This window comes from Camponotus vicinus, unplaced genomic scaffold (assembly GCF_025532165.1).
Source record: "Camponotus vicinus isolate PSW18456_S1 unplaced genomic scaffold, iyCamVici1.0 SCAF_2, whole genome shotgun sequence".
Taxonomy (NCBI): domain Eukaryota; kingdom Metazoa; phylum Arthropoda; class Insecta; order Hymenoptera; family Formicidae; genus Camponotus; species Camponotus vicinus.
In genome coordinates, this window is record NW_028141956.1 from 4,026,491 (window position 1) to 4,098,579 (window position 72,089).

Consider the following 72,089-nt stretch of genomic DNA (forward strand, 5'->3'; position numbering starts at 1 on the left):
GTATGAGAAAATAGATGCTGGAGCAATCTGTTCGGAGAGTAATATCTGCGCTGCGACGATAAATAATCTATAATAGCAAATAATCCTGTTTTTGATAAGCAATTATATAGGTAGATTTTTGCACAGATTATAGATTGTTAAAAATACGTTTGGAGATTTATAATTTTCCCAAAATTCGCATAAAGCTCTCAAAATCGTCCAACTGAAATAAAGTGGTCTTCGCGAATAACGAGAAATAAACGCACGATGGCCAGAGGAGATATTCGGAACGGTACGCTCGGTACAAGAGTTTATTAGGGTTTATTTACAAGGGAGCAGAGCTTGCACAGCAATGGGTGTATGCGTTCTTCACAACACAAGCATTAACAATATAACGCTCTACACTAACTAACTAATCGCCGCGGCGATAATAACCCTTTAAGGTGCTCGCGAAGAAGGCGCAAAGTGTCGGATCATTGAATTTTCGAAAGTTGAGATCCATCGAAAAAACTCGGATTTCATCTCGGGATCGCAGATTCTTTTCCGCTCACTTCGCGCTTCTTCGCGCCGAAATACGGAATCGAAACATAAATAACGATAACAATAGGTCGTGATACGAAATATACAGCTTATGTTACAAGAGATAGAGGCGTAGTTACCTTACGTCGCAAGTAGATATATGTATACCTATATACAGTAGACTTTAATCGCCGTACAACTTAGTTACCCTTAAAGATTGTTGTATATACGTGTATCATGTACGGAAATTATGCCGGCTTTTAGAGCCAAGATGGTTACATATTTACAACATTCGCGTACTCTTCACGCATGCAGCGTGAATTTCGCTAAACGCCGCCGTGATCTTTGCGATCGTTCGCACAATTTCGAAACAACGCGCGATGTTATCTGCGTTGAAAAAAATGCGAAAAAAATGCAAAAAAAATAATTTTCAATACAATATTCAGATACTACGTAGAAATATCGGATATGTTTATGCAACGAAAATGATTCCATTAAAAGTGTCTATAAAATATCTCAAATTATACAGTTGAGTATCTCCTTTTATAGTTTCTGTTTCTTTTTTAAGAATTACCACAAGAATCAATGTAAAAAATGTATCTCAAAAAGTGAAAAAGAATTGAAGTTAAAGATACAACACGGTACTTTATTTTCGGCGCGTCCTCTGCAAGTGTAACAGATTTTTTGAAATGATATCGTTTCCCTTTCAAAGTGTATCCATAGGTGTATCTTGACTACCAGGATCGCGGCGATCCTATCGCTTCCGATCGCTGATCGAGGTAAGGATATACACAGGTCGGGCGCCTCTCGGTCCCAAGGTCCAGTCGAGAGACAACGGAATCGTCGAGTCACGTGAGACGGCTCGAGTCCTCTGCGCTTGCCACCATGCTCGCCAAAGGTCGAGAGTTCAGCCGAGAGAGACGGCATGTTCAGGCTCTCTCGGAGAGCGTGAGCTTTACGTTTCTTTCCCCGCGTTTCTTTCGCGGCGCGGGAGAAAGACGGAAAGCAATTCGACTGCGCCGCCGAGAATCTCTGACACCACAATTATCGTCTCTATTCACGCCGCAAGTTCTGCGAGTATATCGTCAATACCGGCTTCGACATCCTCCTTCCATTACTATGCGAAGCGTGACACGCGCGACGAAAATCGATCTCCGTTGCGTAAATATTTTATAACAATTTATTTTTTCTTTACAATATGAATGTTTTTTTACATAGTCATTATGCTTTCGTCTAACGGCATGGAGACCGGCTCCTTAAAAAATAATAAAGACAAGAAAGTATAATAATTAATAAGTTATTAATATTAATTTAATAAATATTGCACTTGTACATTCTTTTGAAAAGAATGTTGTAACCAATTTTATAGAATTGGTGTATATTTTTTAGAAATCTAAAAAGAGGAAAGAAAAGGAATAATTTAAGCTGAGCAAGAGTGATACGATGGAAATCGATTCTCACCGCGCGTGAAGTTTCTCCATTTCTTCGTGAAAGAAGAATATTACAAAGCGATACGAATCTATCACGCTTTGGTCTCAGTCGAGAAAAGCTCGCTTTCATCGAGAAGGAATTGCACATTTCTCCGTAAAAAACAAATCGCAACTGCCAAATTCGTGGCCCAATTTATCGAAATCCTTTACATTCGGAAATTCGGCTTTTTTCATCACACAGTGCTTAGTAAAAAGTCTCAAACCTTTTTTCATCGGGAAATTCACGACCAGTACTTCTCTAAGCGAGGAAAGCCGGCGACTACGAGGGCGATAGGTCCTGAGCCTCCCTGCTGAGACTATCTGTGGGCGACGGGGTGGCCCTTCTGGACGGCGACGGCGACGGCACAGCCGGTGTCGAGGACTTGGGGGCGGTCGTCGTATGATAGGGCGAGAATCGATGGTGAGCTAGGGCGAGCGGCGACGGATAGAGAGGCCGTGGGGCGGCGGGACATGTCGGATTTTGCTGCGAGGTGGTAGCGGCCAACTGCTGCTGATGATGCGCCGCCGCGAACAAAGTCGGACCAATTGACGAGGCCCACCACAGGTGACCCAGTTGTTGCTGCTGTTGTTGTTGGTGCTGCTGTTGTTGTTGCTGCTGTTGTTGATGGCTGGTACCAGCTGTCGGCGCGCCAGGATAGACCAAAGCCGGACTGACCAATTGAGCGTAGGGACTGACAGCTACGGCCGCCGCCGCCCTTAACAACATCTGAGAACGTGCAGCCCATAAAGCCTTCTCCTCTAGACTAAGGTTGCTTACTGCGCCCGCCTGGAGCTGCTCCATCTCGAAAGGCAATCGATGTGGAAACCTCAACGACTGTTGCTCCGCCAACATTGACTCCATCGTTTCTCTAAAAGGAAAACTGCTCCATTATGCATTGCGTTTTCTAACTGTAAATCTTCGAAAAATTCATTTTAAATATTTTTGTGTCTGTGCGGCTTGTTTCACGCTTTCATTTTTAATTTTTTTTTTGACATAGGTTTTTGTGCAGCTTGTAAAATTAATGATCTTAAAGTTCTTTAAGCGTCAGCCGCTTAAACTTTGATAGACCGACCAATAGAATTTTAGCTTTATATTTCACGCTCCCATTTTAATTTTTAACTTTTATTTATTGTCTCAGGCTCTTTCATGTTTAATTCTTCGACATAGGCTTTTATCCAGTTTTCTAAAATTAATAATCCTTTTTTAAACGGTAGCCCCTTTGACAATTTTAAACACGCGCAATTTTAACTTTATATTTAATTTAATAAATATATTTAATTTAAAAAATATAATACTTCAACATGGAAATAAATTTAATTTAAAAAATATAATACTTCAACATAGAAAAGATAAAAAAAGATGTATGAATGTAATTTTAAGAGTAGTATAAAATCCGTTATAAAAGAGACATGAGATTGACATTAGATTAATATGAATTTTGTGCATACACAATTTTAAATTATTTCATAATTACAGACATTCTAAATTTGCCGTCTCAATATCTAATATAAGTTTATTATCAAGTAATTTACCTCTCAAAGTCAGTAAGACGAGAAGAATCTCGAAAGCCCTTGGCGAACGGATTACTGTCGATCTTGAGCTTCGTGATCTGTAACAGGCGGAAAAGCGGCAGTCGATTAGTAACGTGGCGAACAGGAGATCGGGAATCGGAGATCCGGTCGCCCTCGGATTCGCATTAAACATCGGGACGATCTCTCGCACATTAACCGATCTTATTACCCGGCGCTCAGCTTCGCTCGGGGAAAATTACGTCACCGTACGGTCAACGGCGCGTGGCGGAAAACGACCGGCTGTTTCGAAACGGTTCGTTCCATCGATCGGAAGTCAACGGCTCGTAAAATTAGAAGAAGGCGGCGAAGCGACATACCTACCACCGCGATGGGGAAGGAGAGACGGGTGGTAGGGAATCGGGAGGATTCGGCAAGAGATAGGGGAACGCGTCGCTGATGCACGGGTGAATCCTCGCTGTTACGAGAACGAATCGATGCACCGAAATTTTTGTGAAAAATAATAGTAGAAACTCGAGGTGGTTGATTCATCGCTTGAATCGAATCAGATATTACTTCGAATCAAGATGAGATAAGCGATATTGCTTGACACGAACAGCGTACGACAGTTAATCCTTCGACAAAATGTCTCTACTGTATGATAGATTGAAGAATTTTTCGATTTGTCGCCGATCAAAAGAGCCGACTATATTTTTGTAAAATAATATCACAACAATTATTAGATGGTAACTATTATGTAACTGCACTAAAACTAATGCGTATAAATGAAATTTGGTAAAAGAAATGTTTCTCTAAATCCTAATATATAATAATATATTAAAAACAAAGCTATTATGTATATAACGCACTCTTCTATAACGTTGTATAGTTTTGGAGTTTTTTTAGAGTTACAATATTTTCCATTGTCGTACCCTTGATCACAAGTGGTTTCTTTCACCATTTTCTTCGTAAAATACGAGATAATTTTCTTTCTTTCTACAATCTTCTATCTTTTCATAATAGTGCCACTGGAACATCCTTTGCCATGTTAGCAGATTCTTTCGCTGCGAGGGCAAAGAGTGCTTTGTTCACGCTCGATACTCGAGAAATCGACTAGCATGGTGGTCAATGGCAGGAAATTCGAAAAAGCTTGTCTACATGTGTTGAGCTACACATCGTCACGTTTGTAGTAGGCCCCTTAAGTGGTCGGACTGTTTTCCTTTTCCGTTCCGCTCTCGTCTGCGCCAACCCCACGGAAATCTACCCTAAGTCGGCTCTGTGCCCTAAGTTGAATGTGTTTCGCGTTACCTACGAGGCCCACCCACGACGCCGACGGATGCACAGGTGGCCCCGTTTTCTCGGCATCGAAGCCGGTAATGCGCGTCGCATATCCTCCATCTTTCGTCCGAAGACAAATTTCGTTGTCCGGAGGATACCTGTTCCAAAACTGTCGCAAAGTTTTCAAACAGAAAGAGGCATGTTGAACCGACGAGATTTTCCGCACGTTTAAGCGCGAAATGACAACGTTTGCAAGATACAAAATGCTCACGACGAACAAAAGCGATGACATTCTGATGAAAGAGCCGTTAAATTTCTTGTATTTATTTTATCTATCTTTCTATATTACCGATAGCAATTAATAATAATAATAATAATAGTAAAACACAAGTTTTAGAGACGAGAAAAAATGCTTGATTTTGAAATAAATGATTATAAAATATAAATTAATATAATATATTAATCTTATGTTAGCAATATTATCCTGACAGTAAATAAATTTTTTTAAAATATTATATAAATGATGTGTACTATTTTACAGAAATTTTTATAAAAATATATATTAAAAATATAAATTAATATAATGTATTAATCTTATGTTAGCAATATTATCCTGACAATAAGTAAATTTTTTAAAAATATTGAAATTTAAAAATATATAAATGATGTGTACTATTTTAGATAGAAATTTTTATAAAAATATATATTAAAAATAAGTAAGATAAGTAACTACCATAAAAATAATACAATTCACTATAGAAAATTGAAATAAATTTATGATGCTTACACATTCTTAAAGGATTAATTATATCTGCGGTAAGTGTTGTGAAGATACGAACGCACGATTTTTTTCAATAAACTTTCCAGACATGTCAAAGGTGTTGGTTGGTCGAAAGCAAGTTTAGATTTGGTAATTGGGTGATTAGACGACGCGTTAATTAGCGCCTTCCCAGGCGCGCTGGCGCTCGAATACAGACGGAGAACATCAGCGGTACCACATAAAAATGTCAAACAAACGCAATGATATCCCTCGACGCGGACCCATCCAATTTCCGTCTGGCGAACCAGCAGGCATAAATCAGCCTTGTCTTCCGGGTCGAGTGTCACGGACGAGATGTGATGCGGTTCGTCCGAACGACACGCTCCTACTACTTTGACTTGGGGCACCGATGTCTTTCGTAAAATCCCCGCTACCCAAGACGAGGCACAACACGCGCGTATTTATTTGGAAAAGGGAGCCGCTTGTCGCAACTCTGGTTACCCGTAGGTGGTCCAATTAATCCGCGCTGTTCCAAAACTCGGAAGCAAATGAGGCGTCGCATTTCCACGATAATAGCCCAATTAAAAGGAAAATTATCGCGCTTTATCGTCCCGCTTCGATAATTTAATATACCATAAATTAGAATATATCATTTAACGTTAAAATAAAATATTTTACAAAGTCTTTTAAAGAGATAAAGATAATACTTTCAAAGTTGATGTAATAAATTTCCTTTTTTAGACAGGGCATGTCGTATCTTTTCATTTTCAACATTCCCCTGAAGAGAGAGAGATTCCCCGGAGAAAAGTTACGACTCTTATAATAACATCTGTAATCTATAATAAACTCGCCTCCCTCCCCCGCATATACAAGACAGCCGTCATACTCGTTCCTGTCATATATTCTAGCCGGATTTATCGGCAGTCTTGATGACTTCACGAGTCGCGATAAACCAGTATTCTCGATAAGTTCGAAGATACGTATCCTGTCCGTCGCAAACTTGCATTGGCAACCGTCCGGACTGGAAGTCGTCGCGCGACTTTCAGTTTATCTGCTCGTCGAAAGCTCGTCGCCGTTTTCGCGCTCCTCGGAGAACTGGGAGGAAAAAAAACGAAGAAGAGGAGGAAGGAAGGCGGCGAGAGGAGAGTGGCACTCTTGGTGCGTCGAGTGGGTGGTCCAATTACCCTACGGTTTCGCGCTCACGAGCAGCACGTGCAGAGACCCCGGGTAATAAGACTCTTTCCTTCAAAGCTGAGGCTAAGCCGATGCTAAGCCCGGGGCCGCCTCGGTTTTAGTTACGATTCCGCTGACATCATTAGCCAAACATCTGGCCCGCCACCATCGCCACCGTCACCATCGCCGTCAGCATCCTCGCTCCCTCGACAACATCTCGCCACCTCCGTCTCCGTCCTGCATCTCCTCCCCTGTCTGCGTTCGCTTCTCGTCATCGGTCCGCCTGACGATTCGCGGCGGCGTCGTCGTCATTTTACGAGCGGATCTCGCGCGGGTCTTTGAAATCCGCGATACCGGACGCGAGTTTGGAACGACTTCTGGTCTTTGATATTGGCGTTTTATCGCGTTGCACCGACCGACATTCTCGTCGAGCCTCTCTGCTTTACGATGGATTTGTTACTTCGCAATGGCGTGCTTTGCATACTGTACAAATTTGATATCAAATATTTGATATTTTTGCTCCCTTAAAAATGTTAATCTTTAATTTGTTTAATATCTTTCTGACATTTTTCTAAATTTTATCTTAAGTGAAGAGTAAGATTCTACATTCCCGATTCAGCGACTTTCGGCCTGTTATTTTTCTCACCTATAACTTCTTTGGGGGGTTAGAGGGGTATTATAAGAATCTCAAATTGAGATTTTAAATTTTACTTGGTTTAACCAAGATAAATCCGTGCCCTGTGCACAAATATCAGTTTCACAGAAAAATTATTTTTCTGTGAAACTGTCGCACGATCACCCGCGTTTGGCTCTTATCGCATTTGATATCTTAATATTTGTATATTTACATTTAGAGCCTTACTACCTTCTTAATCAATCTTAATAACTGCAATTGAAGTGAAAAGCGCTAGATACTTTCAAAAGTCCTCAAAATTAAAAAATAATTAACGTCTTTATTCTTTTCTTAAAATAGTGCAGAGTAATATAGCCCTTGTTATCATAATAATTAAAATTTTATTAGAGACAAAGATCCGAATTAAATCGCCACATTTAATTCGAGGATTCGCGCGGAAAATTGATCGATCCATTTCACCGATCGATGAAATTTCCTGCAAAAGGCGTTGAAGTCCCGACGCCACTGGGACCGGGCTTTCCGACAAACGCGGCCGGCCCGTCGAAGTTATACGATTTCGCTGACACGACTCGGCCAAACGCTTGGACCACTTCCCAAACCGATTTACGATGTCGGCTGTGTAGCGCGCAGCGAGCGGGTTCACCGCGTGATAAATTCGCCTCGCATGCTCGCCGTTCTGCTTCGGCTCGGCAGCCCGATGCCCGAGCGGCGCATCGCCCGCCGCGTGCGAATAAATCCTCGGCGAGAGACGCGTCCCGAGAGATGACGCTCCGCCACGCATGGGAACGCATGCCGTGTCGTGCGCGATACGCGAAGTGCGAACGAGACATCCGGCGCGCCCGCGAGTCATTAGAGAGAACGAGACGATTAAGATTATCAAGCGCAGCCAATGCGCGTAATGGAGTTTTAAGCGTAAACGGGCGTGAGAAAAAAAAGGAGCAAATAAAAAAAGGAAATTATACGAAATAATATCCGATAAAAACGCCAATAAAAACTGCGAATTTGCAAGTTTCACAAGCTTATTAAAAGTTTCTTATATTTTTTGGACTTCGGGAAAAATCGGAATATCTTTTTGTAAATTCCATTTTACATTTCGAGCGGGAGAAAAATGACAAATTTCCATCGAGATGCGCATCTTGACGTTTCGGGAGGCTGAATAAAAATCACGAATTCATCTCGTTACCCACGACAATGCGTCCAACGTCCGTGCCGTCATCACGCGCGTACCTCTTCGTACGAGCCTTTTTGCGGCGCGTCACGTCCCACGGGAGGAGGCCCCGATCCCCGTCTTTAAACGCCGGTTGCCGACGTATGTATGTACCTACGACGCATACCGCGCTCGCAAAGTAATTTTCGAGAATCCTCTCCGCGCCGATCGTACGGAAAGATGCCGCCGCGTCATTACTGGCGGTTAATAGGCGAACAAGAAGCCGCGTCTACAGGGTGTTCCACCGCTCTATCGATCCTTCGATACGAGAATTTTAATTTTTTTTTCGACAAAGATTTCGTGTAAATTATATGTGTCGATTAAATACGTTTTTATGAATTAATTTTAGTTTAACGAGTCCATTGTATAAAATATGCACATTTTCACTGATTAATAATTTCCTCTGAATGATCTAAACATAATTTACAGAAACAAATGTATTTTTATTCTCCATATTTTATGCAGATCTTTTGTATTCTGCTGTTAGTATCCTGCGTTGCTTTATACGAATTCTGCGTTTTATAGACGTGCGTTAGTAGGGGGACACCCGGTATACTCGCAAGCGCCGCGGCTTCGGCTTTCAAAGCGCGTCACGCGACGAAAACTTCAATGCGAAATTTGCGCGTTTCCGAGGCTGCGACGTCCACGGCGTGGCGGAAAGTAATTTTCTGTCGAGAAACGCACACGCACGCGGATCAGACCCCGTCATCGACCCGGCGGCCCGAGGACAGATCGGCGCGGCCGATCGAAGGACAGGTAGCCAATTACGTCCAGCTGCGGAGCGCCGGACCGATGAAAATTGAGAGAGAATTTGCGAACACAGTGGGCGGAGCGGACCCGAGTGGGACCCAAGTCGGATGCCCGGATATTCGGATACCGATACGTACTCGCGGTTCGCGTGCAGGTCCATTTGAGCCCAGCACCAGGAAGCTGGTCTCTGGTAAAGGAATTAAGGGAAGACGAGGTCGAAGACATCAAAACTTGTTGTTGATCCTGAATTTATGTTTCCTTTTTTTTATATAAATTCAAAAAATTGAAAAGCTTTGAATGACATGAATCTAAACAGGCGATACTTTTAAAATGAACTGCATTAGAATCTTATATCTGTTTCTTAATACTAAGTCTCAAGTTTTTTAAATAATTAAACGAATGGATACAACTTTATTAACATGTATAAGATACGATAAAATTGCAAAAAATCAATGTAGATTATTTATATGAACGTTTAGATTAACAAAAAAAATATAAAAAGATATCTTGATCTAAAATACATTTTAAACATACATCTTCAGTGTCATTTTATCTTATTCCACGAGTTATAACACCTGATCCCCATGCTCGACGATCAAGATCACCATAATTGATTAATAAGCGAACGATTTCTCCCGGTAATAATTCACGACGCCCTAGATTTTTGATAGCTAAAGCCGTTAATTGCGCGCAAGATAGCCATTATGAAAATTCCGAGGATGCGTGCTCGGGGCCAATTTAAAATTTAAAATTAAAATGCCGGCAGGGCGCTCGCGCGATGATTAAAAGGCTCGTCTAATAATCGTCCGATAACCGCTTCGCGTATTGTTTCTGCGCGCGCTCGTAATCAAATTTGCAAGACTAATTGCGCGCGAGAGGCGACGCGGCGGATAAGCATCGTAAACTTCAGCTTAGCGCGGAATAAAGTCGACATTATTTCACGCAACGATAATATTCCGTTTATCGGCGAACACGCGCGCTTGTTTCCTCATTACGGAAACACCGACACGCGGGTCAAAATGTGTATACGAGCGCGATATTACGCGCTTAATTGCGGTAATGGCCTTACGCGACAGTAAATCATGCTCCGTAATGGACAGCTTGATGCCTTTTTAATCGATGTGATCGGAAATATCACGGAGATCTGCTCGTCGAAACAAAGTCTAAGCATCATTATTCCAATAATGTAATATTTTATAATGAGCTATTTAACTTTTTTCCCATTTTCAATTTATAATTTTCCGCAAATCCTTCAATATTTGCATTTGCATATTTTTAAAATATCATATATTTGAGTCACAGACTGAGTCAAATTCTAAAGCTTTTATTGCCTCCTTCTAATACGCGTAATTAATGCAAATTTTACGTCACGTGTCTTTAAAACTTTGAATGTAGATTTTTGTATCCTTGGATTCAGAGATTTTGAAAATACTAGGATCTTTAAAGATTTCCAACACATCGAGATTTTTCTCTTATTTAGATTCGCGTACCCTCAAATTCTTGAATTTTCGAATCCTCCAATATTTACATTCTCAAATTTTAAACTCCCTCTACCTCCCTGAGATCCCCTGATACTCTAATCCTCGCGTCCTTAAACCCACGGATCTTGCGATACTCCGAGATCTAGACCGTTTAGATCCCCGGATAATATCTTCGGGCTTTCGCGATCCTCGAAACTCCTTCGAGGAGCTTACGGAGCGTTATCGTCCCCCTCTTATACGGCTCCCCGAGTCGCACACACCCGGTAGAGAGCGCGCGAAATGAAGCCGTAGGTAATTGAAAGGGATGCTTTCGCACCCGAGAGAGGCCCGGGTCTCTAATAATAGATTTAATAGAGACACGCTCATTGAAGAAAGGGGGTTCCCCGCGCTCTCTTCCTCTCTCTCTCTCTCTCTCTCTCGTCTCGTCTCAGCGCGCTATTTAGTGCCGCTTGTGTGCTCGCGCCACGCTCGCTCGCCCATCACGCCGCCTTTTTTCGCCCTTTGCCGCCAAAACGCCGCTCTGCCGCTATGGTGACGACTAGCGATAAAATTAAATTATCATATACGCCGGCTGATTTATAAATACGTCGCGACGCGGACGCGACGCCGCGAGCGACGTTTTAATTCGAACGCGATGCCTTTGTCGACCGGGTGGTCCGTCTACGCATAATTATTCTGATTTTTGGAAAATTATGCACAGAGTATTTCAACGTTTTTCTCTCATTCCCCTATCAATTATGTAATATTTCTTTATTATGATAATATATTTAAATTCTCTTTACGTGATGTTCAAAATGTTGTTTGATAATTTTAAATCTCGAATTTAAATCCTAGAAGAATAAAATATATTTGTGTCTTCGTTTAGATTATAAAATTTTGATATTCAAGTTGTTCTTTTATTTTATTTATCTCAGAATTACTCATATATTAATATTTTAGATAGAAACTGATTGCTGCGTCTCTCATTAAAATTACAAGACCCAAAGTATCCTATAGAAACTAAGGAAGAAATACTTTATATCTTTGACACAGCAGCGATGTTTTTGGGTAAATGTCGTGTACGTAGCCAACTCATGAAAATTCACGCGATCACTTGAGCGTTAATTCCCGACGGCTGGTTGCATGTCGGCCAGTGTCGAAGGGCCCCGAGAAAAGTGTGATATCAACACGATCATTAACGTCACTTCGACGTCGACGAGCGGAAGCGAATTTTAATCTCTGCTCACGCAACGCGCGTGTTGTCCTGTCTGGGACAGCGAATTAATTAACCCTCTCGTGGAGAACTCGCCTTTAATGTAGTCCGTCTGAAGCTTTGAAGGACGTCGGATCGCGAAGAGCATCTCATCCGAGGGGTCTCGGACGCGAACGATATTTGGTAAGGGGATAACTCGCTCAAGACATGGAACGGACAACGTTGGATCGCGAGATAAATCGTCTATGAGCGCGAAAGACTGCGTTGTCAGAGCGATGAGCCATCCCGTGTCCCGTGTCAGCTTCCTCTTCAGCATCCTGAGCACGAGAGCGTCGAGAGGGGGCGGAGTAGTATAGCGCACAGGCATCAGGTTCGACGAGATCGGGACACACAGCCGCCGCGCCGCCGTGTGTGGCTCCGAAAGAGAGAGCCCGGCCTCTCTTCCTCTTCTTCTTCCTCTTCCTTCTTCTCCCTGTCTCATTTGAACGCGATTATTTATGTTTTCTTTCGTTCGCGCCCTCGCCGACGCTGTCGCTTGCAGCCACTAAAACCATCGCCTCCTCCGTCTCTTTTGCTTCTTTCTTCCTCGCTTAAACGTCGATCTTGACGAGAGGATACAAGAGTGAACGGAGAAATTTAGAAACCTGATTAACTCAATTACTGAAAGATTTGACAATCCAAGAATGAAAAATGTTCTAGATATTTAACCCTTTCGTACCTCCGGCTTTCTCAAAAAAGATGTGTTTCATATGAAGACAGTTTTACAGGGTGCTGATTCCAAATTTACCATCAAAATTTAAATTCAAAATGGCAGATTCAAGATGGCGACAATGAAAAGTTATTAAATATCAATATATTTAAAATATGAGCTTTGATTTTATTTTGATTTTTTTAAAAATATATAATGTTTTTTCCTGAATATACACACACACGTTTGACTCATAGCGTTGTTATACATTTTTTTTTTGCAAGCTGCGCATCTGCCGCGAGACTTGGATGTCAGTTGCACGCGTCGTCTTACTTTGATTACACATATAAATTATTATAATATTTATCATAATAAAGTTGTAATCACATTTAAATAAAACTTTAAGTTTATAATTAGCGCATAAATTTTATGATTTTTCAATTAATATGCGGTTAATCTTCATTCTCTAAAAGTTTGATTTTTTGCAAAGTTTAGATAATTATATTGTACTATAAACATTACATTTCAAAGTGCGCGATTTTTTTACATATAACTTGAACCTTTTTCTTTAAAACAAGCCAAGGTAGAAGTCGATAGGATTATTTGTTTAAAAGTTATGAATTTTTTCGTATGTGGGACATATGTCCCGGAGGTACGAAAGGGTTAAAATGCAAAGAATAGAAAATTCTTAGAATTTTTTAGGATTCAGAAATTTAACCATTCAATCATGTAAAAGAGTTTCAAAGTTTTAGGAAAAAGTTTAGGAAAAAAATGTTAAACCTTTCAATCTAAAAGAAGAAAAACGAGATTTAAAAATCTCTTTCTTTGAAAATTTAAAAGCCAAGCATTTTCTTATTACATGACAATTTCTTGTCTCTTCGTTTCTTGCTTCTCCTTTTCTCTCTTCCTTCAACCTCCCTTTTCTACTCCTTCTTATTTCTGTTTTTGTTCCTTATTCCTATCCTTTCCCGCATTCTATTTTCTCTCTTTGGATGTCCCGCTCAGTTCATTTGGTAATGCTCGAGCGCGGTGGCAAGTGTCTGAATTATTGCCCGACACATATGGCGATTGTTAAGGGGCATGGTTGCCCATATTTTTGGACATTGCCCTACATAGACTAGCGACGGGTTTATAGCATTGCCGGATGATTATTTCTGGCGTGTCGTTACATCGGGACTGTATAAATTCATTCAAGATGTCTATCTTTACAGCGCAATTTTATTACGACGGGTTCGATGGCAAGAATGATTTAGCCTTCAAACAGTATGCGATAATCCGTAGTCGTGTTTTTTCGCGACTAATATTAATTAATTCTTTTTATAACGGGATTGACGTGTCCTTTTAATTACATTTATATTAACGAGGATTAGCTTGGTCGCGAGGAAAAAACGACGCAGAATGCCACTTTGCTGAAGCTCGATCGCGCTTAGCAACCTTGGATTTATAATAACTTCCGCATCGCGCCGATTGCAAAGTAAACCGCGTTCATTTACTGTTAATGCGTACTTACACACCTAATTTACCGCAATTTTGCAGACGGGGGAATCGTCGCATCCTGTGACGAGGACACGATGATGTGCGACCGCGAGCGTGCGCAAACAAGTCTTTAAATGTGTCGTAATTACATCACCGGGTGCATATATATATAGGACGAAGCGCGCATTACGCCTGGAAACGGCGCATCCGCAGGACACGACATCCCGCGACGCAAGATAATTATTCGTAATCGCATAATTATCACGGATTTGTCTTTATGTCTCGCGTTTCCGTACCGCTTTGCGCAATTAGGTACTCGGAACTGAAACGCGTGCGGTCATCGTGCGTGCGTTTCTTTTTAACTTTGCCAGAGAACGCGGTCGGGAGAAAAAATAAAGAAGAGAAAAGACTTACTTATTATGTACCTTGAGGCTAAGTCCTCTAAGATAATTTCATATGATTACTTCAATTATAGTTTGATATAATTTAGATATATACAAGGTGATCGACCTAACGTTATGTCGACCTAACCGTTTGAAATTTATTTTATTTCTAACGTAACTCCAGAATTTTATGCAATTCCTTCGAAGAAAGTTACATTTTATCGTACGTATCTCTTTCAAAAGCACTGACCGAGAAATTTTCCTTTAAAATAGAAAGAATATTGGTAAAATAGTGGAAAAAATCGTTACGATACGCTATGTATATGAAATGTAGATAAAGATAGAGACTCACCGAGCATTCACTAACTTAAATATTCTAGTTACAGTATGTTTATTATTTAGTTAACGGAAAATTGAATGTGATTATATTCTTAGCACTTCATCAAATTTTCAACGCGTCTGATTTTCCCTGACATTTAATTCCTGATTTCCATTAAGCGTGCTTCTACAGTTGACACATATAATTATATATAATTCGAGACTACTATGAGATTCAAATAGATGATTCTTCATTAAAGAGATACAGTGCGCAATTTACGTGTAATCAAAGACATTTCATCTTAATAAAGACAACAACGAAAAATATAATAGATGAAAAGGGGAATTTCGAAGAACTGTCCGAAATGACAAACTTCAATACGAAGACCAGAAATATACTACAAAGCAGAGTGCTACACCTTGTTGACAAATAAATTTCTAGAAGTGGGAAGCGCTAAGCATTTCGGCAGGAGCAACGAAAGAGCGAGTACAAAGTGACCGCGGATAATAGACGATGACGAAGACGTCGACTGTGACGTTGTCGTCGATGAATAAATGCAAAGCAACGAAGAGGAATAATAAAATCCAAACTGCGGAAGTAACATAAATGTTACTGCGACAAACGATGACCTAACTACGATGATAGATTTAGTAAATAAATCAGAGAAACGGAAATTTGTCGATAATCGATACACAAAGGTAAACATTTTAATAAATATAGCTTAAAGACACAGACAATTTTCTCTATCCGGATGATGCAATCGTGCATTTGAATATAATCTGGAATATAATTTCTTAATGAAAATTCAATAAAAGACCTCTCTTCACACATCCCGATTCTGAAATGTCAGAATGTCAACTATTCGTATTTAATTTTTCATTAAAAATGTATTAAACTGAAAAGATGAATAAGATTTTATTCGCGTTCTGAAAGCTCAACTCTAAAGTCTCATTTTTGCATTCCTCCATTTCGTATTTTCATTGAAAAAGAAATCAAAGACACGAGATACCAAAATCTGCGATGGAAAGTCCGGTCGTGGAAGTTCGCATAATGGATGTCTACAACGACGAGAAGGAGAATGAGGAGAGCAGGGGAGGCAACGAGGAGCGCGAGAGAGGAGGCGACATCAGGGGGCGATAAGGAGCCCGACAGAACGGATGAAGGAACTCTCTCCGTCGAGCGCGGCTGGAGGGAAGGAAGAGAGGCGGCAGTTAAGTTATGAATTATGACGTGGTACGAGCGAGAAAGACGAATCGAGTCGGTCGCGTAGGTCGTTACGAGGCCTGAGAAGGGAAGCGCGAAGCCTGATGGGGAAGGAGAGAGCAAAAAGCGTCCGCAACGATACGCGGCACTGCCTTTGGGGAAAGAAGGTAGCCCTCGCTAAACGAGCGCACCCCCGACAGTGACTGTGACGACGACGACGAGTGACGGGAAACGCGCTAACCGCGACGAATGGCTTTCGAGCCGGTAGACCCCGAGCCCGAGAGGAATATCCATGCCAAAAATCGGATTGTATACACGGATATACACGGTACCGAAGCGCTAAGGTCGTTTGCCATCGCGATGAACCCGCGAGATCTCTTTGATCTTTTTTTTTGCTAAAGCTAGCATATATGTCTGGAACGAGTTATCTTTCATAATCGAATATCCGAATGCTAATGCTATAATTTTCGAGCTCAAACAAGATGAGAAAATGATGAAAATTGGTCGTTTATTGAAATTAATTAACCATTATTCCCGTTAGTATCGTCGTCACTAGTTTATCTCTTTCCATCTGTACTCTATTAATGTTATTAATATTCCCATTTTGTCTGCTTGCCTGCAACTATTTCAAACTCGTGTATCTCTTTAGATTAGCTATCAACTATCTTTCCGTACAGTCTTTTTAATATATCGCCGATCTCGATCTTGTCGACAACGCTTTATAGCCTCCTCTTTCACCGAATCTCGGGTGGCTTGTCTTGTCTCACGTTCTAAACAAGTCGTATCTACCTATCCATCTACCTCGCAGCATCCGCTGTCCGCCGCGCACTCAGCTGCATTTCTACATCACTAACGTGCATTCCACGGTATACCTCTGTCCTTCTTCGTCCTTTTGCTTTTATTCAAGCGCGACGCGTTCGCGCTGATCACTCGCTGTTTCTTTGCTCCTGATCCCACCGCTTTTACATTCTATCTTGTCTATTTTCGATCTCGCTGAAAGCCCTACAGTGACGTTCATTCTAATCAACATTGCCGCTAGATAAATTCAGAGATTACTTTTTAATTTATTATTTCTTTATCCCCATCTATAATTTTTTTAACGCTGCTTGTTACTTAATAATCAAGAGATAAAGATGCCGATTAAAATATAAAAAATATAGAGGAAGTTAATATCAAAACATTTTGTATAAAGTTAAAATCTTGTAATGTTCATGACAGGCTTTGCATAAAGCTTGACTAGTCGTGACTTCCGCTCGGCGCGAAAGAACATCCAACATGCCATGCCATAAAGATCTCGACTATCGAAATAACGATCGGTCGACGATATTCGACGCGTCTCCTCAGAAAGATACGGGAAAAAGGGGGAGAAAAAACGACGACAAGCGGACGGAAGAAACTCGGAGGCGACGAGGAAACCGCAAGGAACGATAATGACGAGACGAGAGGACGCAGAAAGCGAGAGGCACAAAAGAGAGGACGTCGTGGAAGAGAAACTGGCCCGAGGTAATTGCCGAGGTGTCTCTTCGCACCTCATCATCATCATCAACAGCCGCGTCGCTCTCGTCGTCGTCATCGTCGTCGTCGTCGTAACCCGTCCCTGGGACCACCCGTTAGAGTCGATTCCGTCGGTTTTCGGCTGCATTAGCTGGCAGACGAAACGCGTCGCATCTTCGTCAAAAGCTGTGCCGAAATGACGACAAGCCTAAGTAAAACGTTTCACAATCGATAAAGCGAAGAATAACGAAGATATCCGAAGATCACACTAGAAACTTGGATTAGGATCATTGCTTGGATTAGGATCAACTCTTTCTAGTTATATGATTGCAAATCGCATTTGTTATATTTTATTTATATGAAAATTATTTATTTTGAAATCATATAAGTGATTTACCATTCTTAGTGTCTTTTTAATAATTAAAATATTGAAAAAGATTTGCAATATTAAATAAACTAAAAATGTTATTTTTTCGAAAAAAAAAGAAATTTGAAAAAGTAAAGCAGTTTTTATATAAAATAAAAGCGTGCGCAATTTTTTCATTTCAATCTTTTGTAATGAAAAAAAATTCAAATAAATTATAATATACTATTCTTTAAAGAAAAAAGGCCGCCATCTCCCTCAAGGAATACGACCCGGCTCGCGATAAAAAGAAGAGAGATCGATTAAACGGTACTAGGATAAACATCGGAAACGGAGCCAGATAGTTGTCCGTTGTCGCCTCTGAAGATCATAGATCTAACCTACGTCAAGGTCCGAAATTCCAACCGCCGCGAGGATGGAATTGAGTCCCCCCTCGACGACGGTGGCGGTGGAACGAGACGCGCCGCGCCGCGACGCCCGTGGAATGCGAACGACGCTGACCTGGACCACACATGACGCCGCACGGTCGGTTCTTAAACGACTATCGTGAAATACGATAATGCCCGTCTTTCTCGCGCGCCGAACACAGAATCTGAACTTGGACACGGAAGACGGTTCCGTCGAGAAGGAGAGAAAGAGAGGCCGGGATCGCGACTCCCGCGTTCCTCTCGCGATCACCTCGACAGTTGCACGTGTTGCGCCTTTTGACAGTTGTACGCTGCGCTCCAACAGTGGCGAGCCTATTTAGAGATCTTCGCATTCTAAGTGTATTGTGTGTGTATCCGTTGACTTGTCTCTCTCATACGTCATGTATTTAATGAGTCCCAAAAAATATTTTTGAGTCTAATGTCAATTCCCTCGTGCCTTGCATATCATAATTTCGTTTAATTATTATATTAAAAATGAATACTTTGAAAATTTTCGATTCGAGAAAAGAGCTCTATCTTAAAAAAATGTATATTTAAATCATCAAAGATTATTATCTAAGATATATCTAAATAATAATAAATATATGCACGCGTTCAATTTTAAAAATAAAATTGTAAAATATTGATAAAATATACAGTTGCTTCGCAAAAAGGAAACGGATGATTCTCTTGATACGCGGACGCAATGTTAATGTAAAATCTCGTGTATCTGCGTGGTATTACGCCAGTGTCTTTGCGCGCGGTCTCTCGCTCTCGACAGAAACGATTATCGGGGATGAAAGAGAGCCGCGGCGAACGAAATGGAGGAACCAGTCCCGTGTGGCCGAGATGTGGAGGACCGGAGGCGACCGGACGGACGTACGAGACTCGGCCGAGAGTCGAAAGAAAGACGAGGAACGAGAAGGAGAATGAGCGAGCGCAAAAAGGAAAGGCGGGAGTGTAACGGTAGCGAGAAACAAAGTGAAACTTACGAGCTGATTCTGATAGGCGGTGACAGCGGTGAATATGGCCTCCGGGAATATGAAGGTCTTGTGCGGCTCCTTCTCGAGGTCCACGATCGACTTGGCCGTACCCGAGTCCGGCCGCTTCACCAGGTGGATCCTCGGCTGGTACTTGTGCATCGAGTTCAGCACCAGCTGCAAATTATCCGAAATTGTATCACACTGCCCGTGGAGATGTGATTAATGGCGGAATACGTTCGATACGCGTTTAATTTTCCAAACGCAGACACTTCCTCCTCTGTCTTAGCCTCGAGATTCGTATACTTATCGAATAATTATTGTAAAAAATGTTTTTTATTGTAACGTTAAATATATTTTTTGCAATAGCTATTTATTTCTTTTGCATCTAATGAATGATGAACATATTGTTTTGTCTACATCTTTTCACTATTATTTTAAATTTTATCAGTTTTTTTAATCGCGTGGGAAATCCAGACGACCATCATTTCTCAATTTATGTTATTAATTCAAAGACGAGAGTGAAAGTTGTTCGCAATCGGAAGATCTCTCGCGATAATTACAAGTGTCCGATTTCGTCCAATTAAAGTCGAAACGAACTAACTAGCCAACGATCCAAATGGATGACAATATCGATATTATCGCGCACGCGGAGACGACTTTTTCGTCTTCTTTCGCGCTACGCATTTCCATCCATCCCTTATTTCCGAGCGTCCCATTAGGGTACCAGAATCGCTGACGGCTTATCGTTTCCCGAGGACGGAGATTACATCGAGTTTCACGTCGCGTCGACTTTCGTCGTTCGGGGATTTGAATCGGCGACGAAGCCGAGAGCAATGCGGTAGCATTAACAGCACAAACGCGGGCGGAGATCGGCCGCGGCGAGAAAAAGCGTATGAATTAGAGGAGCACTTCGGGCAGGGCGAGCTCCCCGTTACCATTCAAAAGAATCACTTTGCCCGCGTCTGGCAGCGTGTAATACCCTGAATACAAAATGAGTACCGTGAAGAAGCGCTGCCCCGATCGGAGTTCCTATTTACGTCAGTCATCCGATGAATTAAGGGCCCCGATGCGCCGGCGAGAAAGAGGAGCTCGGGCTGACAATGAGACGGTGGGAGGGGGTGGGGGAGGGGGTGACAGCAAGGCTGGGCGAGGAGGGGGCAAAGACGCGGCTGAGATTCCCGTGTCTTATGACAAACGAGACAACGGACTGTCAAATTATCCCGTGGAGCGACTAAATCGCGCCACGATGAAATTCGTTTTATCGGCGTCATTTTTCTCCTTTTCATAACCGGGACCTGCGGTAGGTCGCGATCAATCAGGTTTGCGACGACGATGACGTTCTTGATGACTTTTTGATTTCAAGAGCAATGTGAGAAATTGACTCAATTAATTCTTTGTAAGCACAATATTTAATATTCCCTCTGAATATTACTTTCGCATATTGAAAGATCACTTTAAAATTACTTTAGAAATATCTCTCTCTCTCTCTCTCTCTCTTTCTTTCTTTCTTTCTTATACACAGCATCTAACGCTTTATTTTCTTATTTATAATTTCACGTTCTTTTAAAATTCTCATAAGCGCTCCGTCAACGTCATCACCGTTAAACTCTACGAGTTGGGAGCCTAGGTAAATCAACCGTGTCGCGTGATTATGGAAAAAGAAAATTACGCAGAGAGAAAGATATGCTTCGTGAAATGACGTAAGAGGGTAAGATAAGTACGACGTAAAAGCTTTCCGCGAGACAAAATGTCATCGTGTTGCGTTCCACTTTGCTGAACTTTGTTGAACCTAACAATCGATGCCGGTCGATTTATTAATGCAACAACCGGCGGACGCGGTAGGCGTGCACTCGCTGTCTTCGACGCCGACAATGTCGTACTTTTAGCCGCAGCTGCGCCGAGTAACGTATAAAAGTTTAATAAGTGAGTTGTCTCGGAACGGCCACGTTTGCAAACGCGAGAAAACGTGAAAAATTTGCTATGAAAATGTGAAAAATTCGCGATTCGTGAAAAAATGTTGACAGCTCGACAGACTACTCGCATGTAAATGACAATTAAAATTCATCGAACGAAATGCACTCAAGAGATGTTTTTTTGAACATTTCTCTCTAAAAAATGCAGAAATTTTAAAAACTAATGATATTGAAATTAATTATATTGAATTTTAATTTAAACAATGGCCATTCTCTCCACCACATGATTTAAAATATTCTAGTAATATAAGAAAATTTTTCTCATATTTGTAATATCAATAGAATAATGTTTTTTTTAATCATGTATATATTAGTTTTTGCTAATTGAAAAAAAGGACTAATTTGAAAAATTCTCTATTTAAAAGAAAACAATATAAAAATTATTATTATTATTATTATTAATTATTAGCAAATTAGAAATTATTATTTATTATTATCAATTATTATTAAATTAGAAATTATGAAATAATAATATCGTTATGCGTCTGTTTTATAATCATAATCGGTTTTTTTTCTTCTTTCTGATACTAGGATTAAACCGGATGGAAATGAGGAAGCGTCGGCGGAATTTTATTCCGCTCCTTTTCACCGATTCGCGAATCATTCAAAACGCGACGGAACTTCACATTCGTGTCGAAAAATCGATGCGCGTTACTACGTAAGCGCGAGCGCGCGATTAACTTATTCATTCTGTCATTATAACGGCTTAATAATAGAGACCGATCTTCACGGCGGTCTGACAAGTGTCACGAGGAATTAACCGGATACCTTCGCGCGAGAAATAGAAAGACGGTCGGATAAGGCTTATTAATTAATTAATTAATTCAATAAGAAACTTAACACATCCGCTGTAACGCGAATCGGAATCTGCACTTTGTCGGAATTGGCTTTTTATAGCAAGCCGATATAGAATTTACCGGAAGTACGAATATAATTCCTACAAAATGATGGGCGCTAAATTGCCAAGTCCTTATTCACGGGTTCATATATATTGTGTTTGAAAATCTAATTCGATACTAAGCTAATATACTCCGCCGTTTTCTTTCTCTTATTTTTACGTATCTGATATATTTCGGAAATCAGGCAAAAAATATAGCGATTCGATTATCGAGTCCAGCGCAACTCAACAATTGATCTTACAAGAGGAAGAAGATGGAAACTTTTTTCTCAAAAAAATAATATACTCACATGCCCATGTCTGTCCATGTCATTGTTAGTGAGCTTGACTTTTTCGAAGGAGACGACCTGCTTTCGGAGCTGTTCGCCTGTGAAAGGTGAATCCGGATGGACGTAGAGCCGGGCTGGCGCCGGCGGATCCGCCTTTCCGGCCACCAACCAGCAGCTCCTATGATATGCGTATCGATACCTCTTGTTGTCAACCGGCACGATGTCCATCAGGACCGCGTATCGACTGTCCGCCTTCAGTCCATTGAATGAAACGCGACATGTCGGAAACATTCGTCTGCGCAAACACAAAACATTTTGTTAGTTAGTACAAAAAGTCCAAAATTCAAAACAAATTTAAATGCTTTGTTTTTAAATATTTCCAAATGTTTGCAATCATCAGACTCGTTGCTTGTTAATTTTTATCAAATAGTAATTTTTATTAATTTTTATTAAATTTCTTGCAAGAGAAAGAGAGAGAGAAAAAATGAAATATTTCCAAATGTTTGCAATCATCAGACTCGTTGCTTGTTAATTTTTATCAAATAGTAATTTTTATTAATTTTTATTAAATTTCTTGCAAGAGAAAAAGAAAGAGAAAATACAATTTTTTATTATTATATAATTTTCACTATCATTAATTAAATTGAAATTTTCAAAACTATTCTTAACTTATATAAGCTTCCAAAAATTTCCAAACGATTTCATTCAATTTTATTTTGTGAAACAGTATATAATTTTCCTTTTAGACAGTATAAGTCAAATTAGCTAAACTTTAATTAATTTGTCGTCTTTTCTAAAACAGAAATTTTTGAGATTTTCAATAAAATAGAAGAGTTGCATTTTGGTAATCAATGATCTGAAGAGATTCGCGATAATTTTAGAATTGATCTGTTCACGGTCATCAACGTATGGTGTACGAGAAGAGAATGGAACGGAAAAGAGGGGGGACGAGAAGGGGGCGATGGGCCCGGATTCGCGGTTAGAGGCGAGGGGGTCCGCGGGGACCCGGGACCTGGCGTGAATGTTTTGCCTCGGAGGCCAAACATTAATACCGTGTCGGGCCCCCCGCTGTTCGACCACTAAAACGCGGGGACACCCGCCGATCTTATCTACGTCTTCTCCTCGGTCCTTGTCGACTCGGTATGCATTCATCCTGCCAGCGCCACGAGTGTGAGTAATGCTTTTATTTATCAAGCCGTCTTTTGTTAATGAATTGAACGAGGGGGAAGGTGGGACCTCACCCTCGCACCATTCCGCCTCTGCCTCTCCTCGTCCTCATTCGTACCTGATTTTTAACCCTTCTCCCCTTTCGTGCGACCATTTCTCTCGTGACGCGAGCACAAGCACCGAAGATGCTTGTGATTTTTTTCTCACAGGCGGATTATCCACCAAATTCCCACTTCACGTGAGAAAACGTGGCTTTATACAAGACGTGAAAACTCAGCAAAAATAGAAATTCTTAAAAAACATATGTATAAGGATAAAATATAAAAATTCTATCCCGATTATTAAAGAAAATTTAAATTGCACATTTTCTGCTCTCTTTCTCTTTTTTTCTGAAGGAAATAAAATGTCTTTTAAGAATTAAAAATATTAATATTATTTCATAACGAATCTCTTCTAAATTTACTTTGCGGTACAAATTGCGCAAAATTGTCAAGTTTAAAAATTTAAATGGAACACGTGAACGAAAAAGTAGAATTCTGCTTCATGAAATTTTCCATAAATAGCGAAAAACATAATGGAAGGAAGAGAGAAGGGGGGTTGAAGCGAGCTCAAAGAAGGGGAATTTCGGGCTGCCTAGTGGTGGAAAGTCTAAGGGACGATAAGGGGCGTAAGTTGACGGCTGAAGGGAGCGACGACCAGCGTCTCTGAGACACAGATCTAATTACCGACGCACGAGTAGGCGCGCACCCGGCTGAAGGAACGCGAATCCCCCCGTCTCCTCTTTATAGGGGGGAATAAAGAGCAGGGATGTTGCCCATCGTGGCGGGCAATTAGGCGCGCGTCGGCCGCGTCGTCCCTCCCATCTTTTCCGCCTCCTTTCGCTTCCGGAGTTTCCCAGTTTTCTCGAGAATCCATTCAATGTTATCCTCGCACTCCATCTTACTTCCGTCCAGGACCGGCGCACGCGACTCCCTTTGTAAAGATCTAACATCTCCGTTTCATTCACACGAAAAAATATTTAGTGAATATTATATTAAAAAATTTATAAACAAAAATTTAATTCTAGTATAATGAATCTGAACGTAATTTTTTTTGTAATGATTTAGTATTGAATATTAAATATATGTTGGTATTAAATACTGAATATTAAAATAGCAATAAAATAAAATTCACAGCAGGTGATGGGAAAATATTTTTATTAAATCTATATCATCTGTATCTTAACAAAAATTCTTCTTATAATTCTAAATATAATATATTCCAATTATCTTAGAAATATCGAATTTCACTCCACCATTAACTCGTTCTAATCCACCGCATTGATATAAAGGATTATTTGCCATGGCTTTCGATAGTTAACTTCGCGTCCAATGTTAGCATTTCCGTCGTTAAGTCGGAGATATATGTTTGAGAAGGTGTGGTATATCGCGAGTCGAGAGATGAACGCGAACATAAAACTTTTCGGATTGCCTTCCGCGAAGAGGTAGAGGCAGCCCTGAGAGATCCCCCCAGGACTTCTCTCCCCTCACAGTGTGATCCCACTCGAATCCTCACGCCTTCGGTCGCCACCGCTCGTCCCAAGGACCCTTATAAACTGGCATAAGCTCGCCCGGTTTCTACACCGACCCGACTAATTGACTGACGGTCAATATAGCAATTTAACCCGCCGCTTGCCACCAGCTCGTTCCCTGCTTTTTATTCTCCTTTTTCCATCTCTCCCCTCTTTCTCTTCCCGGACCTCTCCCCCTTTCCATTCCTGAGGTAATCCCGACTCTTTCACAGTTTTGTATTACTTTGCCCGGTATATTTGTGTGTACTTTTATCCTTTTATTTGTACAATGCGCCTTGCATTATGCTACTTTCTTATTATTCGCAGTTGAATTTGTTTACTTTTAAAGAGGATTCTTCTTATGGATAGAAATGCGTGTTACATATGTATATATTTAAGCTTACGTTTCATATAATCAACTACTTTTCTTGCATTTTTAATTCTGAATCAATAGAAGCTTTGTATACACATATCCAAGTTCAATCTTTACTCTCCTTCCCTCTCTCTTTCCCTCCTTTCCTCTCTTTCTCTCTCTTGCCAATCTATACTATGTCTATAAGTTTTTTTATTATGATGTTATTTATTATATATACGATTATATATTAACATTTGTCAAATAATGTCTATTTAAAACAGATAATTGCATCGTATAATATTTCGCCGACATTTTAAAATCAAATTATTCCTTATAAATAAAAATTATAGAAATAATTTTTGAAATAAAATAAAAACATTTTGTATTAAATTTTGAAAACAACTTGATTATTATCAAAACAGTGGCAAAATTTCTGACATTTTCTAGATGGTTGTTTTATATTCCGATTTGTTTTTCATATTTTTAATATTGTACTTTTTATATTATACAAAATTTAAAAAAGATTAGTCACAAAAATTTTGAAGTTTTTTTTTGTGTTTCATGACTTGATTGAATATAATACTATCCTCCCTCCGGTTTCCCTGCTCAATTCCCGCAATTAAAGGATCGTAATTTCAATGCGATTAGAACGCTTGCTTATGTTTCGGTATAACGTGTCAGGCGAGTGACAGCTTGCTCAGGGTAACGACACCTCTCGCCCTAAACCTAGTCCGTTTCTATCGTCGGGTTCCCCTCGGGAATTTCCGTGGGTGTCGTGTCGTGACCCGTAGCGGGATGTGATTGAGTTTGCAGTGACGTCGCCCCGGGAGCGACGGTGGTTTCGGGACGAGAATCGAAAGGGTGAGCGGCCACGAGTAATGAGAAAGAGTCAATCGCTTCGACGTTGTCCAGGAGGAATCCAACCTGCGATGCATTAGCGGGATACATCGTCTCGAGGGAGTTTCCCAGGGCATCTGGTTGCCTCGGGGATCTCGCTTACCCCCCTCGAGAGAAACTGAAATTGTTTCCGCCTGCGATCCTTCGATTAATCGCGTTGCGAAACATACTTGTCTCTCTCGATCTCAGTCTCATTGTCTCGGAATAAAATAATCATTTCAAACTCGAAAATATCAATGCATGATGTATTGAATTTATTACATTATTACGTCAACTTCGACATTCGCCAAAGTAATCGCAAATTGCGAATAAAGTTTATGTGAATTACCGAATCATATATTATGCAATATAGAATTACGTAACGTAAAAAGTGGTCTTAAAACTTGAAGGATTATGTAACATAAAAAGTTGTTTTGAAATTTGAAATCGTACAATATTGAAAAAATGATTCAACGTCTGTAATTAATGAATACCAAATTCGAATTTGAAAGCAACTATCACTTGGCGATCATCGCTCGCGCGATTAAAATTTATCGACATCCACATGAAGTGCCTCCGGTGTTATCGTCGGTGCCGATAAATAAATCAGCATGACAATCCAAACATCAATCATTCTCTCAAACAACGGAAGTTGATAATTTGAAGTGACCTTACCTGCCAGTCTTTGTGATGATCATCTCCGTGCCGAGCTCATTGAATTTATCCCAGAGGTCCTTGGTCTCCAGGTGGCAGGCCACATGTTTCAGTTCCTCGCAATTCGATCGCTCCTGAAGTAGCGGATTCACGACCGGCGAGGCGCCCTTTCCACTCGTACTTCCGGTATCGTCCGTTTCCGGCTCGTCCTCCGCATTGATCGTCTCCGGAACCGGCGGAGCACCGCGGACGACCCCAGAACCGCTAGCTTCCCTTTCTGCAATTCACATTTTTACAATACATGAATTTATTATATATGCAATATGTATTAAAGAATTCAACAAAAGCGTAAAAATAGAATTCACATAAAATATCTGTCATATTAATATCGAATTATCCTTCAGAATATTACTCGTCTGACAGTATTATAAATTTTATAATCCATCTTACAATTGGTTTTTATTTAGCGCGTCGCCATCTTAAATACGCAACCGGAAACGACGAGAAGGAAACCGCTTCCGGTATAAAAATCGACCCGATATAAAAATCGAGGATCATTAAAAGCGTAGTGAAACTCCATTTCGAGAGGAGGCGAAGTCGAGAACTTAAGGACAAACATTTATCACTGCCGTGTCATTGACGCTCGTTTTTATCCGTTCAGCCGTAGTCACTAAAATAGCGTACGACGTACGGGAGAGTTAACGTGAATGAACCGCGGCTGATGAATATTTAAGAGCCACGTTCAATTACAGTTATATCGTGCCGCCGTTCCCAGTTTCGCGACGACGACATTCGCCTTGTGTGCCGCGCACTTTCGCCGCTCGCGCGGCGAGCGAAATTAAAAACGAGGCTCGTTCGTCGATTCGTAATTTACGATGGGAGGCCCCCCATTACCGCAAATTATTATTAATTTCGTCCGATGGAGCCGCGCATTGCGATAACTCGATTCTAAATTACGTATGACAAGCCTTGGCGTCGATTAATATCTTTCTCTCCGTACGCTTTTACGCTTGTGCCGCGCATCCTACTTTTGCGCCGGCTCTGTATAAAGTTTTCGTGACTTTGCAAACTTACTCGCGAAAGAAGCGCGCGTTTACGTATGCATAGACGTTTAATGAAAAATCGTTTTTCTGACGCGCCATTATTTACCGCGCCTTCTGATGACTCTATTAGCGGAATAATGAAGAAGAGGAGTGTCTCTCCGATTAAGATTTTAATCAGAAATTAAATGAGTAGTGAGAAGTTGAAAATATAGTGGACGGGACATGCACGATACGTCAATATAATGTTTTCCAAATTGCTTGAATTATGTATCGTGAGAAAATCTCTCTCTCTTTCTCTCTCTCTTGATAGATAAAAATAGAATTAAAATAATGATCTACGCGATAGATGTTTCATATACTTTAATTAATCTAGAATTTAAATGATATATTTCTTCCCCTCTGAAATTATTAAGATGATATCGATATTATGTTTTTATTATGTAGTGCGGAAATGAGATTATATCGATACGAATGTGTCAAAAGCACTTGAGAGATATAGCAAACGGAGGCTAGATTCTGAGAAACTCTCGTTGATTAAAATAAAACTTGTGTTGATTAATGCTTCAAATTAACTCGGAGACGCCACGTTATTGAAGCATTTTATTTCGCGTAGATCGCGCTAATCTCTCGCGTTTACACGCAAATGTTACACGCACACCGATGTAACACATTGCAGCACTGTGTACAGTTCTGTGCCATTCAATCACATCGACGTAAATCTAAGCGTAATCCATTTGGCAGTGCTTATAGGTATCCAGTTATCGATGATAATATATCGTCGGTTGCCGCGATAAGCGAGTTCCTTCAGCATCGCAATCGATTATAAATAATGTCGCGAAGAATAAATAATTCCGCGCGAGAGAAGCCGGCCTTACAATTATATTATGCAGATTGTATTTCCGATTTTAATGACGCAAGGGAAAAGTAATCGGCTGATAAAACGACGTATTGCCGCCGACGGTGATTAATTGTTACGCCACGACACTCGGGCACAGGAAGTCGAGCTCTCTTTTCAAGATGCACGCGAATTTCTATAGGATGTTCTCAACGACATTACTTTACAAATGGAAAAAATGTAAAGGATTAAATACGTTTTAACTTTAAATTTAAATTATTGTTGAGATAAAATTAATCGTAAGTAGATAAATCGAATCGAATAATTTAAATTAAACCAAATTGATTTCGTAAAGAATAAAATAAATCTTTTACAAAATACTACGTGATTTATATGAGTTCTGCGTCAATAAAAATATTCTCAAATGCGTTCTTTGATAAATTCGGACGCAATTTTTCGAGCTTCTCCGATAAGAAGAGATTCCACGCGGTTAAAACTTATTATAACTTATTTATAACTTCTTAATAGTAACACGAGAGAGAGAAAGGGAAAGAGAGATCAGCATCTGCCATTTTAACAGATCCCTTCTTGGCGTAATTCGCGGACACGTATTTACCACGTGCGCCTCCGCCGAGTGCGTTTTCATAGTAAGAGCCACCGTTGTACCCGGGAAACCGTAATAAACTTCGTAATGGGCAGTTACGAAGTACCGACTTGGCCGATATGTCAGGTGCTGGCTATCAATTTTGCACGTTGATGCCGCGCACGAGGAATTAATTGTCCATTCGGCGCCGGAATCCGGCGTCAATATTATGGCCTCGCCATTTTCCCGCTTTTCTCTCCGCGAAAATCCGCAATTGAACACAAGATATGTATTGTAATTATTTGCATATGTATACATTTTCTTTTTTCTTTTTTTTTATCGGGAAAGAATGTGAAAAGAGAACACAACGTTGCTAAAATCATATAGAACAATCAGAAATTAAGCATGGAGCAAAAAGATGGGCAAAGTAAATGTAAATTATTTTCGTAATTTAGTACCAACGATTGCGTGAAATTTCTAACAAGAATTATTTTTTATTATTAAACGAAAACACGTCCTAATATTTCATGATGAATATCTCACGGCAATTTTGATATACATGCTAAAGAGAGAGAAAATATCATATATCGCAATCTCGTAATCTTATTCGAGATAAAAGCTTAGTGATATACAAACGAGGAAGTAACGCGGTGGTAAATAAAATCTCTTGGTTTACCTTAAGTTACTGCAAGTTATAATTTCACGAACCGCCGCTCTTGGCCGGCATCACGCTAATAACGTTAAACTAAAGCAAGCCCCGTCGTAAGTAGATAATTATCCTTTTTCCAGGCGCTACCGCGCGCTTATTATATCGCTCGCCGATGTGTATGACCCGTTGTGCCGTAATCGAGGGAATTAGTCATTTTGCATGTAATAATGTCTGAACCGCGGCGAGAGATGAGAGGAACGACTCTCGAAAACTCTGCGGTATTATTGATCAGCCGCGTAAGTAATTGCCGGTAATACGCATCGCGAATTATCGTTCAACTCGATATGTAAATTAGCCTCACGTCCTTCGACCGTTATTTCACCCCGCATTTACACCACACACATTTTGCGGTAAACGTGACTATTTGACCCACGGCTCGCGATTATCTTTAATCGGGATTTCTATTGAAGAAATACAATTTCAAATGGCTACAATTTAACGCAACTTTTCTCTTTCGCGCAAAATAATCTCCTTCTAGTACAAACCGACATCGTATAAATCATTCAGTAGTCTGTGTATAATTTATAATGCATACCGATTGTTACGTCTTTCTATTTTGTTTCGTGTCCTTTGCTTACGTTGATTAATCCTTCTGCCTTTCGCAAGCAGAAATATAATGTAAAGCAGAAATGTAATATATCATAGAATAAGTGTAATTTTTCCTAGTGTAAGTTTTTGCACTACATTGTCATTTTTACATTACAACGTAAAATGTCGCATATAAATTATGTAAATTATCTCGAGATTATAACATCTAACAATTCGTGTTACATGCATCGCGTTTTTGCCTCTACATGAAAAGCGCATCTTTACAACGTTAACACGCATGATAAATTACACAAGATAGGTATATTGAGATTATCTTTACGAACGTCAACGCATTTATTAAGTCTCGCGATACGAATAGAAAGCGTTTAGCGCCGATCCCTGGTTATTAACCCGTTGATACGGCATCGATTTACGCCTGAGAGAATGTAACGTGTAATTCTAAATTTTTAAACACGATCTGCAGAAGGCTGTATGAGATTAAATTCTTCCCGATGCACACAGTGTGTATCTGAGAATCTTTAATTATAGATTCCTTGTCGAACTCGGAGTGAATTTTTCAAAAAACGTTTCTTAATTAGTTCCAGAGAGAGAAAGATATTTAATTTATTTAAACGTTTTTTTAAAATTCTCAAATATAAGCATCTTAATAACCTCGAAACAAAATTCTGAAAATATCATTGCAATTTTCTGCCACTCAAAAAAAATATTTTTACATAAATTACATATTACATATATTATTATTAAATTACATATATTATTATTAAACATACTATTTAAATATTATATATTCCTATTTTATACATGTATTATTAACGTTAATTTTATGTCAGCAAGTATTGTTTTCCTCGATAATACTTTTCCCAAGTTGTTACTTTGGAAAAATGCTTACCCGTCGAGATAAATGGACCGCTTTGGCAAAGGTTAAGGAGAGTTTGATCCGATAGATCGGGCGGATGTTTACGCAATAGTAAACTCCTCGGCGGCCGCGGCGCATCGCGGAATATTAAGTACGAATTACCACTTGCAATAACAGTAATCTTCATTCGTCGGTCGGCCTTTGGCCGTAAAACGCCGCGGAGAGTCTCTTGCGGTCGCCGGGCTCTGTATTTACGTTGCGCTTCGAGCTCTCGCGGCTGCGCGAACCTTTCAATATAGCAGGATATTTGCCGGTCGACGGGGATTATCCGCACGCAACTCGTCGTTTCCACCGCAAGAGAGCCGATAACCACAAAGCAATAATTAATTACCGTCGGCACCGATACGCCGATTTATCGTCGATTATTACCCGGCGAGAGGGGCTCGCATACACACTTATGTTAGCTGAAATACGTGCTGAACGCGCGCGCGTTTAACAGTCGAAGAAGTTATTTAACAGCCTCGGGATCGAGTATATAAATCCTGAAAGGGCCGATCGATATCGCTTCATTAATACAACTCAGTGGGCGTAGCCGGAATTATAGTTACACCTGCGATAACGTGAAGACGCGGGATTCTCTGTTACGGTGATTACTCTTAAAGTATCGTTTAATCCTCTTTGAAGTTGCGTATTTTAAGCGGTATGCAAGTGGAGAAAATTTATTCCCCTTTTTTTTCAAGACTTGATTTGCTGTTTATTTCTTTGAACCATTGCCAGATGTTTCCACGCACCTGTCATTAATCTTAAATTAATCTAATTAATTTAATATTTATTTAGCATAATATATGTATAAGGACCCATTGCGTAAATAAAAGTAAACCCAAAAATAAAAATTAAAATTAAAAATGCAAATAAAGACCATAAAATAAAAAATATTAAAATATACGTGACCTGTTGATCTCCCATTCCATAATTTTAATTGCAATCATTTCTCATTAACATCTATATGCAAGATTAAAGAGCATCGAGCATTATTTATTTTAATTTTGCGTGCGGGCGAGCTTGATTAGAAACGATAATCACCGACGACGACTCGTATTGCGAAACGTATTATCTCCCAGGAACCTAACATCGCGTGGCCTGAAATCGAGCGTGTTTCTTCGCTTAATTGCGGAGAGGCAGCGGAACGACAAGGGAAACCGAGAATCGGCGTCCTCGGATATATCCGTGATTAAGTTGCCAGCCAGAGTCGCGCGTCTTGACGCGATAAAAGCCCGACATCAGGCGATACACCTGCTGCGTCACGTCGATCGCGAACGAAATACGAGAACCCACCGGTTTTTCGAGACGTCGCCAACGCAAATAAGCCGCCAAGACTGGTGATTTTTGCGAATCTTACGTAACGTAAGCGACGCACGCGACAATCGCGACGTTTCGATAAATCGTCTATTTACTCTATGCCAATTCGGCGGCCATATCCCGTCACATCATCCTTGCATACGTCTTTACATTCATAGAAAATAATAGAATTAAAGTGACAAATCTGAAAAAAAATTATGTTGAAATATTCGTTGAAATATTACGTAATTCATCTAAGGGAAAGTCATCTTCTGCTCTACGATATTTAAATTGCCAGAAAAGTTCTCTTGTTTATCGGAGCAGCCGACTCGTAATTGGAGTAAGCGATTCGGGGACTCACGATGTGTGGTCCGTCATACGTATTTTTATTCGACACGATCTACGACCGTGTTAAACGACTGACGAAACGGATGACGAGCCGCCGGGGTCCGCTTGTCGGGCGAGTCTCTCGCGGCTTTACAGCACTCCGTGAGTGAATTACGGTTGCGAGTGCACGCGCGACCGAGGCGGATCAAAGCGCTCGCGGGACATATTGAAACTGGTCCAGGGCGGGCGACGATCTACGAGGGAAATGAACGCACGGACGAATCTCTCCGTCCCGTTTGAGCGGACGATCGCAAATCGACGCGAACGAATTCGTCGGAATCGCGAGACGTTGCCATCAAATTGATGTCTTCACTTTGAGTTTGATACATGCAACACTCGGTATGCTGAATTGCCGGTTGCCGATTTAGCATCAACTATATGTACGAGAAGTATCGGGAATGATTCTAAAACTTGAGAGAAAAAAAGTACTAATTTTAATCTTTAATTGTTTTAATCTTTAATTTTTAGAAGCCTGGGAGAAAAATACATCTAAACCTGATTTTCAAATAAAGAGTATTTTAAATTAAAAAACTTGTTTTTCTCTTGCACTCCCTCTCTGTTTCTCTAGAGACTAACAATGCAGTTTAACGACAGAAACGAGGGTGACATCGTAAATCCGTTCCAACGGAAGTCGATGTCCGCTCGAGATGACAAGTTTACGAGCGCGCGCGAGTGAATTACGATTGGTCACCGAAAATCGAAAATATTCGCGGTTGACGGGTTTCACGATATTTTATTAGTCCGTGTATTACGGCCGTTTTAATTTAGCGTCGACGATAACGATTTCGTCTTCACTAATAACGTGAACCGTCCCGGTCTCCCACCCTCCTCCCTCTTCCCGAGGTCTAAATATCTAATTAAGATAGCGAAAAATATATTAAAAACGCTCGCTGGAATTGCGCCGACTCATCGATCCGTCATTAATGAAAAGTAAATTAGCGATATACACCGAGCGTGCGTAACGCGCGATGGGGATGACAGTCGCGAAAGTGTGCGTTTGCCGTGCAACGAGGTAAATTGAGTATTGACGCGCCGTATCTGATCGCGCGCGATAGGAGAACGTCTTCGGGATCGATCAATCAATCTGTCGGCAGATAATTAAAACCGGCACCTTGTTTGTTCGCGAAACGTAAATTAATCTGAGCGTGACGCGGTGCGTTCCTTCCTCGTTCGTCGAAGACGACGTACTTTTGCGTCGCGTCCGGAGTACGCAAAAAATTGATTACGCCATTCGACGTCTCCACTTTGCGTCAACATACGCGAGACATCTTGTTCTACGATAAGAGATTGAGGTCTTTTTAAATAATCAAGAGATGGAGGATAAAAACAATGCGCAAGTTTGAAATTAAATGTAATAGTGATGTATTTGTATACAAAAGATACTTAAGAAAAAGATAATAATTTGATAATAATTTGTAAAATTAATTATATATATGTATAAATTAATTATAGAATGAATGAATGTTATATTTTTTACTTTAATCTTAGAGAGATCCTATCTTTGATAAATATACGTCTAATAAAAAAGTATATATATGAAAAGAGATAATTCTGTTTGAAGATATATTTATGTTTCTTACATATATGATGCGTCTAATGGAAATTATCTTTATTAACGATAGTCTTTGGCAAACTTAAAAATCTAATTCGAGATTGATAAAAAGAAGGAAATTATGTGAGTTAGCAACATATAAAAGAAACTGCGATTTAGAAGAATGTAATGAGTGCAATAGCTTCTTAATCTATTATTGAGATCAAGATTGGTAATAGACACAGTCATTATATTAGTTATCACGAGTAATTTATAACACGTTATAATATTAACATGTTAAAAGTAATATTTTTTAGACGAAATTATATAAAATAGTTTATAAAAATGTTCAAGCTCGAAAAACCTGAAATAAAATTCTTCCAGAATGGCATATCGAGAGTTTGTCTATTCAGACTCTTTTCAAGTCTACATTTTATCCTCTAATGTTAAAATAACTGATTATGAATATCTGATTGTTCGCACAAAAATATGAAAACCGATAATGGTCAAGAGATAACGCTCTGTCACTTTAGCAAACCGCCGACACGTCGAAAGGAAACGCGATTGGCATGGATTGGTAAACCGAGCGAATCGGTCGAGTCTGCTCTCGTGCGTCTTTCTCGCGTTATACATATCTCCTCGATATCACCGCGGAACGAGCGTCAACGTGGCAAGAAGGCGCTAACAAATGTCGTTCGCGCCTCGTATTTCAAGCACTGTCATTTGTACGTTCTCGACAGAGGTAACGAAGTGACGATGACTTCGACGATTCCTTCGTTTTCTCTTCCCCGAGCCCGCCTCTCGTTATTATGATATTGAACCGGTCCTCTCCGCGAATTGTCCGCCGTAATCGTCGAGTCATTTGAGCAACGCACTCATGCACGATCAGAACTATAGTCGGATGTGAACAATTAAATCATTTGTTGCAGCTACATATTTTACAATTCGATTATTTAGTTTTATGTACTGGATAATTTTTTTTATTTTTCAAATCAATGGTACTATTGTCAGAGAAATAGAATATTTCAAGGTACACCATCAAGAAGATTATGTATGTATTACAAGTTGAATTTCCATTATTCTTCAACAACCCCTAATTATGAATGGCAATTTTCCAATGTTCCGGTTATCCAGGAACTGGAGTACATAATCGATAGCCTAATCATCGGCAAAGTTTCGCAAGACAGACGGAAAGAGACAAGTCTATGATTTCGGAGCGTACAAATCAATCAGTTTTACCCGAGTGAGAACGCAGCGTGTAATTGCAACTGAACGAAGCATATCGTCATCGTTCGATCCTCGCCGATGCTTTCCACGAACGGTTTCCGTAGCCTGGAAAATCGACCGATCGCCTTGTCATTATCGGCAATTTGCAAAACTATCGGAATGGAGGAATGTGAATGTAATCTCGATGCACGCCTCTCTAATAAGTACATTCTTACCTTACGTTTCGCCTTTCGAAAACGACATTACGATCGTCCATTTCCACACAAATGTCGTTGTGACATAATGCCAACCGCGAAATCTTATCTAATAAATTAAATATAATATCTGTATATATCGATAAATGAAATAATTACATTTATATGTTATTTATTTCTCAAAATTTGAATTAGATATAAGAATATTATATATGTGTTAAATTTCAATTTATAATTCTTGAATAAGCATTAATGTAAAAATTTCGAGTTCACTGTAATCGACTGAAAAAGTATAGCTATCGATCAAACATCATTCCATGACATTTCAATGACGTTTTCATGACATTTCGAAGAAATAACTCCGAGATCGTCATCACATTTCATATTGAATTCGAAATATAATTCGTGCAATCTTCGCATCAAGATTGAACACGCTTTGACCATTCGTAATAAGGGAGCATAAACTTATACATAGCATGAATTTTATATCGTCAATGTTCGCGCTTGTCAACGAAACGCGTTGACTCGATCCCAGCGATATATCTCGCTCGCGAGAAGGAGCGAATCGCCGAGACCACCTCGGAGTGGAATCGTCAATCCGCTTCAGATGAGAGGAGCGTCTCCAAACTCATCGTATCCGATGCCCGTCCGTGTCAATGATCGTTTAAGTATCCGGACCAGGTGGGTGAACCACGAAGTTGTAAGTGGGACGACACGAAAAAGGTATATAAATTAGATAAGTGCTGTCTGCACTCTTGGTTGCAGTCAACATTTTGTCTCGGCTCGTATAAAAAGATATTCATTAATGATTCAAATAAAGAGAGTAAAGATAGATTTGTATACATGTGAATGCGTATTATATCTTTATATTACTTCTGTATTATTTATTTACTATGCGAGTAATTTTTTTAACGTTCTAAAGTAAATGGTGAGAGAATACTAGTAATAGGCTAATTCAATGAATGCAATCATTTATACCAATTAATTATTTTCTAATTTCCTTTTGGTTATATAATAAATTTAACAATATATTTGTAATTAATATTAAACAATATATTTTCAATTTATAATTAAATATATAATATTTAAAACTTATCGTTCTTATATTTTTTAATCGCAATTATATTCGCAATAACGAAATTTATATATTTCATTATTTTTGTCAATTTTACAAAATATGTATCTTCATTTCCGTCTTCGTCAACGCTTCGCTTTGCAAAGATACTCGAGTTCGTCCCACCTGTTCCCTTCTCAGTTCGACCGGTCGTAACTTCGCGCTCGGCCGAGTAGCTTCCCGCTTAACTAAGTCATTGGCTATTTATTACGGTTGACACTCTGATGAAACCCTATACGTGTCCCCGTGACTCTTTTATTTTCGCCGTGCTTCGACTCGTGAAAACGAGCTACCGTTTATTCCCGGGGACCCGGGAATTAACACGCTCCCAGCATCCGCTTTGTTCGCATCGTCCGCGAACCCGCCGAGTTTCAATCGAGAATTCGCGAGGCCCCGCAGCTGCGCGGAAAAAAAATTAAAGGACCACGGGCTTAAGGGCCGGCGATTACTCAAACGCAAACCCTCCAGTCCTGCGAGCATCGTTCGCGAAATCAATTCGAAGAAACTCGGCAACGGTAAATGTCAAGTTTGTTAAAATTTTTCACCATGTTTTTTCGTTACATTTATGTGATCTGAATGAGAAGTTTTAAAAATGAAACTTGGACTTGTTGACGTATTGAATAAAATATAACACGTTACGTTGCGATATCGACACAAAATAAGGATTCCTGAAAAACCTCATATCGTGTTATCTTTATATTTGACATTTCATAACATATTTTTTATTCTTAAATATACATCAAAGAGAAATAAAAATCATATTTATTTCTTTAATCATATAAATCTGTCTTCATCAATTCCAGTTTACAAACGTAGGTGAAACAACGTGAAATATTTATAGACGTTTGCTGCTTCTTGTTCCTTACAGTTTCTTTCTTATCACGGTCTTATGAATGCATTATGAATGCCTCCGGGACGTGCACAACTATAAATTCACTGTTGAATATACCACATGTTCTTTCAATAACAAGGAGAAAAATCCGATCCAGGCCCGAATTCGGCCGCGCGTATCTTTCGTATCGTGTTTTCGTCGATCCGGCTCGGGCAAAACTCAAACAAACTCCGGCGAGATAACAATGTTAAATGTTAAGCGCGGGGCCGATAGCGAGCTTAATCTCGGAATTATGCCCGCTGAATACCGGTTTTCCTTCGATACGTAACAACATCGGATTTAACGCAAATGTTCGACGGGGCCGATAGTAAAAATAAATCTCGACTAACGGCCGTCGATTCCATCGTTCGACGACGCACGGTACTTTCCTCGTTTTAACATCTCATTTAAATTTCTCGCCCGCAAGCGAGCGAAGGTGCAAGAAAACAAACGTCGGCAAACAACGGCATCAAGCAGCACGAGGGCCATCCCGTACAGATTTACATAAGGACGCAGCCGTGACACATAAGCGTATCCACCAATGAAACGTTCGATCTAAATCGTTGTATTGTTTTCGAAAACTCATACTGTGACATTTGATGTTAACATTCGCATTGTGCTCTCAAAGTCGTTCTACACACAGTAAAAAATAAAATGTTAATTATAACATTTTTCACATGTCCCGAAAAATCCACTCTAAATTTTAAGTTAAAATAACTCATTCGTCGTATGTTACTTATTGGCAAACTAAAAATGTTAAATAATTGATACAATATTTTACATTTATTTTTGTTATTGTGACTTTAAGTGTAATGTAAAAATAACATACAAATTAATTAAAAATTACATGAAAAAATAGTTACAATAACTCGTAAGAAATGTTGAGGACATTAACATATAATAGTAATTATTTTAATTTAAATTATTTGTAATAGAAACATTTGATTTTAGTAAATTTGATTATTTTTGTATGTCAAAGTTCAAGATTATTTAAAGATTCACTTTAACTTTTCTTATAATATTAAACTGACTTTAAGACATGTTGATTGTTTAAAAATGATTATGTCAAAAATACTCAAAATAATATTCCATTTCTAAGAGACATATACAAAGTGTTAAATTATGAAAGTGACAAATGTAACACATGAAAACGTTATCTATATGTTATAAAAATAATAACATATAGATTGTATGTTAATTTTACATTCAAGTACTAATCAAAGCGTGGTAACACAAGAAAATTTTAACACATGAATGTACAATTTTTTACTGTGCATTAATCGCAAACAGCCAGTCATATGAACGCAAGCAATATAAAATATTATTGGCTGTTTGAGATTAATATAGAACAATCTTTAAATGATGCAGTAATCTATTCCCCAATAATACGATTTCTGTCTATCTTGTTGATGAAACACATAAATTCTGTGTAAGATATTTTTGAATTAAAGTGAAAAGATAAAAAAATTGTATCGCGGAAAATCTTTCAAAGTTAAATTACAAAAGAAGAATAGTCGTAACATCTTTCACGCCAATTCATTCAAAATATTTTATATTGTCGACCGGTAAATTTTAATTCGCGCGCTTACTTTCCGCGACAAGTTTCATTTCTACGCATTTAGTGCTTTTTTATTGTCTCAATTGTGAGAAGAGCATAAAATTCAAGCATAAAATTCCTTTCTTTCTCTCTGCTCGTTGAAAGCTAATTTCTCCGTTAGATCAGCGATGAAAATCGATCTCGGTACAAGAATTTCGTCACGATAAAGTTTTACAGCACGACCGAGTTCGCGGGATTTATTTCGCACACTAATATCGATGTAATACATGTGCGTGCGCGCGTATTTGCGCGTGTATGCCAGGGGAGAGCCCGATTCATACCGCCGTTTGCCGAAGTTTATTTGGGAATGGCGGCCCGTTTCCGTGGGTGAATTGCAGCGAGTCCGACCGTAAATTTTGCGCCGCGTAGGATCTTCGTGGGCGATTATTCGCCGCGGGCGTCCAAGATACGCGATGATGAAACCGAACACCATCGAGTCTCGTTCGGACGTCTGGCTGGGCCTGGAGAGTGGCCATGGTCGTTTCCAGAATTCCGATGGGACACCTCACCTGGCTGATCTGACGCGCGGAGAACGGATTTTTCGACCCTTACTTCTCGCGACTAGGCCCACGACTGTGTACATTTCATTCACCATCCAAATGTCAATTTTCGGTAGCGGATATCATATAAAACGAGAATAATAAAATCGACCTCGTATCCATTAATTTATTGACAAAATCATTAATGTTATTAATTTCCTTCGGACTAATTTATTGGGAATCAATCAAAGAGTGATTGCAATATTTGCGGATCGCACAATTAATCTTTGCAGATTGGATTATTCTAAGAATTTTGTTTTATAATATCAATGTATAATATAAGATAAAAACTGTCATAAGGATGTGTGTATTTAAGAATAAACTAGGAATGAATTATTGTAGTAATTACAAATGTAACTTCCACATATGCTGATGTTATAAATTCAAATATATCCGTTTCATTAAAAAAAATCATTTATATCTATAATTATATCTTTTCATTTAACAATGGTAAAATTTGATAATATATATTGTATCAATATACATATATTTTGGTCAATCTCATATGTATAAATAAATAAATAATTTTCACTTTTTATCAGTCATATATATAGAAATTTTATAAATATATTTTTATTACGTGCAACATATCTTCTTTTTCATGACTTTGCTATGCAGATTCGCACACAATGCAGAGTAAATAGGATCAATCTTCAAAGATTAAATATCAACAAAGCTAAATTTGAGCATTCCTATTCGCATCTTGAATTTAATCGACGCGCGACGAGTGTTAAATAATTCATTAGCGCGATGGTAACAATTTATGTGCGTCTCGATCATCGAGTAATTTAAATCTCGCTGCTCCACCCGCCCGTTTCATCTAATAGGCCCGTTCGAATCTCGACACTGGTCGATTAAACGAAATTTGTGATTCTAAACGAAATTCACGCTTCACATGTGAGTAACATTTCCAATTAGGCACGACACGTATTCTTGAATAATGCAGCATCTCTTATCTCTTATAAGAGCATAAATCTCGTTTAAGTTTTCTTAATCGATACCCGATGAAGTCTATTTCGATAGTGAATCATAGTGAAACGGCAAGATTACTTCACCTATCGCTAACATGAAACTGACATACACGCACGAATACAAATTACCGAGATAGAAATGTATACTTCGCCCACATATCTGAATCGATTATATCGACAAGATAACACGTGCTGAAAAGCAAATTCACAGAAAGCGAGAAGCCTGTTTATTTGAAAAGAATATAAATTTTTTATAAGAATAATGTTAATGCGCACAACAATGATTTTCACTTTATGAAGAAAAAATATATGTGTTAAACGTGTTATCTCTCATCTAATTCTTTTATGTTTTATTCATTAGTCCAATCGTAATAATAATCTATTCATTCGTCCTTGTTCCTACTCATGTGCACTAACGTAATTCATTTACATTGGAATTAACCACAATCGCATCGCATTCCAGATACTATTGTCATGCACGTTTTGCAAATGAATTTCTAAAGCGACGAAATGCCGCGAACACGCAGTTCTTCTTTTGCATAAAATATTCCTGGCTGATTATTTCGCGAGAACGGATTTCAGCGATTTAGATGGTCGCTTTGTTTACCGTTTCATTCACGCGGTTGCGCGTTAAATAATTCATTAATGCCGAAATAATTTACGGTCGTTATCCGAATTGTGAATACATCGGTGCCAAACTCGTTACAATACAATCCCGATTATCGATCGCATAATCAAATATTCCGCGTACGATTTTCAAAAGAAATGTTTTAAAAATACCGCTTCTATATGATTTTGCTTACTTCAAGATTAAATCAATCGCTAGATTTTAAGTGTTGATTTTTAAGATATCTTACTACAAATATAATACATTTTTTATTTTGCACCGGATGTTTATAAAACATTAAGTCCGAATATCTCTATCTTATTATCTCCCCCTCTCTCTCTCTCTAATCATATATATTTTAAGATATTTATATAATCATTTGTATTTTTTATCGATAAAATTTGAAGCAATCAAATTCAATATTATTTTTCGTATTCTGTTTCTTGCGCTAGGCTCTTATTTTATCTATTTTTTGTCTAGATTTTGCTTTCACGAATTGAATTAATAATCAATTAAGTCAAGTCGAGAACATTTCACAAATCAAAGAAGTTTAAATTTCTTATTAAAATTGCATAAACTCAATGATTCTACTTGTTGTTGAGACATAATAATACAATACATTTGTTTAAAAATGCAATCAGATTGTTAATTGCTTCTAATAAATATTTACAAATAAAATGCAAAATTATTAATAAAATTATTGATAGTATCGATGCACTTATATCATATGATAATAATAACTCCTTAAATTTTTGCTTTTAATGTAAATAATTTTCTTCATAATATACACTAATTTCCATACCGTATCGAATAAGTCCTTAATAATCATTTAGGCCGATTTATCTTCCATTTATGAGATATATAGCTATCCAACTGCGCGCGACAGATTATGGAGTAACTTTGCTGCGCGAATCTCCGCTCCGGACGCCTTTTTTGGTCGTTAAAAGAAACGAAACTGACGGACCATTATCCCGTTTCCCCACAAAAACGATTCTCTTTCGTCCCCAATGCCAAGCCAATGCCGGCCATTTATCTCGATAATGACAGTTCGGAACAATTTCTATATTAGAGGGCCTCATTAGAGCGCCGCGCCAGCTTGTAATTTTCCTCGTCGACATTTTTACGTCCGCAAATGCGCGAATTAAAACGCGACGGTGAGCGTGTCTCGTCGCATCTTGGTGCTCAATCCTTTACTTATAATCGCGAATGCCTTTTTTTAATAAGCAAATATCTGATCTACATGTTGGCAGATGTCCTGAGTAGGGATAAAAAAACGAAACAATTTTGAAAGTGATAATTTCTGCCATTTTGTTTTTGTTAACATTGCAAACCATTATGAATTTTCTTTTTGTTTCGAATAGTGATGTAATGTTACAATTTAGAATATATATAGTAATAATTTTCTTACAATTTTATACATCCCAATATATATATATTATTGTAATAAAATAAAATATAATCTAATAATAATATATATCAAAGAAATGATATAATTGTGTCATAACAATTATATCATTATTTTATCATCGATAATTATTGCGTAACACTTTGCGTAACACTCACTCAAATGTTATCGGAACGATATAATTCGTATTAAAATTTTCGCGATAACATCGAGCGGATAAAGGTTTTTATAGTTAACGTTGACAATCGCCGGCTAAAAGGTAATTATAGTCCAAGTTTCGACGTGTGTCACCGGCGCTTCCTGAATTAATATTTAAATGCGAGAAAACGTCAAGCGGGAAACTTTCCGCGCAATTCATGCTTCGTCGAGGAGATTGTCACCGTATTTTATTTCTCGGCATCGAAGAAAAGAGAAAGAGTGAGATATGTCTCGTTCGTTTTCCGAGATCTTTGCTGGCGAGTCTAAGAACTAGCTATAAACCTCTAAAAAATTCATTTGCGCTGATGTGCAAATATCTCTCGATAATGCATATAAAAGTACCGCATACAGCAATTGCAAAATTTATATTTTTTCTTTCTTCGAATTAAAAAAAGAAGAGTTTAAAAACTAGAAAAAGATTTATTTATAACTGATTCTTCTCATGTTATGATTAAATAGAAAGTTTTTATTATTGTGCACAATTCACGCTAAAGTATTCAAATTCAGCAAATGGCATCACTTCTCGATTTCGTATACCTTGCAATTGCTCCATGGAACGATGTCATCGTCATTCATTCACGTGTGATAGCGTCGAATCGTTCCAAAAGGCTCCAAGTACGAACAGTGTGCGCGATAAACGTTAATGGTCGAAAATTAATTGGCAAGTTTTTAACGGGACTGAAAATAATGAACCGTGGTGAGCAGGTAGACCGGGGGTACGACGCAAAAATCGCGCGATACACTAGTCGCTCCATTTTCGTCGGGAATGGCCGCATTAAACGTTATGGATGGCCGTATCGAAAGGGGTGAGCGATTTTTCTTCGAGTTAATGCGCCACGGTAAGAGAGATACACCGCGTTATGAGTCGCGAAGAGTTATGAGTCGCGTAATATCATACCGAAGCGGCGACGATGCGTTCGCGAGAGGCGCGATAACAATAAACATAACAGCGTAATGAAGCCGCTGGCCATTAATGAACGACGAGCTCGAGACAAATTTCTCACGAGGACTCGAGCGAGACATTAGTGTATCGATCGAAGTGTATAATCGCTTTAATAAATGATGTTCCGAGGGAGAGAGTAAGAGATAAAAGGACAAAGAGAAAAAGAATTTGCAATTCAATTTTAAATGTAAAATATTGTATATTATTAATTATGTATATATGGCATTGAGCTAAATAAATGAATAAATATATGAAACGTTATAAAAAGAGAATAAGAGAAAAGAATAGGGAAAAAAAGAGTTCACACATAAATATTATAAAATATTGTGTACAGTTAATTATATATGACACTGAGTTAAATAAATTAATAAATATATAAAATATCATGAAAGAGAGAGAGAGAGAGAGAGAGAGAGAGAGAGAGAAAAGAAAATAAAAGCAAGGGACAGAAAGGTAGAAAAAATTTACAATTTGATTTTAAATATTATAAAATATTGTGTAGATTAATTATATATGCTATTGAGCTAAATAAATGAATAAATATACAAAACGTTGCGAAACAATTCTTTATACAAATATATAAAATATATAAATTTAGATTTTGACTGATTTTGACAAAGTTTACTTTTGCAAGATAATTTAATTCCCGTTATTAATGATTGCATTTCTCTTTGAAATATTTTCTGGTAATACAATTCGAGTTGCGATATGCTTGCAAAACAACATTGGCGAGTAAGAATCGCGCGTTGATTCGATGTGAAATGTCAATTATGTAGCGAGTATGTAATAATTCTCGTGAGCCAAGAGTGCGACGTGAATTTATGCAAAATCTCTTCAGAGAAACAAATGCGATCGAGTTTAGAATTAATATCACTGAAATGTAATCTGCACACATGATCATATTTGACACTTTAGATATTAGTAGAGCAATTTGTTGTTCCGTCATTATGTAAAAAATGATTTATAGATATTCTTTAATGGGACTATTATTGATAAAAATATTAATTAATTTAAAATCATATAAGAATGAGAAAATAAAGTTGTGTTGTACAGATACTTGATTGCAAAAATTTAATTGTTTCTTAATATCAAGTTCCGCTTTTCACAAACTATTTATATCTTAATGTTTTTTTATTATATAATTAAAAAATATTATTAAGATAACACGAAAAATGGAGGAATTAGATGAAATAGAGGAATTTGATATTCATACGCGACATCTCCAATATATGATCCATTGCTTTGTCACATGGAAGATATTTAATGGTTTACACAACAATAACAATGCAATTGTACTGTGTATTGCATCGAGATTTGGAATCAATTAATTCTTATCCCTAAAATATACATAATTAAAGCGTTTGATGTTGAATTAATTATGAAAGGATTTTCAGAAAGTCCTCACAAAATCCTTACAGCATAACAATAATTCATATTTGTAAACCATCATATGGTTTGCAATAATTTCAAGATTTATAGGATTAATTGGACATGTAAACTCCTAGAAAATGGACAGTATCAGTTGAAGAAATAGTGTGGAAATAAAAGAATTAATACTTTTTAAAGTATTAATTGTATTATGAAGAGTTTAATAATAGAATTGGGACGACCAATATTAATCTTTTCAAAAAACGAAATTTTTAAGGAAATTACTCAAGATTCCATGGCCGATATTCAGATTTTAAAAAAATAACACAATTCTGTTGTTTTAAATAGAATTATTACAAACTTGTAATTTTCTTTTACCAATTTTTCATCAATTATCGTTTCTTCTCATTCATTCGCGTGTTCATTTCCATATCTTGCCATCAGACTTTGAAGTCTCACACTCCAAATGACTCCAAATGACACTTCCAAAAACTCCATCGAATTTCATTAAAGACTCTTATCGATCCTAAAGGGACTTACCATGTTGATGTAGTTTGCCGCCGCCGACGGCCTGCTGCTGCGGGTGCCTATGATGATGCGACTGCTGTTGCTGCTGTTGCTGCTGCTGCTGCTGCATTTGCTGCTGACGCGAGTCTCGCGCCATGATCGCGGCGATACTAAAGTCGGTCGCGCACTGCCGGTTCGAGTTGCAATTGTTGTTGAGATTGTTCAGGAGGCTGCTGTTCGGCGACGGGCTCGAGCTCTCGTCACCGTCGTCGCCGGCGCACCCGGACAGTCCGGTGGGTACCGCGGGGGCGGCGGTGCCCTCGCCCTGCATCTTCCTGCCCAGATAGAGGTGATGTCGGGATTCCTCGTCGTCCTCCTCGCTGCCGGCTCCTCCGCCGCCACCGCCGCCGCCGCCGCCGCCGCCTCCGCCACCGCCGCCGCCGCCACCGTCGCCGAACGAGGTCAGTGTCAGTCCGTTTCTCTTCCTACCGGCGAGGCCTCGCGACTCCAGCAACATCACCTCGCGCGCTGCTTCCTGGGCCACGTGGGGTCTATCGGTGAACTAATCGAAACGAGTCTCGAGGCCGATTCGCTTGACGTCGCGACGTCGCTACGGGCGTCGTGCGCCGCGACAACAATGCCGATGATCGCGGCGCTGATAATCGCTGTCCGGTAGACGATGCGAGCTTCTGTCCTCGATGCGCGAACGCCGATAAAACGGCATCAGCATTATCTCCTCCAGCGGCGAGAGTAACTCCGATTCCTCGTCGTCGGCATGCGCGCGTGCACGCGTGCGAGGAAATTGACGGCGCGCGACGCGAGAGGATCCGGGGTAGATTGATCGCGGCAGAGGCTCGACAGGTTGGTCTCGGTGACGGATAGATTTCGAAGCACAACACTGAGAAGCACGACGCTAAGTGGCTAGCTGTGACATTGGAGGTAGCGTGATCCGAGATGATTCGATCGCCGGAGAAGCACTCTATGAATAGTGCGAGGACTCGAGCGACTTTACGTACACAGTCGCTTCTCCCTATCGCGCGCGCGAAAAGCGAAGCCGCGCTTGATGTGTCGTTTATCACTCCGAACCGCGCGAGGCGAAACGTGGCGCGGACAGAGCAGGGAACGACAGACCGACCGGGTTGCCCGACAGACTGACCCGCGCCACCGCCGGTCGCCTCTTCGTTTCGGCCCCCACCCGCCACGCGATCATCGCAGCTTGGTCGCGGATGTCGGAGTCAAAGGGACGGTGGAAACACGAGAGCGGGAGCGAGATGAAAGGATACCCAGCGGGTGTCGATGGGCGGTTTCTCCGCAACACGCTCCGCCTCTGGGATCAGCACCCAACTCCGCCTGCAGGGTTTCTCCCGTTTGCGGAACCCACCTCGAGGTTCCCCTAAACGTCATTATACCGTGTCCTTCTTTCTCTCGCTTCAGCTCGCTCCTCTCTTTCTGTCGCGCCCATGTCAGACCGAAACTGCCAACCGCGGCGACCGACGATACATACAAACATGCTCGAACGTCGTCCACAGGAGGAGTCTCTCTCTCTCTTTCTCTCTCTTGGTCCGTTGGTGGTGGTCGTCCTAGTCGTCGTCGTCGTCATCATCTTCGTCATCATCATCGTCGTCATCGTAGTCGCCGTAGCTGCTCACCCAGGTTGTTCCTCCTCGTCGCACGTCGCTTTTTTCCACGCCGTCTGCCTCTACCCTCTCCCGTTCCCTTTCTCGCGTCCTTGTCCCCTCTCCATCGCTCCCTCTCCCCTTCTACCGCCCCTCCAATTCCGTGGCGAACCGCTCCGCCTGCCGCGCTCGCGCGCTCGTACGTCCACACGTACAGAACGAGGTAGGGTGGCGCGGTATTATGGTCTCGTACGCGCCATCCAGCCACGGCAGCTGCCATTTTTTCTTACAAGAGGGGGGCAATTGCTGACAGGAACCGCTTTCCTCCGCGCTATAGTACGCCGCGACTCTCTCGTCTCTCCCTCTCTCTCTTTCTCGAGCCCCTCCTCACTCTGCCGCCCTCTCTCTTTCTCTCTCTCTCGAGCGCAATTTATTGTTTTACTAGCGGAGCTTTAAACACGGCAGAGCGACGGTGGCGGCGGCCGCGGCTAACGCAGGTGGGTGGTTAGCTCGCTGCTGGCTGGCCGGGCGGTGGGTGATGGTTACTGGCTTCGGCTGGGTTCGTCCGCCGAGTGGAGGCGTGGGAGTGTATCGTCGTACATTCCTTTTTTTTCTCTGGGAAATCCCGTCAACGTCTACTACCGCGGATATATGCTACACTTCGCCGCGATCGCGCTCTTATTATTTTTGATCCCGCTCCCCCGCACACGCACATTGTGCTCCCTATCATCCGAGTCTCTCTCGTTCGACCCGGGAGATCGGTATCTCGCGATACTTGTAAATATTTCCGCAAAAGCGCGCTTTATCTCGCTCGTCGATCTCGCAGCGATTAGAGCAGCGATTTTTATCGAGCGTCATCTTACTTTGTCTTTTTACAATAGGGTACGCGCATGCGTTTCTTTGATGTAGGTCGTGGTACAAGTCTGGTGATGTATAAAACATTTTCACGTATTTTATACTTGTATTTCCGTTTCTCTTTACAATCCAATAAAAATTTTCCAACATTTTTCCAGATACAGTATAAATTTTGATTAGAATGCTTCAATTTATCCGAAATATAATATTATTTTAATATAATACCAATTGTACACAGAATCCCATTTTTATTTAAAATATAAATTTTTGATCGAGAATCGAAACAGGATCAAGTGCGGAAAGTTGTGTTTCTTCTTGCAAATTAGATTACATAAAATCGGTATTTTTTTATAGAATCGAATAAATTCTTTTTATAGATATTAAATATAGATTATATAAATTTATTTTTAGAGATATTAAATTCTCTTATAATAGAGAGAATAAAAAATAAAAGTGTATTAATTTCTTTGTTTATCGCTATGCGACGCATTTTTTCATATTTAATTTCCATCACGAACTGATATAAAATCTGCAAAGAACACTATTACTAATTATAAGATAAGATTATTAATTGTAGTATAAAAAACTTTTAGCATCTCTGTATGCGTGCGTGCGTGCGTGTGTGTGTGTGTGTGTGTGTGTGTGTGTGTGTGTGTGCGTTCTTATCTTAAAATCTGATTCTATGGAAGATTTACAATAATTTTAACTTTTTTTGGTTCTATTTTAATCCAGAGTTTCAATGAAAATTCAATATCGATCAATGCTAATTAAATCATTGTAAATTCTTATCTAGGTAAAATATAATATCTTAAATATTCTTCTCAATTATATAATATTGAATAAAAATCGGAAAAGAGAATTTTGAAAAAATATTATAGAGAGCAAATATTATAGAGAGCAAAAACCAAGTATCCGATTTAGAATCCTATTTCTCTCTAAAACGTTATACTTTTTTCAATAAATATTTCCCCAAGAAAATCCATTTTTGAAATTAAATTGAACTTAGACTCTGACTAGATTCTAATTAGATTTTAGAAATATTTCTATTCGAGAAAACTGGCAGGATATCCTTATCAAACACAATTTAAATCCAACGCTTAAAAATTCGATTTATCCCAAAAATGTACAACGATTCTTCATTACCTCGGTAAATCTTACTCTATTCTTTTTTACGTCTCTAGTAATAATTACTGTCGTTATTTAAGAGGCGAAAAGTATAAGATACGCAAAACAAAAAGATCCGACTCGAGATCTTTGCCAATCTCGAAGCTGTATCGATCGCAAGCCATGGAGCTGCACATCTTCGTTTACGTCTGTATCCCCTCGAAATCTCCTTTTATCCCGCCTCTTCACGATTCGGCGCGCTATTATCGTCGTTATTGCCATTTGTCGAGGTACCGGGAAGTACGCGTGCGCCAGCAGCTGCAACATCGAACTACTTTTTCCGCTGGGCTGATTCTCCGACACAAGTATTATGGTCGAAATAACGTTATCCTCGGCCGGAACGAGCGTCGAAGATGAATGAGGGTTGAAGCTCGCTTACCCTGCATCGCCGGCACTTTTTCCTCTTCCCCTTCCCTCCCCCCCCCCGTCCTCTCCCTCCGTCTGCACCCCGCGAGATATTATTTCGTCGAATATCTCGCAAGTCGTTTCGAATGTGGCTTTTTGCTAGGGATAAGTCTTGACTTTAACTGTGATTCGCGGATCCCCATAAAAAAAAAAACCTCGAGATATCGTTGGATTCTTGGCAGGAAGCGGCGGAATTATATGTTTCCATTGTGATTGAACGGTCAATTACGGTCAAATCGATAATCTCAAGAAAGGAGATAATAAAATACATGATTGTTGGTGTTTTTTGTCGTTGAGGTAATGCAATCGGATACCTCGAACAAATAAATCTTCGGCAAAAATCGGAAGAGAATGAAAAGTACTATTGCACAATTGGGAATTTTTTTTACACACTTCACTTCTCTCCCTCGTCCCTTGGAGATCCGCAGAGCGCGCGTATCGCAATTTTCCGATACGCGCAAATTTCTAAAATCGTCGAGCGCGACATTACGAAAGAATTAACATCGATAATCCCACCGAGTGTCGCGAGTGGGCGGCGGCGGGGGGGGGGGGGGGTGCGAAGACGCGAGTCGGCGCGTCTGAAGAGTTGCGAGAAATAATTAACGTTCGTAGCGCTAAGGCGGGTACGAGACGGTTAACGAAGAGAAGCGGCGCGCTCGAAAATAAGAAGGTGTATTCGGCGCGCAGGCGGGGGCATATTACCCCGGATATTATTATAATAAAGCAGGAAATTACCTCGTATGATAAATGCGCGGCTAGCGATGCGGCCTCGTAAATTATATCATCAGCGGATTATCGTAATTACACAGCGCGGCATACCGCGGCAGAGAAAACAACGCGCAATGCCCGTCGTTGTTGCTTGCCGCTACGGGGAGGGGGAGGAGAGGGGGAGGGAGGGGGGAGAGAGAGGCTGAAAATCTCGCGATTCGCGCGGTATACGGTTGTGTTATTATCCCGCGGGTGGTAAACGTAATCGTTCGCGCGCGCACAAATTGCGAGCCGTGCGAAACAGTTAATCGAGGCGTGACGCGATTCGGCGGCTCGATATATATATGTATATAATATATATTTTATGCGCGATCGGATATCGATCCCGCGCTTTCATCCCCGCGACCGGAAATCCCCACCGACCGATCCGCGCCCCGCGGTACTAGTTATCGTGTTATCGGGCCCTGGCTTTCGGCGGGGCTGCGCTCGATTCGCATCTGCGGCTCGATCGAGTTAATTCAATTAATCGATCCCGGCGCACACACGGCGGACAGGATCGCTAATTTCGGCGCGCGAAATAAAGCCTCTGCAAATTTTTGCCGGGCGATCTAACGCGCGTAATTTTCAAGTATTTTGATAATCGAGTCGTAAATCAGATCTTCATTAACCTCCGGGTAAAAAATTAATCAAGATTCGAGCTCTTTCGCTATATTAATTTATTTACATCCTCGGATTAATTCGCCAAGATTCATTTATTTTTAAACATCGAATGGATTACAGTAAACACCGTTTTTCTTAGATTTAGATGAATGATTAAAAGATAATTAATACGAAGACGGTTATATGAATAATGTAATAAAAATCTCACTGAGTTTAATAAGTACAAAGTCGTTCGAATTAATTATTGCCAACTTGTGGCAAAAAATAGCGATTTTCTATCCGCAATTAGCATACTATGTAACACGTGCGAGGACAAACCGACGCGACCGAAACCCGCTGTAGCGATTCCGCTCCGATCTTCGCAAACACCGGTAATTAGAGATGCCTGCGAGAGGCGACGCGCGACCGGTGTCAATTAGCGGTGGTAACGACGTGAGCGGTTAACTAATTACGTATTACATACGCGGCATGCACTTTTATGTTCGCCGAACGATCCACGCTGCACGATCAAGATCGAGCTGAGGATTTTAATTAATTATCTGCTTTTCCAGTCTTTCTTGACGCGATTACTATTATATGCTCGCATCGGCAATTAACGCCTATAATCGAGATCGCTATTTTGTTGCAAGATTGACGAGCCTGACATGCTAAGAAAAAGCATAGCTATCGATAACGTTAAATTAATTTTACCATCTTAAATTCTAGACTAACGTTAAAAATTAGCAGATGCACTTATAAATACATATATATAAAAATTGTTAAGGAAACGGGACAAATTCTGTGTGTGAGACAAAGGATCGATGCAAAGTATCATCTAAAATTTCTCTTCGCGAATGCCATGCGATATGTTTCGCGCGGTGATTCTCACGTAAGACTGTCCAACTTTTCGAGGATTTAATATCATTTACGCGTCAACATTTATGCTGTCGGGCGCGTAAACGTAGCGTCTTGCGAGCTTCTAAAAAGCTGTGCCTTGGTGTATCAAAGAGAATACCGCCGCACCGCTTCCGGTCGTTCGGCTCTTCCGCCCACCGCCGCGGCTTTTTCGTCCCGAATAATCTGCCGCCGCCGCACGGCGGCGGTTATTGCCTGCATTACGATCAGGTGAACCCGTTTAATACTCGTAGACCAGCGAAAACCACTTCAAAGGACCGCGTCGGAACAGACGCTGCTCGGCACGACCTTTGTAACTTTATGTATCTTCAACATTGCGCGGTAAAAAAGATCTTTTTCAAGAGAGAAAGAGAGAGAGAAAAAGAGATCTCGGCAGCATGCCATGATTCGAACAACCAGATAAACTTGGTCGACGAATGGATAATAAAAATTGAATTCGATATTTCTTCGAGATCGTAGAAAGAAATTTTTAAGAAACTTATCACAAACATATGAAATCAAAGGAAAATTTCAAAATAATTCGCGTCCAACATATGTATATTTTTAAGACGATAAAGTATAAATTTCTTTGAACATCATTAGCTTCAAATTATTAAGTGAAGAGCGTATAAGCTTTAAAATTAGCCATTGCTCCAATAATTTCCCATTTTAATTTATTATTCACATGTATAATAATAAAATTTATATATTAATAAAAATTTATATTTTTTTATACTCTTATTTTCTGTCTAAAAGAAAATTAAATATATTACTAAATACTATTAAATATATTAAATTAAAAAAATTATATATATTACTTTGTACAATCATACGAATAAATGTAGCTTCGCTCTTTGCTAACTGCTACTACTTTGACTAATTCAATCAACGAAATGTCAATTCATCATATTGAAATGCGCGTTGTAATAAATAAATGATAAAGACAATATGCATAGCTCGTTATATTTATATACATAATATCTGCTACATATATATTTCACTTGCGAAGCAGAGAAATCTACCGCAGTCTCCTACAGTACAATAAAGTTCAGACTAAGAAAATAAACTGTGATTTAATTATGTTTAAACATGATGTAGACAATACATAAGCAAAATTACACATATGCATAACTTTATAGTTACGACACAAACTCGTTTTATACGCGCAAATATAATGCCGCTGCGCAGATTAATGCTTCGCGATTCTACACGTCGTATCGTTCTAGACATAGCGCGATTTATATTCGCACGAACATGCCGTGAAACGAGCAATTATTGTTATAGCCATTTTGTGTTGCACCGATTAATACCGCGTTTCACGATCGTATCGATCCCGCAAAATTGATTCGCGCTCAGCAATCGTCGTTAGGAAATAACTTTTCGCTATTACGATCTGCTGAGTCCTCGCGTGATTTATGCGCTACTCATTTATTTTATGTACGTACAATTTTGAACAATACCTACATTATGCGTGACAAAATAAATATAATTTTTATTAATTTAAAAATGTGAAATTATAAATAACTGAAACCCTTTTTATGCGTCACAAAAATACAATATCTTTTGAAGAATCATTTCATTACTCGTGCATTTTAATGTCAAGATATGTGATCGAGATTATAAATATGATATGTTGTCCCTTGATAATTCAACAAAAGATTTGGAAACAATTCGATCGGGAAGACACTAATCATCTAACAAGAGGTCCCCGTCTGTAAGGGTGTCCCGAATCGGTCAATCACACGAGATAGGCGTTTCTTTCTCTCGGCTATCCGCCAATAGACCTCCCAATGAACTTTCGGGATTGCCATGGGCAATCGACGGGGTTGCTGCTTCGTTTGGGGGAGCCTGTGTAATCTGCTTAGCTCTGACGCTGATCCGGACAAATCGCCGCGCGGTTACGCGGCACTTATTGTCGTCTTTCGATGCTCCTTCATTCTCGTTCTACCCGTGCATTTCGAACCCACACGAATCCGATCGAAACACGCGTCGAGTTTCGATTGAATAGATAAAAAAAAAATGCGACGCGTCGATCTTGCGGTAAACGCGCGGAAGATGATAGTCATCCGCTGTGTGTTATGCGACATATTTTTATTTTATTATAATCATTTGACGAAGAATTATTTTATGTAATATTTATATTTTATATTATTTTTAATTTGCGACAATATATATTTGTATATTATCAGTGCAAAATGATTTTCATTAACTTTTTATATTATTATGGATTTTAAGATATTATACTATAGATATTATTATGCAACAAAATTAAAATCTTACATTTAGATAAGGAAAACGCTTAGATGCCCGACATATTGCCCGTTTTCACGATATAGCAAATCGACAATTAAAATTTTAAGAGTGTTGATTAATCAACGAAAAATAGCAAGTATCATAAAATAAGTAAAGTCGCATAAAATTTAAGAAATGTCACTTGTCGAGGAGTGACAACTGTGAATATTTGGAGCTTATTAAGTCTTGCATCAGAAATATCAGAAAAACGGCGCAAAACAATGCTTGCTTGGTAATAATAGCAGTGCTATTAAGCTGTATCCGTGTCATTAAGGAAAGTGCTCTTACCTTTCCTTGCAATTTTTATTCCCATCGACCGTGACGCATGAATTAACCATGATATTCGAGTATTTTTTTACAATATTATCTCCCAAGATACCACCTAGTTTTTATAAGAAGCATTGGCTATTTTTCGATAAAATAATTCATTAATCGGGTGTCGTTGGCAAAATAATATAAATGATTTTTTAAGAAATTTTTAGACGTGTATCGTACTGCTCTTTAGTGTGGAAAAAGAATTTAAAAAAAAGAATGTTACTTTTTTAAAACAAAATCTTGCTTTAAGTAAAATTACTTTAAAAAGTTATAAATTCATGAATAAAAATATACAATATATATAATTATTAACAATTGTTAATATAATATGAAATCTATTTTTTATAATTCTCGATAAGATATCACGAGTTGCATGATATAGTTTACTGCTACGAGTTAAGATCAATTGAGTTGAAAATGACAGCAATCGATAAAATGGCACGTTTAGGAGTTGTAAAGCAATTTCGTAAAGACGTGAGGGAAGGCAGCGTGTCGTGACAAAGGACCATTGTCCATATCCTTCGAGCATGATTGACATCTGTTATACAACGAAACTCGGACGACTCCGAAAGTGGTTCGGTTAAGGCTTGCGGTTTTGGCGGGCGCAGCCGTGCGCGTTTACGTCGGCTTATAATGCCGACCACGTGGCAGTCGTAGCGCGATATTTAATATCGCAAAACGAGAGAACAACGATCGAGTCGGAACAGAGGGCCAAACAAGATCACATGACGGCTCGCAACGGGCCAAACAACGAAGTCTTTGATGGCTGCCGACTGGGCAGACAAATATATAACAGTAATAAAGGGCGAAAATTTGAAAATAAATTTGATGTTTTGACTTTTCTTATATCGCGTGAAAAGAGAGAAACTTTGAATAATATATTTGGTTTTAATACATAGTTATTTAAAAAATATATAAACGTATTGAAATATTGTTTGAAAGAGATCTTCACTTCGCCTATTGAATATTGGTTGTGTCTATTTACGTGATTTTAGAAGTAATATAAAGCTCCAAAGGAATTAACAGATTAAAAAAGAAACATTACAAAATAATAACTACTAAATTTAGGTCTATAGATTTAACAAGCTAAAAACCAGAAGAATCAAAGGTCCTAAAATACAAAAATTTGATAAGTCAAAAGTATGAAAGCTGTGAAGCTCAACTCGAGAATTCATAATTCTAAAGATAGTTTTATTATTGGCGCGATGTTGCCTTGCTACAGCATGGAATCCGTTTTTCTTATTCTCGCTATTTCGAGACTCGTTGTACCGAGATTCGAGTGTATAATTCGATTTCCTTTGTGCCGGCAGACAAGATGTACGCCTCGCTGCCCCCTCGGTCGCCATGGCGACCATCTCGAAAAGACAGCGGCTTAATTAAAAGCTGATTCGTTCTCCACCTTGCCAATTTTCTTAGCGGATACCGCTTGAAACCACTTAATCGCCCGACCGCAGAAGTGCCACCAATTTGCCGGGTATACAGCGCGTCTGTTCGAAGATTCTCGAGGGATGGAAGGCTAGGGAAGGTTGGGTGGAAAGAGGGAGGAGGAGGAGGAGAAAGAGGAGTCGAAAGGAACGGAACGATCGCAGTTGGCACCCAGAGCCATCGAGCTAATCCCGGAATCAATCGGAGAGGCACGAACGTCTATCAAGTCGCGGTTGTCCGAAGTCGCCTCAGCTGCCAGACTTTCCGAACTTTCCGCGAGGTTTTTTATTAGCGAGATTTGCCATCGTCTCAGGTAGGCTGCTTCGGAATAATGGAATCACTGGAAAAACTCGCGTGCACAAGCCTTGATTCGTTTAATCGTATTCAATTTTCTCTCTTTAATATTTTTAATTTTGTATTTTGCTTCTTTTATTTATTTTTTTATCATATTAATATACAGCAAGATTATCAGATACAAAGCTTTACGAAAGATTTATGTATTTCTTTCATATTAAATCTAAAAAATTAATTTTATTGAAACTCAATTATTTTATAACACGTACAATTTTCTCGCATAAATTTCTCCTTTTTGTGTAACTAATATTATAATAATATTATTTATAATTAAATCTATATACGGCTCATAACACGCCTCAATCAGGATTCCATCATGAAAGACGAAGGAAAAGCCGCGTTGCTTTTTTGCAACGTGTGTTTTCCCGCGATACCTGACAGCAACGAGTGAGTTTTTCGCGTCTCATCGCCTCGACGATCCCGCGCGGCGTTTCGCGCATTATTTCGCCACGAAATTGGCCGCTTTTTGTCCCGGTCTCGGCGCGGTCGAGAGAACAGAGAGAACGCTGGCGAACAGGACAAGAGGAGGGAAAGGGGAGAGAAAGAAAGAGAGAGAGAGAGAGAGCCGGGGGGGGGGGAGGGAGAGGGAGAGGACAAAGATCCGGAGAAGCGGCGTTATCCCCCGGGATGAATATGATGTAAATAAATGACGAGCTGCCCTTAAGGGAGTGGATATTAGAGTGGGGGTAAGAAGTGTTATGAAACATAATTAGCGGCCGCCGCCACTGACTCGCGATGATTACAGGGCGGTGAAGCGAAAGTCGTATGGCGCGCGATGGCGGCGAGAAGGGAGCCGATGTGCCGGGATAGATTTCCTGGGCCACAAGAGAGCTACCTTCTTGCCTTCTCTCTTACCATACGTTCGCGCGAGCGAACGGCCGCCGACACACGCGCGCGACTTCACACCCACGTGAAAGATTGCGGACGCATGTACTCGCGCGAGCGCACCAATACATACACATACACACATACGTATATACAATGTGTGGACGTGCATGTGATACACACCGGCCGCCTACGTGTCGGCTTAGCCACTGGCGTCGAAATAATTCGCGGTTTCTTGAATGTTCAATTTTTTTTCAAACTTCACATAAGTAGATTCGAATGTTCGAAAATCTTTTGAATTATATATATAATCCGATTTTTGTAAAAAAAAAAGAGAAATAATATTTTCTGCTACAATATAAGGGGCTGAATTTGATAAACAAATGGATTAAGAATTCTTCAACTTAATTTCTCAAGTAATTTAATTTGCAAAATACATCCTGTTCTATTTCTGTAAAAAACTGCACTTATAGATGTTAACTTTTTCTATTAAATCTGGAGCATTTTGACCTTCTAGTTCATAATTATTTTAAGTATTTCGAGCTCTGTGATTCTAATAAAAATACCATTGCAGTAAATGATTAAAAATCGGAAATAATCGAAATTTATCATTTAAGATTCTAATAATTGATCCTTCTCGTCTGGACATCTAATGAACCCTCGTATTCTATTGACATATCCTTGTTAGAACATCGCCCTGCCTTTATGAATATATCATATCGATTCAATCCTGACAAAGTTACATTATATAGTCTATCGACTATTAGAATTTAACAATAATCTCTTTCACGATTATCGGTCCTGTCACAATCAATCAAACGCGTCTAGACATTTAATTATACTTTAGCCGTCTTAAAATTATTCACACTATTAAAAGACCCGTGTACGAAATATGGACCGCGCCCGATTTCAATTTTCGAGAATATCAAGCAGGAAAGATGACGGACTACGCCAATGTCGCATAGTGTGTACGTACGTACACGAGCTTAATGGTCGCCAGGTATAGTAATTGGTACCGATGCTCCATGAGCCGGTGTCGGGCCGGTAGGTGGGCGGTTCCTTGATCTTTTTACGGATTTAATGATCGACCGTTGAAAACGAACGAGTACGCGGCGAGTCCTTCGTCCTCTTCCTGCCGAAGCAGATGGAGACGTGTCATGGATGAGCTTCTATCGCGATTAGTCTTTTATTACAATTGAATATGGAAAAGTCTCATTATGAAATCTGATTGATCTGGTAAAAAAATGGCATTATATGTTTGACTAACCGAATGAAAGGCAACGTAAATTCTATTTTTATTATTTATCATGATAAAAAATAGAGAAAAGTAGTCACGTATACAATTATAAAGATACTTATGAAAATTGAAAAATTAAATTAAAATAAATTAAAAGAGAGGAAGAAAGAAAAGAAGAGTTATTTTTATTCCTTCTGACATTTGGTCGCGCGGGACATTGAAAATTGATTGTAAAAAAAATGAAACTCATATTTTAAAAATTTCTAAAGATTTCTAATCTAAAACGCTAATAAACAGAAGTTTATTACGGTATGATAATGACGCAGATAACGTAGAAGAAAATGTTCTGTATCGTGTAGGATTAAAGGAAACTAAAATTGAAGCTGTAGGGAAGATCTGCACCCTCGTCGAGGATTTTATCAGAATCGCTAGCGCTCATTATCGTGAGAGAGAAAAGAAAGCCCCGTGGACGCGACAGGATCGATTAAGCTAAGGAGACTCAAAGGGCGATTGCGCGAGGTATCTAATTTATTAGCAGCCATTCTCCATAATGTTTATAGCGACCGGGAGCGTCCTGCAGGGTCGTCCTGTCCTGACGCGCGTACCGCCTTTCCGGAAAAGTATTCCCACAAATTTTTACGGTGCCTCGCGAAATAACTCCGGGACCACGGCTCTTTCCACCGGGATAGAGCTGTTTAAGGGCGTTTTATTCGATGGAGGGAGAGTAAAAGCGCGTTACGGTTGCCGAGAGACGGCGTCGACTTTGATCCGAAATTGCGAGGCTAAGTGACTGCACCTGCAGAATGGTGTATGAAATTTTTATGCAAATTTAGACGCGATGTAGGCCACCGGTATAAATAACGCGGCGCGCTTTTGTGGGCGAAATACACCCGTGGGGGGGATTTCCAGAAGAGGGCCCGAAGCGACGCGCCGCGTTTACGATCGCTTGGAGCGGGGAGGAAGGAAGGAGCGATGGAGCAGCAGTAAGAGGTGGATGATGATAATAGCCAAACGAGCTCTCTGATGTACTCGAAGCGTTTCGATGAGCGAGAAGCGATGCCCACGCAAATAGATTGAAAATTCAAGCCTGCTCAAATTATGATTAAAATATTACGAGAGATTTCGATATTTCACGATTTAGAAATATGTTAAAGATTCAAATTCTTGACTTTTCTAATCTTGAACGAGATAAGATACTGCTCAACATGTTTAAAATTCTAAGATTTCGATCTTTAACTTGACAACAATTTTTAAAATGTACGGTTTAAAATGATAAAAATAAATATAGCATCTTAAAGTAACCTAGTCTTTTGCAAGAAATTGCTACGAATAGTAAAACCGTGAAATCTGCGGCTCGTGGAATCGAAAATCCTAACATCGTAGAAGCAGCAGATTCGAGGAGCCAAGGATGCATACTCCACGATGGCACGTGAATCTAGCTGGTGGAACTGGAATAATAAATTGAAAGGACTGCACGAGGGAGCTACTCAGTCTGCCCCTTCTTAACCCTTGTATCCCTTTTCACCCGCGCCACGGAATATCCGGCATATCGTAGGATATTCGGCGACATATGCGTATGTGCACGGAGAGGCAATATGCAGAGAGAAACGAGAACATGAAACATACCGAAAGGTACATGGAAGAGAGTAAAACCCAATCCATACTTGCGGTTGATGATAAAAAAAATTCAAAAACATTTGATTCTGTTTCACTAATAAATGTATGCTTAATTAATTCAATTCTAAACGAAACGTTTCCTAAAGATAAATAATAAATTTCACGGTAATTGATTAACATTTACAAATCAAAAGAATACTTTGCTATTTATTTTATAAGCTTATTCCAGTAAATACAATTAAGGAAAAATATTTTATTTTAGTGTAAAGCATCAATCATGAGAGAAAATCATCAATCGTGCAATACGCTGTTGCGATAAATTAAAAATTTTGCAATGCTATTGTTTTTATAACATTAGACAAACAAGTGCCATTTAAGAAAACTCCAGTGTCAAAAGTTACAAAACGAGTCTGCAAGTTCGAAAGCGCGAATCGGCCTTAAGATAGCAATACGGCAGCGTAGTCCGGCCACAGCTTGCGGGGATGCGAACCCGAGGCGCACCCCACGAATGTTAACGCGCCGCATTAGCCTGGTATTGGTTAGAAACGCGGTGGTGAGCAATAATTCTGATAACGCAGCATGTTGTCATGTTGCGCGGCATACGAAATGGTTCGCGCGCGCCTTTACAGTAAAGGCGAAGTCACCCTCACCCCGCACTTAGAACCACCCTTCGTTGCCGAAAGACGGCGAACATGCGTGACTCGCGACGCCCCCTGAACGAATGCTTTCATATGACAATGGTTCTCTTAGCATGGCAATAACATTCGTGTGTATACGATAATATTCTTCTCTTTTATTATTTCTCTATCTTTCTTACTCGTAATTTTTTAATTCCGTTTTGATATAAAAAAGCTATAAAAATGTTCGTGCCACGCAAATATTTGTAATTTTTGTTAAAAAATTATGAAATTGATATTGTCAATATTATTCTTCATTTTCCAGAAAATTATATTTTCTTGTCAAATTGCTAAGTCGATATTATCAATATTATTAAGAACTTTTATTTTGCCATTTATATCTTCAGATTCAGCCAATCAAACATAAAACACAATAGATGACAGGTATTTAAGATTGTAAATAAAAACTTATGGCAGCATTTGCAAGATTCAGCAATGTCATCGCAACTCGCGGTGTTCTCAAACTCTCATACGATGGAGATGTTTCCGCGGTGGCAATATCGAATCCAATATCGTGGCAATAAATGGCCGGAGTATTATGTATCGGCCTAATAACGATCGTAATAAACTTACGAGTTACTTTATGAGACAACCCTACCGCTTGTAGATGGCTCCGACTGCCGCGCCAGGTGACGCGTGCCGTAAAAATTTCGTCAATTTTATTCCGTGCCGTTAGTGCCCTTAGACGAGGCTACGAGATGCTTCTCTACTCACAAGCAAATCACGTTGACGTATCGAAATTGAAGTACGGTCGTTTTTTCGATGATCTTCGCGATTGAGCCACACGCTCGAAAACGCGCTCTGTCAAACGCGGTGATTCAATTTCGCAAAATTTAGTACAATGATGATGGATCGCATAGGAGATAATAATGTATCGATATAATGAGTTAAGAAAAAAGAAATAAATCGAATTCAGAAAATTCGGAATATTTATCGATAGCATTCGACTGGACATTTATCTAGATTTTACAGAGTCATACATATATTTTATTCTCTTATGATAGTTATATTTTATTGTATGAAATATATCTATCTATAACCGATAAAGAACTATAAATAAAAAGATACAAAAATTGAATAAAATAAATATTTTGTCACGTTCCAAAATATTAGTTAATGTAATAACATTAATAATTATTTGAGTATCAGCGATATATTGAAGGATTTTTAATAAAGATTCTTAAAGTTTGAGAAGCGCACTTCTCTGTATCGAGAATTTTGTTCAGAGAAGAGCATGAAGGATCTCTTGTTTTGACGTGGCCGATTTAGACTCGCGGCTGAGATTAAACTGTTTACGGTTAAAACTGCTGCGAATTACACACGCGTCTGCTTTAATCCGTGATTTACGGCCGTAGAGATCGTAAGAGGGGTGAATTTGTCCGTGATCCCAATCTCCGTGGAGAATTTAACTGTGAACGCACGGAGGGCGACTCGCGTACACCCCTTCACTCGTATCGTTGGCGCATCCTAGATCGTTTAATTATACTTTAAGATCATATTACATCTCGCTAAAAGAGTCCAGTGTTTAGCAATATTTTTTATATCGTAGAAACTCAAAATAAAATTTGTAAAGTTAAATTAATTTAAGCTTTAAAACTTCAAAAATAAATTTAATTAAAAATGTAAAAATTTCAAAATTTAAATATCAGAATTCTTTAACACATTTGCGCAATCCTCTCTCTATCTGAGAATTAAATGTTTCCCAATTTGAATATTTGATAATATGAAAAAATAAAGATACTACATGAAAACTAAAGGATCTTATGTTTAAAAAAATGTCTAAAATCTTTAATATTTACCAAGATCCGATAGTTTACATGAGAAAGGACAATGTCTATAAACAATTTTTGTGGCTGCGACCGTGCGTGGTCGCGTGCACATTGAAAGGTATATACCGGGTGAGCGCGCGATAAGTCGACCAACGCAATAGAAAACCCGATTTAACGGCAGTAAATCTTTCGATTGTGGGATTTACGATTCAGTAAGTGCGCGACGAGGGGGCAGTCGTAACGAATTTAATGAAATCGCTCTCGCGATTATTTTTCTCGAGCGCACGATGGAACTCTAATCTACGGATTAGAGATCAGATCGACGTGCGTGCAAAATCGGAACTTTATGATGCTCTATCATTCCATTCGTTCCTAAAGCATTCGCTTCTATCGCGCGCTATCTCACGGTCGTTTTGATTCTAACACCCCTTAAATGAAATTTGCAGCAATCTTAAGCCTTTACGTTTTAGAATTAAATCGCGTTAAATTAAATGAAAAATTAAATTGTTCTACAGTTACAAAACAAATAAGAAGTTAAAGGATTTGTGAAAAATAAATTAACTTTAACAAAATTTTAATCAGAATTTTACTCTGCGAAATTAGACTCCTTATTTTTATTACTCTCAAAACATATAAATAGTAATACTTATCCTAAAAAGTCTTAGATATTTTAAATCTTAGATTATCTAGCAACGGAAGATATTTAATAATTTAATTTAATAATTAAATAATGTATTATATAACACACTTGATACGTTCACTTCAAGTGCGAGGAAAACATTTCAGTTCCACAACAACTTTATAAAATTTATTTAGTTCACATTGCGATACTTATTAAGACTTCCCATTTTCTCGGGCATCCGGCGACTTTCTCGCGTCACGATTTACAGGTCGATTTGCAGTCCGGCCTTTGAAGCGAATCGCGGCACCGCCAACACGTCCGCACTAAACGCGAGGCCCGAGTTAAGAAAACGCGCTGAGAGGCCACCTAAAGTAAATTGATTCAAATTAGTTCCCAATAGCATGTAATAACGTAGGTTCCCGCGGCGTCTCTGTACCCTCCCATTTCGCCTTAGATACGTCATTATATCGGCCGCCGCCTAATACTTAGGCCGATAGGTGATATAACTCCAGAATTATTGCCTGCATACCGGGTGAACCATCACGTACGCGCCGCCACGTAACGTATCAGAAATTGCGCCGCGTCGCGATCAGGGATTGGAAGACAAACGCCGGATTAAACGCGGCCCGGATTGCCGCTCGCTCTCAATTCAATTTGCGAGTCGTGAGAGTCACATGGAACATGGAGGAAAGCCAACCAATACTTCATGATCTAAGAGAAGTGTACATTTTTATTTAAATCTATTGAAATCCAGGTATTCTGAAGAAAAATTAAAAATTTTTTATTTCAAGAATGTGTGTGCATATACATATTTTTGAAATATAAAATTTTAAATTTTTTTTAGGATATCTGGATTTCAATAGATTTAAATAGAAATTTATATTTATTTTGAAGATAAAAAATAAATTTAATAATTTTTTAAAATATTATTAAAAAATCTACCTAGTAAAGTGAAACTAAAGCAGCATAAATCGTGGAATTATTGAAATAAAGTATTTTTCTACAGTTATGTACATGTGTATAACTTTTAAAACTTCTCCTATTATATTCGCGGCTCTCTTAATGTAAAAGCGAAGATGTTGGTGGGCATATCGGAACATTTAGATTATAGATCTAAGTGGTTATAATAGCTGTCGTCGAGAGGCAAGAAAAAGAAATGTATATTCATATCGCGTCGCTGCGCGTCAATTCGTTCGGGTCCGAAAATTAGTAAACGACACGCTCCGATCTCAGCTCTCAACCGACATCAAATCCGATGCTCCGCTGTCAGCCTTCCTCAAAAGTCCTGTTTCGTATTTATACCCGAAACGAAACTTTCGATAATTTCCCCGAAGAGATTTGTCGGGCATCACGAGCGTTTTTGTTACGATCCGGCACACACCTACGTTACCGCGTTGGCAACCCTTTTAAAACGACCTCGCACTCCTCGGGCCCCGAGGAACTTGTTTTGCTTGACTCAAGACATCCTCGAGACACAAATCATGCTCGAATGGATCCCTTCTGCTCTCAAGAACGACGAATTCGACCGACCTCTTTCACAAGGTTTCAACGGCTACGCTTATATCCCATCATTAAGAGTAATATTAGTGTTTTCATTCAAACAAGCAAATCGCGTTTATTGATTATCACAAATAAAATGTCGTTGCATCATTAAAATATATTTATTGCGATCGATAATACGAAGTAATTTTGGTTATATATATAAACGATAAAAACAATAAGTATACAAATAATAAAAATATAATAGAAATGTAATGTAGATCTCAAGTATAAAACAAAATTTTTAATCAGTTCTGGGAAATTTATAAACTAAGGAATTATAATAAGAATTTTACAAATAAAATATTATTTATATTCCTATTTAAGCATTTCAGAGTTTACTTTGGATTTAGAAAAAAAATAGAAGTTTTCTTTAGATGGAAAAAAATTACAAATTTTGTTAATGAAAAAAGAAAACTTCATAAAATTCGTTTTAATAAAAAATTTTCAGCTGACAATAAAAGAAAGATAAAAAAAAGAAAAATAAAACATTTTAAATATATAACAAATATTCAAATTGTATGCAGAAAGAAGTCAAAATAAATCAAAATTTAAAATGATATATATTAAAAAGATCTACTACTCATATGTATTTATATTCTATATTTGGCATTTTTTACCACAAAATAAAAATGTGTCACTCACCGATCGACGCATAATAGCGGAGAATAGACTAAGATCTGTAACATACAAATATAAAATTCAAGTTATAATAAAGTTCAAAATAATTAATATTTCAAACAATTATTATTGTACTTATAGAAGAGAGAAAGAGAGAGAGAGAGATTTCATATTCAATACATATAATAATAAATAAATATTTAATGAAATTTCTTTATTTCTCTTCTTTAAGCTACTCAAATAAACAAATGGTCATAGATAGGCGTACACAATTTAAAAAAATGATACACAAATAATAAATTACCGTAAAGTTGCTCCGCTATTGCTCGATGCCTCTTGGACCTCCTCCTCCTCTCAGACTACCAGACTATCTTCTTCCTGAAGGATTCGTTGCACTCGCGCACTGCATCTATTCATGAAAACACTGTTAATGACGATCGCGCGCGAATCGTCCACGATACAATAAAAACGGATGCGTTATACTTTGCACGGCACTCCCGAATTTAAGATACGATGAATCATCCGCGAAATACGATAAAAATAAACGTGCGACTTTTACCTTTCACGACACTCCCGAATTCTGCGATCACGAATCAATACTCGACAATCAGTAAAAAAACGAGAATATCGACGAAGCGGGTCTTAAAAGCCTTAAGAAACCGTTAAAAACTGTTTGGGTACTTAGCTTCCCCTTCAGGATAAACCATCCAGGTACTGAGCCCTCCCACCTACGTCAAGGTGTACCCAATGGGAGGGTTTCGTCGACAAAAAGAGAGATGCTCCAAAAAATAAATATCAAGCACCGGCCAATCTTTCTCGCCGCAAAATATTTTATTAAAATTTATTAAGATTTATTTCTTTCTTTCAAAAGAATGTCAAATATTTTAATATTTATAATAATTAAAATCGCGTCTTCGGAATAATTATATAAAAAATTCTTTCTGTTACGCGATGAAATATTTATCGATTAATCTACGTCACGTATGTTATTTTACTTTTTGTTTCAAGTAAAATAAAATCAAGTTATCAAATCATAAATCAATAAATCAAATCAAGTCATAAATAAAATCATTACTGATAAATACAGAGACTAAAATAGATTGGAATAAAAAAAGATTGACGCGTTATAAAATATAATAGATACGATTAATAATTATTAACTATTTTATCAAATAAATTAGTTGGAACATATGATATGTATAAATGCCTTTTTCTGATCTTTATTATCCACAAGCAATAAGCAGAATTAAATAAATATTAATATTACACTATATAAGAATTATAATTATTACACTATATAGGAATTATTAATATTACACTATATAGGAATTATAATTATTAATATACGACAATGAATGTAATTACACGACCAGTGATGAACTTGGTATCACGATGCTACCACATCGCTTAAATGGATATTTAATTATAATTCATGATGCATTCACTGCTTTCGGAAAATATTTTTCGTCCAGCCTTTCTGGTCCATCGAGATACTACAAAAGAGATGATACATAAATACACGTCATATTGAATGCATCAAGCGAGCTTTTCTGGAACAGCTCGTATCATTTTTCGTGCGGTGGATTAATTTCTCCATTGCCTACCGCTTACGGGACTCGTGTGGAGAGCCGGATCGCCTAATCTTATTCAGAACGACTCTAAGGAGGCCGTCGTGCGGACAAAATTAGTGTTTTCATTGCGGCAGCCACTCGAGAAGCCGCTCTCGCTCTCATGGTTCTACATAGCAAACGCGAGTGTTTCGAATCCACTCGACTTACCGACGGCCGCCACCTCCTCTTCAAAAATCGAGAACCTCGCCACCCTCGAGCCTCGCCCCGGCCGGGCCCCGGAAAACACATTTTGTGAACACGACAATAGCCGGCGACGATTATACGGTAGCGCCGTAAACAACATTAGCATCCGCGACCACTCAAGGAGAGGAGAACGGTCGCTTCCTCGCAAGATCGCTGACAAACGATGACGCGACGCATCCTCCTCGTCCGGCTCAAAGAGGAGGCAGGCACCTCTCTCCTTGAAAGGATGTAATTTTTTCTCAAGCGTCTCGGAGAGACTATACAATAGGACCAAACGATCGGGCAACTCGTCAGCATCTATTAACGAGCGAATGCGAATGATTGGCAGCGCGTGCCTTCGAAAGTTTATATTTTAAATTATTTCTCTCTGCTTTTTATCCACAAAATGGAAATTCTCCGTTATAGTATTTTATTGTAGTCTTTATGTCAAACCAAGAGAATTATAATAAAGATGATAATTTTTGCACAATGAATCTTTTTATAGTCTCAGTGAAAAAAGTAAAAAGCACAAATATTTTTTATATGTACAATGGATACTCAAAAATGTACCCTCGATATTTTAATAGCGACTTGAAGAAATCATTACTTTTGATCTTCCTAACTGAATACTGACATGGCAATTCTGCAACGAAGCGAAACGTTAAGAACAGGAACGCGACTTTTCCATGATTCCTGCTGCGCAGCCGAGGAGAGCACGTCAAAATGTTGCATTTAATATATGCGGAGTTCCAGTCCGCGTCTCGCTCGTCAGCGTCCGGCGAGTTGAAATCCGGCCGAGGAGACCTCCAAAGCGTATCCGATCCCTCGCCACTATGGTGATCCGTGAAACATCTTGTTAACTCTGTATAAACGGATGAATACGGTACACATACAGGCCTCGTATAGAGTAAATCACAAATAACTGCTCGCCATCTCTCTCTGTTTTATTGTCACGGGATCCGCGACGCAGCCAATGACTTCGATGCGACGTACCGCGCTGGTTCACTCTCTCCTTCTCCGTCTCCTTCTTTGACCAGGAAAAAAATCACCTCACCTCGCAACATATTTTAAGCGCGTCGCGAGATTTATGTCCTCGATCTCTCCGAGGATGAGAGACAGCGAGTCGGAGAGTTCGCTACTGTGCGCTGCGGTGCTCATCTTTTGAATAGCGGATAATACTAACGCGCCGGCCGCTATCTGTCCCGCCGCGCCCCGTATCCGACACGCCGTATATTTAAAATTTAAATTCTTGCATGTGACTCTTTAATTTCTTTCTCTCTCTCTCTCTCTTTTTCTCTTTGTCTGATGACTTAAAAATTTATGGAATCTAAGTAAACAGTAATTTAACGATAATGGAGATAGTAGTATGATTGAATGCAAGACCGCTCTAATCGAGATAATTCTTTTTATATTAATACTAGATCGAAATTTTAATACTTGCTATTCAAATTATTTTTAAAATAGCTTTACATAATTTATAATAATACAACGTAATATTAGTATGAATTATCTCCTATTATATTAATAATACTTACTATTATTTAAAAAATAAATACTTTTAAAAAATAAAGAGAGAGAAAGAAAAAAATTTCTTTATAATACAAAAGAATTTTTTAATACTATATGCGAAAACCAGGTACGTTTGAATTCGGAACGTCCATCATAAGCATCGATCGGTATTTCGTCAACGCTTCGGAAGTCGCTATCCCAAGTTGCATGAACGGACCCATCTCGTTTCTGCATACACCTGAGAGGAAGGAACGTCCCGCTGGCCGTCCTATCTCATTAGCGATCGCATGTTCGTTCCCATGATCGCTGCTGACGCCGAGACGTGGCATCTTCGTGCCATTAGATAGAAAATTCCACGTACCTAAGGATCATCAACATCATTATCAGCGTAGTCATCATCGTGTGGCGCTAGCGTCTATAATCTCGGTACGTCGTCTTATCAGAGAAACTTCTCTGAAAGGTGGGCCTCTTTCTGCCGCGCTATCTGCGCACCGTATCGCGCACACTGCTCCTTGTCATTGCAGCACAGAGAGGCAATCTTTCATTTCATGAGGTTCATTGTTTGACTCGTTGACTTCGCCAACACACGAGACAAACGTGTTACCAACAATAGCTACGCGAATACATCGTCGCCGGAATAATTAATCTATCGCGAGATCGCGCGAAATCCGGGCGCACAATTGCAATCGATTTGCAATCGATTTGCATCTATCGAATCTATTGACATAAGACGATACGTATTGTATTTTTGAACTATTATGTTAGCATCGCTCGACAACAGGAATGCAAAATACTTTATAGTCCAGGATTAGAATGATAAAAATACGAGTACTCGAAGAAAGATATATCTCGTCTGCCCGGTTTCACGCGATCGCAAGAGAGACGCCGAGATACTCGGCATCGTAACGGATACCAAGGTCCTCGATGAAAAGCAGCCTCCTTCCTCGCCTCTCGCCCTATCAAGGAGGAAAGAAAAGAAAGAGAAGAAGAAATCGGTGATACCGGCTTCCCGATATCCCCGGGTGTGCCGGCGCGAAAGCTCCGGCCTATTAGAATACGTCAGGCTCTCTTCAAGGTAACGTCCTGTCATTTTTTTCTCCCGTAACCGCTATCGGATCCGTGGATCGGTGCATTCGATTCAGCGCGATCTACCCCCGCTCTCCCGTCCTCCCTCTCTCTTCATCGCGCTCGCGAGCCGCTGGTAGCTCCGGCTGTACACATATACACGCACACGCGTGCACGAGGGTGGGCTGACGAGTGGCAGGTTGTACCCGGAATACCCACCGCGGTGCCTCGCTCAGTGGGGTCTCTCCTCTCTTATTCTAAGTGCTGGCGAGAAGTCGCGGGAGAAGAGAGGAGAAGAGAAGAGACCGTGAGGCAAACCGATGTTATCTTCTCCCCCGGTTGGAGAGGGATAAAAGCTTAAAGGCTGCAGCCAACTACGATGATACCACCGGTGTACGAGAGTGTCAAGACGCTTGAAGCTTCGAAGAAGGCCTGCAACGTATGCGTGATACGAAGGGGAAGAGGGTCCAGGACACGCGGTAAAGATGGGAGGGAGGAGAGACTTTAAAGAAAGAATCAGGGAGATGTCCGGCAGAGGGAGGGGGAGGGGGAGCAGATCGGAATGCGGTGACCAGCAGGCAGTGAAGAAGGCTTCGTATAGAAGGAAGGAGGTTGACTGATGAACCAAGAGAGACAAAGAGAGAAAGAAGGAGAGAAGAGATTCGATAAGATGGAGAAGTGGACTAACCTTGCGTGGCCAACATCGGGGGACAGTGACGTACCCCCCGCGGAGAAACGCGCCAACCGCATATACGTATACGTGCATACTTGTTCGCGCGGAAGCGAAGCCTTCTTTCGCAAGAACGGCGATCGTGAGGACAATTCCCCGTGAGGTATCCTCTCTCTCTCTCTCTCTCCTTCCCTTCTTCCCTCTCTTTCTCTCTCTCTTCATCTCTTTCTCTTTCTCTGCGCCCACCCGCCTATCTGGCGCTCAACAACGCGTAGACGACGCGATCATGCTAACCGGACGTCGTGAATCGGCCGGACATGACGCGATCGTGCGAAACGATGAAGAGAGAGGGTCTTCCCTGACGGCGAAATCGCCGTCGTTTCTCGTTTAACTTTCTAACCATGTTCGTTTCGAATGTATGTTATTATGTGATTGGATAAAAACAATCCGACACGAGTAATTTATTATTACATGAAAATATGTAAGTATCCTCCTCCTTTTATTACATTCCCCTCTCTCTTGCATGTCTTAATAAAAAAATATATTTATATTATTATTATTATTATAAAATCACAGAAAAGTGTGAATGAATCGCTTATTTAAAAAGAAACACATTGTATGTGTGGTTTTAAAGAATTAATTATTATATCGAAATTATTTAATTCAATTACGTGTGCTGTCAATAAAAATAGTTTTTTTTCATAATATTAAGTTAAAAATTTAAATTTCAATAAGATTAAAATAATATTACGGAAAATAATATTATAATAATATTACTATAATATTAATAATAATATTAAAAACTTAATAATAATAATAAATATTAATAATAATAATATTATTATAATAATATTAATTTAATTAAAATAGTTAAAATAATATTGTAGGAAATATATAGTATTAATTGAGTAGTTTTTTATTTTATGCATTAGTTACTCAATAAAAATACTTTTACGCATATCTTTTATGTAATACATTTCAGTTTTTTATTTTATAATACTTTTTTTATTTTATAATTTTATTTACATATATAAGGTAAATTAATTCAATTTTTTTAAAATTTGAATGCGTTTCAAATGCTGACTCAAAATACAATG

At 39.3% G+C, this 72,089-nt stretch overlaps 1 protein-coding gene across 2 annotated transcripts; it reads right to left on the bottom strand.

Annotated features, from left to right (window-relative positions):
* Positions 1 to 260: 260 nt before the first annotated feature.
* Positions 261 to 49,094, bottom strand: LOC145966541 (uncharacterized). Of its 2 annotated transcripts, none has more exons than XM_083090657.1 (6): positions 46,415 to 49,094; positions 27,031 to 27,286; positions 22,430 to 22,703; positions 19,278 to 19,442; positions 3,501 to 3,577; positions 261 to 2,836 (listed from the first exon to the last, which is right to left on the bottom strand). In XM_083090657.1, exons 1-6 carry the CDS (start codon positions 46,896 to 46,898, stop codon positions 2,248 to 2,250), a joined length of 1,845 nt encoding a protein of 614 aa, XP_082946783.1. In that variant the 5' UTR covers positions 46,899 to 49,094; the 3' UTR covers positions 261 to 2,247. The 2 variants fall into 2 exon arrangements, with proteins under 2 accessions (XP_082946783.1, XP_082946782.1); XM_083090656.1 differs by having other exon boundaries at positions 261 to 2,848.
* Positions 49,095 to 72,089: the final 22,995 nt, after the last annotated feature.

Bases quoted from the DNA above. Each gene is read 5' to 3' on its own strand.
- LOC145966541 (XM_083090656.1), bottom strand. From the start codon at position 46,898: ATGTTGCTGGAGTCGCGAGGCCTCGCCGGTAGGAAGAGAAACGGACTG. The intron at 22,704-27,030 runs GTAAGGTCACTT...GTGTTTGCGCAG, and splicing joins ATCATCACAAAGACTGGCAG to ACGAATGTTTCCGACATGTC. The intron at 2,849-3,500 runs GTAAATTACTTG...ATAATGGAGCAG, and splicing joins CGTCTTACTGACTTTGAGAG to TTTTCCTTTTAGAGAAACGA.